Consider the following 72,089-nt stretch of genomic DNA (forward strand, 5'->3'; position numbering starts at 1 on the left):
CTGATATGGATTATTGAGGATCTTTTAAGGAATATAAAGAGGACTGTATTTTCTATAATCCCCTTTTTAGGTCTGTGTTATTTTGTCTTGCCTGTGCTCATTTTATTCTAAGTAGATTTATACAGATGTAAATTATAAATGAACTCAGGAATGAGGATTCAGTCCACAGATATAATTAGTAGACATGACTACTTTTTTCAGTATGTGCCTTGAAATGATAAGTTACCACACATGGTAACGGAAATTCCCCTTTGTGGGGTAGTTTCACTGAAACTACCATAAATTACTGTTTTTAAATATAATTGTCAACTGATAAAACCCACCTGCAGTTTTTGAGCTAAAAAATTAATTCAGATACATGACATGTCTGATGTTGGTTCCAGTTATTGTCAGAGATGAGATGTTCAAAATATCTACCAGCCAGCCTTGCAAGGCTTCACTAGACTGCTTACTTTCTGTTGAAGTGTGTCCTACGTGATTAGGTTATCACAGAAATGCAACTTTACAATTTAGATTCTAACACTCCAGTTGAGTATATTACATTACATCATGACTATTAACATAGCATTAAACATAGCCATGAACTATTAGACTAATATTATCACTAATACTATTAGAATAATATACTATTGGACAATGTGGCTACTTGCTAATTCATATTGACTAGTAGTGCATTTTTAGAGACCAATAGACATTTTGTAATGCTATATTTGTAGGCCATCTTTATGTACATTTAAAGCACAGAAATGTTGTCCATTAGATTTGTTTATTGCAGGAGAAAAAGCTGGTATGACTTGTATGGTACTATCTCTGTTGACAAATAATTAGAACTTGCTGGTTGAGAAGTGAGCTTCATTTTCACTTACAATCTGTTCAGCAGCTTTGCCCTGGAAAACGACAGCCTTTAGCTTTCACATCTGCACTGACCTAAATTAACTCACATGAGTATTTCATATAATCATATACTGGACTTTTACCACCCCAGCATATACCTTATGCAAATTTTAATTTAATTTAAATTTCACCGGTGGGATTACTATCTCACAATGTTTTCTTCCACATCAGGCTCTCTACCTGCCATTAAGTAGAGGATAAAATCCTAGAGGCACATTGAGTTTAAAATAGTTGTTATGACTGTTTATAATGCCCTGGATACAGAGCATTGCTTGGATGGGGTTCATTTACCCTAGGAGGAGAAGGATCCAGTGCAACTTAAAGGGCTCCCATTTACTATTTAATTTGTAACTCTGCAATGTCTAGTTTTTATGTCACCTTTACCATCTCTATCAACAAATGATTTTGTTTTCTTTGGTGCAGAAACACTGTGAGAAACGTGTTTTAGGGAATGGGTCTTGTTTTCTTTGAAAAGAATGTGAAGGAGTTTCTATTTAGGCTGTAACAACTGTAATGGAATTAGCCGTAGTGTTCAGCAAGATGAATTGATAGCACCAATGTATTTCACCACCAGTGGTACTGTAAACTAAATACTGAGAGAAGCTACAGAGCATAATATCACTTTGTGATGCTCTTTAGGAGTTTGTTCTCTGTTATTTATACAAAAAAGTTTAATCATTAACCTTTTCATCAAGTTATAATTTAATAAAAAAGGGTCTAAGTTTGTGAATTCTCATTGAAGGAAGGTTACTTAAAGGATTCTTGCAATTCAATCTCAGCCCTACTTTTAGTTATAAAAATTGACTGTATTGTGGGCTACCCTCAAAGCAGTGACTGCTGAGTACAGTGCTGACATGCGGTACTGCAACTTCCCTGCTAACAGGAGTTAAAAAAAATATCACGTTCTGACAGACACGTAGCAGTCATCAGTTTCAGTTGCCACTGAGTCCTGGAAACAGTGCTTCCCATTTGCCATGAGCCTGTGGTGCACGGTACAGCATGCTGCCCGTGGTGCACGGTACAGCATGCTGCCTAGAGGAACCTCTGGTGATTAATCATCTACACTTTAAAGACAGTTTCAGAAAATAGTCATTGCATTTGCCTTGATGAAAATGGAGGAAAGAGTGTCTGATCTGACTGCTGTGTAGGACTCAAAATGCAAACTATATGATTATTTCTGACATTTATTTAATTTGATTTCAACAGGCTTATCAGTATGGCTTCATTCTTCCAGTCACGTGCTTCAATGTACAAGCATTCAAGTTAGTATTCAGCCTAGGATGAGCACTTTAATTATCAAAACTGTGTACACATTCAAGATAGAAAATATAGGAATAGAAATAGATCTACTACTCAATTGGAGAAATGGTCATTTTCTCATGTATTCTAACATTTTATTTTGGACATTTTAAAATAACAGTAATTATTTCATGTATATGTAATTGCTATCCTACTTCTTGCCTGCATTAATTAAATATTATTCACAATGCTTATGAAAGACTGAGGTTTCTCTCATATCAAGGCCTGAATGTGAGGGAAATACTTGCTGTCATTCAAAAGGATAATTCAGTGAAGATAAAAAGATGAGAGAGAAAAAAAGAAAAACAAAGAATGCCTTTTCCTAAAGTTTCATGCAGCTAAAAAAAAATGCAGAAAACCTCTGACATCAAGTGTATCTTATCCAAAACAAAAGTAAGTGAAAAAAATGTTTAGTTCTTCATTACGTGAAATAAGTCACTTTTGGCCAATTTTAATACTACACTTTTCCTACTATGCTTTTTTTCTCCTTGTTTCTAGATGTCAGACTTTAAAATCTTTGACCCAAATTTGATTTTATGAGCAAATATATCTGTATTTTACTCATAAGTTCTTTATAGGAGAAGTAGCAGTTACATTGACAAGTTTATCTTGAGGGCAAGCAATCAGGTCTTCTGCTATCACCTTCTCTCTTGATATTTATTTTACATACAATTAAATCTGATTACAGAGAAAATATTGTATAAATGCCCACTAAAGAATATGAGTAAGATGTTTATTCCATTAGGATTACTTTGTTGGCTGGAGTCTCAATCTGTCATCAGTTCTCTGGACCTCAGTTATGCAGGGACAAATGTGGGGTTATATTCAGTCAAGTTAGTTCATTTTATGCCTCATCATACTTGCTTTATTTTGAGTGGTCTATGAAATTGTAAGTGGCTAGTACATGATCTGCTTAGAGTATTGCCTCTTAGATTGGCTAGATTTTTCTCTTCAATTTTGCTGTGCCTGTTCATCTTCCTTTGTCCATTGTCTCTCCTATGCGATAAGCACCATCTTTGCTGTTCTGCAGCATGTAATGCTGTGTGGTTCGAGTGATATTCATCATTTGAGTGATGCTGGATGCACTACTATAATATTTATTTAGCTATACTTAATTAGAATAAGCATAATTAAGCATTAATAGCTTAGGAATAGCTGTATATTTCCATATACAAAGTAGTAGAAAATTAATAGATTAATAGATTAATAGAATAACAACACTAGACACAAGTTACTGATCAAGTAACAACCAGCCTTTCTGGACTGTCCATATATTGCTGCTTTTTGCTTTGGTCAGGATGTATTCCTGGTTTCTGTGTGGTTATGAGCTTAACTCTGATAACCCAAAGTCTTTTTTGGATTTTTTTTTTGTCACTTAGCTTGAATACAATCCTGATGGACTTTATGTTAAGTAGGAAGAAATTAATGTATTTCATGGATAGTTTAATGTGTTCAAGTTGAACATTACATTACAGTTGATTATAACTCCCATTCCCCCCATCCAAATACAAATCCTTCTACAAGATGATATTCACATAAAGCTTCTGATTACTGCAGTTTCATTTTTGAGGGAGAAAGAACTGCTAGTTGGTACACTGAATATTCCCAAAGTCTTGTGCATCTAGTTTTTCTTGTGAGTAAATATTCCAAAACGGACCTCGGTACATTTGGATTTGCTGAGATTGAGCAAATTAGAGAGCACACAAAAAGAAAGAGTGTAAAAGTTAATTAATTTCCCCATAATTACCGCTCTATTTTATTATTTTTAGCCTAATCTGAGTTGTAGTCGTAGGTTGTAGTCACCTTAGCAAGAATGACTAATGAAAGTAGAAAATAATGAAGGTTCCTCAAAGAGAAGAGAAATCATGAAAATGAGAAAAGTGTGGGAGGAAAATAACATGAACAAGATGTAACTTCAAATTCCATCCACGTATAGAAACCTTTGTTTGTTCCAGAAATATTTGCTTCATTTCTACTTCACAGGATACTAGAATCAACTAGATAGGTGCCAGGTAAAGCACAAACGTTTTTTTTTATGTTGTAGCCTTTTCACTCAGCCATTTTTAGCTGGAGAGGTTTTCTGGGGGTAGGGAGAAGATTGTTTTGTTTTATCCTGGTGTATTTTTAGTCTCCTGCCTTGAAAGCATAACAGTGACTTAGAGGCACATCAAACAGAATTTAAGCAGCTCAGTGCCCTGAACCTGTATAGCTGTTCAAAGGCTTAGGCAAAGACACTGTAAATCGTTTGGTAGAGTGACCAGACTCTCTCATAATTTAAACTCTTAGAACTGTAAAGGTATTTACCTTAACATTTTATACAAGCAAGGGGTAATATTTGATGCTGTAACAGAAACTGCAGTTCTTGAGTATCAAAATGATCATCAAAAAGATTATCTCTTCTTATTTCATCTGCTTAAAAAAGAAAAAGAAACACAGCAGACAGGGTTAGGTTTTAATAGGATGTTTCTAACTCTTATTGCATACATAATTTCTTCATCTCTGTTTTTCTTTTAAGTAGATAGAACTGTGTGAGAGTAATCCGTTGGGTTTAGTTCACAGGATGATCTAGAAGCCACAAAGACAGGGGGAAGAACATACTGTAGCCCTATTTTATTTTAATTTTGGTGGTAGAGCAAATGGGACATAATCTCTCATTGTAAGATGGGTTTCCTATAAGCTAAAAATATTAATACTCCTTTAATTGTAAGCATTTCTGTTACAAAATACAATGAGAATCAGCTCTTTATAGCATCCTTTAACTTAAGCAAATATGAGCTAACTCAAGTTATATATCATTAAAGATTTTTTAGTGACCGTTGCTTCTCTCCTTCTAAAGATTCTGTACATACATGCATGGAAACTTAATACAGATTCACTATAATTTCCTGTATTTATTGATTTATTTATTTATTTTTGTTCCTGAGCTGAACCAAACCCATAGCAGCTTAACAACCTCTATTCCACATTTCTTCTGTCCTTTACCTACTGGTATTTTCAGTCCTTCAGTGAGTAGTGGAGCTCTGTTGCCTGGAGTGCTGAGGGTTGCTGTTTTAAAGGTTGTTGTTCAGGACACCGTGGAGTCTATTCGTTCTTAAGCAGCCACAAGTAGCTAGGACTGAGTCAGATTTGAATGCTGCCACCCAAAGGCATTGATGAAACTGAAAATTAAAAGCAATGAAGTAGATACTTCTCTTACGTCCTTCAACTTTCTGGTCAGGAATATTTTCTAACCTGTCATCTAACAATAGCACCTTAATAGCTCCCTTCTTGCAAGCAGGCCTGTTAGCTTCAGACTTAATGCAGAGAGAACTGTACTGAATGTCAAACACTGAAACAGGTAATTCCTTTGAGAACATCCATGCTAAAGTGATTCAGTTCAGCCCCACTTAACCATCCAGTGATGACTGTAGGCAGAAATCAAGTATGAGAACTAATGTCAGATTTTAAACTAGTTTAAAAAGTTACAAAGTTCCTATGTATTTTTTTTTTTTTATAAAATGGTGAGCAGAGAGATTGAATGCTTTGCTGTAGAAATTCTGTATCAGAAGTAGAGACTGAAGTGCATCATTGTCAAGTATAGGCCACTTCCGTAATTGTAAAAGCATTTTTTTCTACTCATATCCAGAGTAGAAACAATCATCACCACAAGGACATTAGCCCCAAGAGGTTTTCCCCAGAGTGAGGCTTCTGTACATCATAATTTTAAGCTAACATACCACTGTGCACAGGTTAAGAAAGAAGATGTCTCTGTACAGAGGAATGCCCTGAAATTCAGATGGATATGATATTTTTTATTCAACATGGAAAGTGTCTATGTTAATAGAGGTCAAGAAACAACTTTTTTATTGCTAACAGTTTAGCTACAAGAAGTCTGCCTAATTTGTGAATTTGTGAATTCAACTTTTAGTGTGAAGTGATTTCTCTTTTCCTTTAAAAAATGCTCCTTAATTTGGCAAAGTGTTTATGTGTTTTCCTGTTATGCTTATTCTTTCTTCTCTCAGTTAGCCACTTGGTCATATTGCAAAATTTCCTTTCAAGGCTGAAATTCATATTGCAAATACAGTTCTGAGTGTAAAGAAAGTTCTCTACAACCTATTGTTTATTCACAGCCTGCTTTGAGTGGTGGTAGATGTTTTTACTATAGTTTCTTGGAGAAAACATGTTCAACTTCTGCCTTCCTCTGGTAGTGTTAGGCATAACAGTGAAAAAAAGAAAGAGCCGGAACTGAAACTGCAGTATAATGGTACTGCAGTTATCTGCAGGTATCTGAAGAACTATCTCCAAGCCCTAGAGCACAAGTTTAGCATTGGCAGACCTGCCTGGTCTGAAGAGGGTAGCCATGGTCAGAGCTAGGGGGCATGAAAGGCTCTGATAATTTTCATATAAAGTAATAGCCACTCTGTTGAACTCTGCTGCAAAATGTTATTAGGTTGGCAGGCATGGCTGAGATAGTTCAGCTTATGAACTCAAAAATACCTTTCTGTACATGAAAGAAGGTCCAAGCGACTGGGCAGCCAATGCAATCAGGAGGTAAAATTTTTATTCCTTCCCTTCCCTACTCCAGTTATTAGCTCAAGTAGAGCATGAGTTAAGGAGCAGGCACAAAAATAAGGCTTCCAAAGATGAGGCCTCAGATGGACTGAGGTAGCGAGGTCACTGACGTTATGCTGTCGTCTCCAAGATGCAGAGGAAACAAGAGCCTGGCACTTCCTGGAAAGCAAAATTTGAACCTATATGGTTATGGCTATATGGTTAGCCAGAAGTTCAGGATACCTGATTAAGTCTAGTCTGACAGTGTCCATTGCATCTGTCCACTTTATCACCTTATGCTGTTCAAGAGGGTAGTCAGAGTTGAACAATCCCAGTTTCACTTTGATGCACAGGCAGTAGGTGTCTGTCAGAGGATCACATTGCTTTCACAGACTTCATTTCACTACAAAACAGTAAGCAAATTCTAATGCTCTAATAATTCTTCTTTTTGCAGAATATATTTATAGCTTTGTTCTTTTTACCTCTATTTCCATCTACAGTGCTGAACACAGAAAGAGAATCTGTGGTTACTGCCGCATCAGTGCTGAGGTGCTTTGAGTGGCACTTAAAACTGAAAAGAATTTTTAACTAGTAAAGTGTAAGTGAAGTGAAATCAGCAGTAGTTCTCTGTGAGCCCAAGTGCCCAAAATAGGTCAATAGCCTCACCAAGAAAGAAGTGCAAAACATTTTGCATCCCCTCAGTGCCCACTAAAGAATACGTGACTGCTAGAAGTTTATAACTTTGTCAAATGACTTTGTCAAATGTCAGAAATGGAAAGTGATGAGCAAAATGAAGCATTTTTTATTCATTCACACGAGATCAGTCAGTGTTGATACACAACTATTGCACTGCTTACTGTAATGCATATTAACATCAGGAAAAGCTAACCAGGCTCAGTATATCAGATAAACAGAACTAAATCCATCATTTTTATAGATTTCTCTTGTATTTTCATATTCTTTCTCTCTCTTTCTCTCCTTCCCTGAGGCTGCCCATTTAACCTTTTTATTAGAAACAGTAACTCTTCCAGTGCCTGCCTTATAGCCAGAATATTTATTTCTGCAGATGACTCTTTTTCTACAACTATTATTTTCTGATCTATACAAGTTTTTTGGAGGCTTTGAAATTCTGTTCCTTCTCTGATGGTGTTTCCTTTGATTTCAGCTCAAAAATGAAATACAAATACTCAAAAGTGGAACTGTGAATAAAAATTATGATATAATGTTATCATACAGATATGATATAATCAAATATAATTATGATAATCATTTGATGTAGTGGATGTAAAAAAAGGCCATGAAGTTATTCCGAAGATACTGGGTGTATGGGGGAAGACATTGTGGTATCAAACTAAGTTTCTAAGTATTTTCACTTTTTCACTTTACTAAACTCTAACCTGCTTGCTGTTCTTTTCTATGACTTTTTGAAGATTTTTTTTATTTCAAGATCATTTATACATATGTATGACAAAACTCAATTTTCTTCCATGAAGAAACATTTGATTCAAACCATATCACAGCTCAATTAAGCTCATACAGCTCTGAAGCTCTTATCTTGATCCCTACAATGATAGAACAGTAATTGTTATGAGAGGCTACAAGGGAAAGTGTGACTCAAGCAAGGACACAGTGTTGCAATTGATCTCAATTACTGTCATGTAACTAATTCTTCAGTCCACTATTTAGATTTTAGTGTTTGTGTTTCACCGAGGAGTTGTCACAGCTCTTTAATATTACTGTTCTCATGCTGACCTCTCAGTATCTAGACCGCATTCTCCACCAGCCTGAAATGACTTCATTGTTACCTGCTATAACAATTATTTTGAGATATAAATGTATCAGGAAACTTAAAATGTTTAAATTCAAGTCACTAGTTCTTTGAATCTTTGAGATCAGATTTGAATCTTAGAGGGTTTTTTTTCTAAATGCAGACTTGAAGGTCCATACTTTTGCTGCAAGACTTCATTTTAGCAGGAGTTTACTGGGCTTACAGCCTTCAGAGAATTTACTCCAGACATACATATACCCGCAAGTGCATACGATCCTTGATTTTACATAGTCCTAGGAGCTTAAAATTACAGTTTGTTCCTTTCCCTATGCAATATAGGAAGCAGTAACCTTCAAAATTCAAATGTTAAGTACTTATCTCTTTCTTTTTGCTTAAGGTACAACTATATCTAGTTTTAAGGTGAAGAATCAGGATGGGATAAGTTCCTTTTCAAAACCTGGAAGTATATCATATTTTACTTTGAGAATCTAATAATTCATTAGTTGATGGTTTATACTGGTAGGATTTGTACTGAGCCTCTCATCCTTCTCAGGCTATATTTAAGAGTGGCAGTGAGAATTACAACACAAATCACTGAATTAAGAGGATAGGTGTACTTCTACCAGTTTGTATTGCAAGAGAAATCCTAAAAAAAACAAGCTTTCCTTTATATGAGGTATAGTATCTCAAAAAGGGATTGCAAATAAAGTAGGTGAGTTAATAATTTTTGTCTCTGAACTTATTTCCAGGATAAATAAAATCTGCGGGCAGTATGGATGAGAAAAGGTCACTTGAAATAGAAATGCCCAAATGCAAGTCGCTTCAGGGTCTAGGATGCCATCAGTAGTTATTTATATGTTCTGGGATCCTAATTAATAGCAACCATTACTGGGTTTCTAGAGATAACAACAGCTGGGATGTCATAAGATATTGATTTAAGTATTTGGAAAAGATCCAAGTGGTCCTTGGTTGAGGGCAAGAAAACAAAGGGATGGAAAACAAATTTATATTTTTTACTTCTGTAAGCCATGACTGTTAATTTTATTTCCTTCTCATAACCGAATAGGAGAAATCCAGATCCTATTGAACTTGGGATCTCCTTTATCTGTAAGCAAAGATTTTTTGCTCAGTGTTTCTGGTACTATTGTTGGGTAAATTGTTATCAACGACTGAGGCTATTACAAGGACTCATGAGGATACAGCTACAGGATATACCTTACCACTGTGGTGAGAAGGGAAGCCTATGTTGACAGACTGTATGAGGTTAAAGTCATAGCGGCTGGAAGTTTAGGGGCCTGTTATTTTAAGTATCTCATAATGAACTTTTTCCTTTTTCGTGGGTGTGATATATAATGATATCTCATGAACGAAGGAGAGTAAGAGTAATGTTTTACTTTACAAACACTAAATAAACATTATAATTGAGCAGAGCTGTACATACAGCTGGATCAAGGCGGGAGTTTGATTAGAGAAATTAATTACCCATGAGATAGAGCTATTTAAAAAAAAAAAAACACTAAAGCACCTGGCAGCTAACTTAAAAGCATCTGTAAGAGGCTGTGAAAGGAAATGTTAGAACATCTGCTTGTGTGGCCGGCTGTTTTCTTTCCCGTTGAAGAATAACAAACAGAATGGTGATGTAATAGGGTTATGCAATGTCAGCCAGAAAAAAGAAAAATCTTGGTGGTTTTTGAATGAGCCTGATCTCAAACTCCTTGAAATTCCTACAAATTGTAGATTTGACTACAGCAAATCATTTAATACATTCTTAAATCTGCTTCTGTCTGAATCTGAGGGCACAAACCCAATTGCATTTAGTGAGGATGAGTTGCTTTACTGTAAAGGATGAATAAAAGGAGGAGTCCAAATAACTCTCTTGCAAATAACTAATGCAGCTTCTCTGCATAACTGCTCAGCTATAAGCAGTTACAAGAATATTTTGCTAATTAGAACCATCCTTTACAGGTATGAGTTTCATGAACTGCCTTAAGTTGAAGAATCAGCTTGAGGTGTCTCAGGACAAATTGATATGGACACAAACAGATTAGCGGGACCAAGAGATATTTGTCCAGGAATGGGTAAGTAAAACTACTACTGCCGCTTCTCTTCAAGACTGCTAAAAGGAATAGGTATTAATACATTAGTAGAATGATTGTGCTAACTTCTAACAGTGATTTGAACTGGAGGAAGAAGGAAAAGCTACATATCTATATAGTATGAAAGGACAGAAAACTGTAATAAAAATGAAATAATTATGGATACTTAGATAACAATGATTCAACAGGGAAAAAAAACCCCAATTTCTGTAGTGAAAAATCCTACCTTAAAAATCTGTTAGAATTCCTTGAAGAAAAAGTTGAACATGGGACTATAGATAAATGGTTAATAGTAACTTCTCAGATACCTGATAGATTTGGTAATTTGATTGATAAAATAGCTTACCATGTAAGAGAGATTGTCACCTTGCTAAGGATTGATGTAGATTAGGCTTAAACACTAGCGTATGAAGTAGTAATAAGTAGTTTCTGCCATAGAGACTCTTGAAAAAAAATGCTTCTGTTAATATATAAATAAACTATAAAATAACATGCATGATAAGATGTGAGAGAGTTCTGTTGATTCAAACCTTAACAAAATTTTGGCCTGACTTTTACCATAAGAAGGAAATATTAAAGTAGTTATAAAGAGATGTTAAAGTAATTTTAAAGAGTTCCCAGAAATCGTCAGTTCAATAATTAATGGCAATTAAAGTATGTAAGGAAAAAGTTGTGCAACATAAATTCCTGAGTCACTAATCACTCCCACTCTCTTAGTGCAAATAAAAATAACAGAGGAGAGGTTAAGTAAGATTTGTCTTTCCAACCTTGCAAAGCAGAAGTACATAGGGAAATAGATCAAAAGTCTAGAGGATGGAAAACGGGCAGAAGAGAGCTCTGTCAAAGGACTAATAATGTGATGGTTGATATTAAAATTTCACTTGGAAATTTCCATAGCCACAATTTGCCCTCCAGTCTTTTGGAACAGATGGGTTAGGTTTTTTTTTTTTTTTCTGGATTGTCCCTTTTCTGTCTTCTAAGCAAATGTTGTTGGCTGCTGTCAGACAATTTGATGGACTGGACTCAGTTGTAGGTAATAATTCTGTCTTTTATGTACAACTAATAGTGAAATAAAATGGCAAATAGAAGCTGTTATTTGTTTATAGGACCACCTGCTGATAGTTATTTCTGGGGCCTTGGTGTGGCTCTTTCCACAATAATCTAAAAATAAAGAATGTAGTATCTGTCAAAACTTAACCCAAGTTGGCAGCTTGTGTGAGCTCCCTCATGTACTCCCGTCAAATGTGTAACTGTATTGCCCAGCATGTGGATCTCAGCAGAAACCATGACCTAACTATCCTTGGAAGTTCAAACACTTTAATGCTTTGAGGTTTTTTGTTGTTATTGTTTTGAATTTTATTTTTTGTTATTTTTTCCCCTCCATTTTTTCCTGACTTCCTGGTTGGAGGACTGAATTATCTTGGCTAGGTTAGGGCAGAAGAAGTAGAAGGGACTGCTCTGGAAAATAAGCTTTTTTCCAGATAAGGAAAAAAAATCATATAGCCACAGTTTTATCCCCATACCTTCACTACAGTAGAGTAGAGTAGAGTAGAGTACTTGTTTCATTATAAATTGTGCAGGAAAGCAGGCAAAAAACAGTCCCACGTGAAGCAATACACTGCAGGGAAAGGGCAGGGAAGGGAAGTTGCATATTAAAATGTCCTCATGCACCTGGAGCTCCCTCATCCAGCTTCTATGATTTCTACGTGTTTCAGTCCAGTCACACTAAAGATAATACAGAAACCCGACCTAGTCACTCATCCCTTGTAAAGTCTTCCATTCTGCTAAATCTCTGGAGTCTAGAAGGCGACTAAGGACCACAGAGAGAGTGTTGCTGACAAATGCAGCTTAAATTTAGTCCCAAGGATTCCAATGGAACAAGTAGGTGAGTGAATACTGACTTGTTTTTAAAAGATTTTTTAGTAATTTGATCATGGCTGTATCATCAGCAGGAACAGAATAGAACTTAACTTATCCTTCAAATTAAAAAGGTGTGTGAAGAGTTGTACTTATTAAAAGCTACACCTGTAAAACTCCTGGAATGTTCCCTGGAAAGCCTGGGAACAGTTTAAAGACAGAACTTCGACAAAATAACAGCTGCATCCATCACTGGACACTTACCTCATAGTGCATAGCAGGAGTTAGATGTTCTGCTCAGAAAGGCAATTTGGGCTCTGTGCTTAAGCAGATGATTCTGAACTAGCACTATTCTTGCTCATATTAGCAGTGTAATTCTTTTGGAGCCAAGGCTTTCATACCTACAAGGAGCCTTTTGAGAACATTTATTGAGACAGAGAGCAACTACAATAGAGTAGCCTTCTGCACCCTCTAGTGGTATCTCTCAAGTTTTTAAGATTTTCTCAAATCTCAAACTTTATAGCCATTCTCTGTGTTCACCCTATATGTTCAATGTATTTAAGTGTACACCATGGATTTTGGATCATGTTTTCTCTAGTAACTCTCCTTAGATTTTGATTTTAGGAGAATAGTAATAAGGAAAGCAGTGACGAGCAAAACACATCTACTGATGGTATTTATTGACTACATTTGGATTGAGATTGTATAAACAATAAAGACATGGTGTGGCACATCCTCTTAGAATTAACGTTATCCTCCAGGTATGGATTTCTTGAAAGTTTGAAAAAATTGTTTCTTTATCACTCTTTGGAATTGTTAATATAGCTCAATATATTCTTAATGAGCTTTCCCATTTTTGTCTAAGCATGTGTGACTTTTCCATCATCTTATGATGAAACATAATCTTACGAAACAGATTAATCAATCAGACCTAAGTTGATTAGGAGTGAAAGGAAGCTGGCTATAGAATTATGGAGAGTGAAGCACTCTTTTTACTAATAGCCATGTTTTCCTTTACCTTTGCAACTCTTCGTTTACCTGCCAGAATGTAGCACTACACTATGATTCCTTCCCCTAGGGTTTCAGAGAATTAATTTTACCATGGGAAGTTTCAGGCCAGGGTACAGTCTTCATTCCTTGAAATACGTGATATAAGCAGGAATATCTAACTTGTGTTTGTTGAATGACTGGTCTGTCAGATCTATCTGTCTTTATCATAATGCTATTCTCAGTCTGAGTTTGGCAAACTTTTTTATCTGAACTTTTGATCTAAATTCTATTCTAGTCTCCTTCATTTCAAACTCCACATGAACAGCTTGAGTGGGAACAAAACATGTTGCCTGGAACTCACTTAATTTTGTATATGCAGTCTGCTGGCAAACAGCCACACTCTGTGGGTCAGAGTGAATGTATGGAAAAGTTATAAAATATTAACTCATTGCCGTGTTTGTATGTGTGGATACATTTTCTATTTAGTGATTCAACTTTAGGCCACAAAGCAGGTGCAGCCTCAGTCCAATCTGGATAGCAGTTACAGCTGTGCAGACATTGTAGAGATCCCCGGACTGCAATGAATCCACTTGTTTTTCAGCAAGCTCTGTTCTTGGACTGACCGTGCAGCCCTGAACAAAATTGTATGAAGTGTAGACCCACATGTAGAAGGGTCAAGAGAGAGAAAGGGAGACTTGTAAATTTTCTTACAGAAAGGGGGTGGAAGTATTTTGTTGGATTTCGTTACCCAATCTGCATGGATACAGCCCTGTGCCACGAGCTCTAGGTGACCCTGAATGAGCAGGGGGGTTGGACTAGATGACCTCCGAGGTCCCTTCCAACCTTAAGCATCCCATGCTTCTAGGATTAGTCTAAATCATAATTTTACCCTTTCATCATTTTGTGTTGTGGTCTGACTGTGGGGAAAATAAAGCTTGTAAAAGCCAGTTTAGGCAAGACCTGAGACAAATGCTTTAGGACTCTTCATTTAACTGGCTGTGTGGTGTCTAAGATAAAGATGTTGATGGCATGCAGGAGAAGGTCTGGAAGGTTATATTTCTTCTGTGCATGCTGACAAGATGTGTTTTGTTTTGAGGTTTTAGCAAGTCCGTAACTTTTTGTGTTTCATAGCCTGAAACAAATGAGTGTCACTGAAATCACAAAATAATTTCTGTACTCTCTCAAATGTAAACCTTGAACTCTAGTTAGAGTCTCTGTCTCAATGTGAGAGAAGTAAACTCATTGTCATCTAAATAAATGCTATTTCATGGTAAAATTGTTACCTTAATAATTTTACTTAGTATGAGTTAAATTACCTATTGCTTCTAGCTGTAACTGGTAAAATAGGAAGGTATGATATGACTAAATTCTGAGGTAGCTAAGTAACTCCTAAAATAGGAACAGTTCTCACTTGAACACAAGAGGAAAATGGTGCAGAGAAAATTAAGGGAAAATGTACATATATGAAAATAATTAAAAATCTTAATATGGAAATTAATTGGTATAATGAGCATGACTTTAGAACTCATATTTGCTGACTATGTAACTAGCTACATAGTAGTTATTAGAAAATAACTCTAGTTAGGTTAGGACCATTGTACCTAAATATGGGAAGAAATACTCTTTCCATTATGTTGGTGAATGCTGATTACTCACATGACATCTATATGACAGTATATATACTATATATAATACACACACACACATATATATATATATGAGATTGGCATTTTTGTGTAGGTGAGTTGATTACATTAGCAATATAATTTGTTTATAAACTGATTACAGTGTACAGGCTGAGACTCTGCAGTTCAGATGTACTTTTCTCAAGTTACAAAGTTGTTTTCTAAAATACCTAGGACTCATGAACAAGGATCATACTTCATGGATTCTGAGATTCCTTTTGATAAAAATCTGTATCAGGAAGATAAATGCCTATTTATGTTTTACTATCTAATTTTTAGATCTTGATGTACTCAGCTCAAGAAGAGCAGCAAATTACTCAGTGGGACCTGCTCTAGGATATGGGGCTGTTGATTATGAAGGCAGATGCCACTAATTGTTTCCATGTGATGGAGCTTAAAAAGGCAGCCCATAAGGGCTGAGCTTAACAAGACTGTAAAGCTGGCAAGTTCAGCTTTAACTTTGATATTTTAGTACTTAAGTGCTCTTTTTAATAAGCATATTTTACATATAGATTGTAATATCTTCCCATTTTTATATGGTATAGTTAAACTTGAAAACTGCAACTATTTCAAGAATAATTTATATTATTTAGACATATTTTTATTTCAGTGTTGGGTTTGGGGTTCTTGGCAATATCTGGAGGATATGTTATTTTAAAATATTGTACATAATTTAAAATAAGTAGTTTATTCAAATCCACTGATAGTTATTTTCTTTCCCAATTATATGGCTCCTCTGTAAGAAATTTTTGATATATTTTCTTTTGAAATCTATTTGAAAGAACTAGAACAGTTGGGCTTGTTACTCGTTCTTTTTTTGTTGTTGTTATTGCTATTTTTTCTTTTCTTGCCACAGCACTGCAGTTTGTGATGCTACAAGAGGTAAAAAATCATAAATTAAAAAAAAATTACATTTTTTAATCCTATTTTAAACATTGGAGTTAGCGTTTGTGCTAGTAGCAAATAGACTGTTTTAAAATAAAGGTGAATTTATCAAGTTGGGAGTTTATCACTGAACAATTATTTTTTCCTATTATTTCTTCCCACATGATGGCAGTATATGTTAATCCAACACAAAATTTTAAAAATTAGATGCTTTTCAACAACAGAGTTCTGTTAAGTTTTTGTAACTCCTCCTCACTGTAAAAGCCCCCACAGTTTAAGAGGCAGTAAAGCACTGTATCATGCAAGAACCACACGTAAGCAACTCTGAAGGGATATGGAATGGTACAGTGTTATAAATAGAAGTGGTCAGTAAAGCTTTGTCAGTCGTGCTTGGCTTAATCATTTGGAGTCAATAAAGTCATTGAAGTAGAATTACCACTCCTTGGCATCAGTTTTGCAAGTGCAGAACTGGGCTTGCTGCAGTTCTTGCTGCACAAGTAGCTAGATGTTTATTGTTTCATCTGTGGCAAGACCATGGAAAGTCTGAACAGACTCGCTATTGAGGTACCAGCTACAAAAAAAGCTTAGACATTGCTTCAGAAGGATTATGATCAGGATCAAAATCTGTTGAATGGGTCAAGCTGCTCGTGTATTAATAAGTTAAATCAAGGGAGATAGACTGTGGAATCTGATGTATTTACTGGATGGAATCAAAACATTGAACTGGTCATAGAGGTTATAATGTTTAAAAAAAAAATAAAAAAGAACCCCAAAACAAAAATAACCAAGATGCTTTTTTTCCCCTACGCTTTGACATATTTATAAGTCGGTATTATTGTTTTAATTTTCTGTGGCCTTTTACTTAAAAGTATATCAAAGACTTAATTTTCAACTTGATTTATACTTGTAAGCTCAAAAATAGATAGGAAAACAGCAGCACTTTATGTTTTCAACCACAGAAAAAAAAGGAAACTAGGAACCAATACTTAGTTCAGTCCTGAAGGCATAAAATAGAGGCATCTGTAAAGGTGATCAGGTTCCTTTGATTAAGGTCTCAGATGAGCCTCACCTGTGGCCAGTTTGCCTTCTGGATCCAATTACAGAACATGTGAGCACAGGCACTATGTATTTATTTTAACCCCTGTGTTCAGCCTCACTCCTCACTCATTTTTTTTTTTTCTGTTCTTTTCCTTGATGTTGTATAAATGAGAAGTTGGGGCAGTGCTATTTTATTTGCATGGCTTTGTTTCCTGAAAAATGTGGACTTGATAGGACTAGAGAGCTGCTTTGTGACGTGTCTGTGGCTTCGAAGCTAAATAATGGCAACTGAAATGGATAAAAAGCCAGAGTGAGTAATCTGTTACTACCTCTTCTTTCTCTAGCTGAAGGTTGTGTTTCTCAGACTGTAAAGATTAGTATGTTAGTTCCTATGATTCATTGTGAGAAACATTCTTACAATGCATCTCTTCTACATGCTACTTTGTGTTACACCCTATACAAGAACATATTGTAGGATGCTATGTTTCTGTATGTTTGGAATTACCATTCAAATTACACCTAGAAATAACCATGTAAAGAGTATTTTTGGCAGCTTATTTGTTCTTGTGTCCATGTAGGATTGGTATTACTAGTGGCAGTAGTGTGGAAATCTTTAGTAAATAAGGAGTTTCTGACTCTAATTGCTGTAGATGTAGACATCATTCAGTTTATCTGACCCTTCCTTTGGTTTACATCTAGAGAAGGAGTAGAGAGATCTGAGTTGCATGGCTGAATAGATTTAGAGACTAGGGTGACAAGAGCCGTAACATTGGTACCTCTTCATCTCTGATTTGCCATTTTATCTTTTCTGAGAAGATATTTGTTTTCTGAAAGACATATTTTTATGGTAGTATCCTGCCCTGGAATATGAGAAAATGTCTCTAATTGATGTCTTAATTTATGTCTTTAATTCATGTCTTTATGTGATTAGCACAATTATTTGATTATTAATATTAATTTAATTATTAAATTGTGGAATTATTAAATTGAATATACATGCATGTATATTCAACAGTGTATATTAAAAAATGTTGCTTACTTGCATAAAGAAGAACCACTGCTTTCTAGAGAACTGTCATTGTTTTGAGAGCTGTTACGCTTAGCACTCTTATGTTATCTTGGACATAAAATTATTTGCAAGAAGTCTTTTAAAGATAGCCTGTTAAATCCCCTCTAAAATTGGGGAAGCTGGGAAAAGCTGAAAAAACTTGTTAGGTGAAAAGCTAATCTTTTGAAAGTAATTAAGAAGGGAGGTTTAACCTTGGGTATTGCTGTGCTTATGTATTTCAGTGGTGATTGAAAAAGATTTGTTTATTGATACATCTCTGTAGCATGTAGGAGGCAGTACTGCTAGAGATAATATGGAAGTATTTGCCCATCTATGCATCATTTTCTTTATGCGTAGTTTGACACTGAAGTTCACTTGTGTCTTCCTTAAAATATTCTTTCAAGCTATAGCGCTGCTGAATTCTAAGACCTGATACATGTCTTTTCCTCATTATAACCTCCCAAGTTCTTTCTCTTTTGTTTTCCTATATATATATGCACTCCTACCACTAACAGTGTTTAAGTGAATTCAAAATTGCATTCAAAATAAATTTCATCCTTTACCTCATGGAACAAGTTTCTGATAAAGCTCCTGATCCATTGTGACCTGCTGTAAGAAAATGGGAGTTGGGGGGTTACTGGCTGACCTGCCTCGCTGATGGGGGCTATGGAACCTTGTAACTGCAAGCCACTGTTCATCATTAAATGAAGTGAACTGCAACCAAACAGTAGTTGGACTGTAACAATTCTGAGATTAATTTGGTCTCCTTCCAGGCCCCGGTGGGTAAAATGCTTGGCTAGCACTACAGCTAGCTGACAGTGGAGGGTAGCCCGGGGCTCTTTTCCTGCATCCTTTGGGTTTTCTTTTGTGTAGATCTCTTCCTCTCCCTACACGGACATAACAAGCCAACAGGATGTTTCTTGAGCTGAGGAGCAACTTGGACATTGTCCTTTTTTCTGTCCTCCTGTGGATGGAAGTATCTTGAAAAATGACTCTGAATTGGCTGTTATTTTGCATAAGGGATTCTCAGCTTCCCTTCCTGGGCCTCTGCTTGCTTACGTAGCTCAGAGAAGCCGTAGGGCTTCTTTGACCTAGTTCCCTATACAGATTAATGGGAATACAGCTCTTGGGCTCAAAGAGTGCCTTTGTTTATAGTTTTTCATTGCATAGCAGAAAGAACTGACTTTGGTGATCAGGGTATGGAGGAGATAACTGATCTGACCATCCTCTTGCTCTCAGTGGTCTGACCTTTAGGACAGAAGTGCTCCATGCTGGAAGCGATTGCTCAAGTTCAATATGGCATCAACTAATCTGGTTAATATGGTATGGTGCAGCATGATCTCTACAGCACTAGAGTCTGAATTTTTCTGTTCAATGAACCTGACTAGAAATACTTGTTCTACTATGCAGAGTAGTCTTTTTACTTTTAATAGGATAACTGATCACGCATGAATTTGTTCTGCTTCAGTGTGTTCTATATATTGAATTTGATGTGGATCACAGAAAGCAGATATGGCTACATCTTATAATTTCATGATTAAAACCTCTAATGCACATCTAGTGCAAAAAGTTAATTAACTCCTGAGTAAGTAGCAGTGTAAAAGCATTAAAAAATGATGTCTTCACTGTTCTAGCTGAGAATTACTTTTTGGATGTTTGGCTCATCTTCACCTCAACACCAAAACATAGATAAAAGTTTTGACATGAAGCCAGTTTTCAGTTCCAGTGATCATGCTTAAGGCAGAGACTCCTTAAGGCCTACTGATCACCTGGAGGAGGCTCTGTGAAGTAAAGCTCCTTACTAGTTTAACATGAACACTTAAACTCAGTTTTCAGTCCATCTGCAATTGCACAGAGAAAAACATAGATGAGATTTTCAGACTGTGACAAACTAGTTTGCTTGTAGTATCCTTGTAGAATTAAAAAGTGACTGTGCACCTACACTAGTGATTACTCTGTATCTGCCACAGTGCAATGTGAAAAAAATGATGACATGATAAAATTCTGTGGAATTGATCTTACCTACAACTGTAGAGTGGAAAACTTGTGCTGTGCAGGCCATCAGCAACTTCTTTCAGCTTGGGGGATAATGTTTTTCTCATAGGAACACAAAGCGGAATTTTGCCTTGAAAATACCTTTTCCAGAGATTGAATGTGTGTGGTTTATTTTATCTGCAATGTCTATTGCTGTGAGAAATCTGAATATGATGAACTTCTAATGGGGAAAATTTAGTAGTGGTATATATAAACATATATACATTCTATAACCTACAGTAATTTTCTAAGGATTATTCTTTCTGTAAAACCTATGGAAATTAAAGATTTAGATACCATTAGTATCTCTGCTGTTTTGCTTTTGGCAGTGAGATTTTGCTATTGGAGATATTTTGTTTCTGACTTTTCAAGTAAATTAAATCATTAACTTTGAATAGAGGCAGAGGACTCGGTGAGCAGGTTAAATGATTCTGGTTTTATTTTGTATTGTTTCTCGTATTTTCTTATGACAGTATGACAGAATCCAGTGCAATATTGAGTAAAAATCTGAGTATCAGTGGTAGAGACATGGTTTATGTGCGCTGCGTAATAGGGGTGTGCGTGTGTACTGGAGTTTGCCATGTTCCGCTCAGCCTTGCTAGTCAACTAGAGAAGCAGTGATTCCAGTGCGTATGTTGCATGGGAAGCCGTGTGGCTTAATCTTGCTCCCAAGACAAGATGAGCTACCTTGGGCAGTGTTAACTACGCAAGCCATAGATAACATGGCAATTACCTTAGCCTTAGAACAATGAAAAATGTCAAGAGTTTTAACCAAAACATCACTGGATTTGAATGCATGTAGCCGTGAGAACTCATGTATTCCTCCCTATTCTAACACTTGCTTTCATAGTTGTCTGTACTGCATTTAGGTTGTTTTTAATCAATGATAAATTTAATACAAATATTTATATATCAACTTGCTTTTAAAATTTACTGGTGAGAATGTTTTTAGTAAGATTTGAGGTGACTTTTTGCAAGATGTTGGGGTTTGCTCTGCATAGACCCATTTGAGTAATGCAGTGATTTCTATCCTAATGTTTCTCTGTTTCTTTTATTTAAAACTGAAAAACAAAAACCCAGTAGTAGTTCTGGTTAAGGGGTGGGGGGGTGGGAAGGATTGTTCCTGCAAATCAGGACTAATTTTAGCAAGGCACTGCTGAGTAAAATTCATCTACATATATTTTAGCTAGCTGGTTTCCAATTCCTGATCAAAGAGAGGTGGCTAAATGTGGACTTATTGGAGCTGCACTTTCTGCATTCCATGTTCTTCCTAAGGGCTGAGTGTGTTGTGTTACCAATGATTAAAGATGAATAATTTGGTTTGTTTTCTACACCTTTTTAAGGCTGCAATACAGGTCACAAAAGACTGATTGCTAAGGTGAATTTTGTCCTTTTAAAGTTTTCTTTTTTCCCTTTGCAATAACAAATGTAGTTTGCAAAACAAGCTTCTAACGTGTGAGCATCCCTTATAAACAATAGCTAGCTAAATAGAGACAATGCACATAGCTGTCTTTCTCTTAGAATGCCTAAAGAATATGGTGTGGTAACAATACCACAATTTAAAATCAACATTTCCTTAAATATTTTCTTTATTTATCTATACCTTTTCAAGGACGTAGAGAAAATCTGTGTGTGTGGAGCTGCAAATGTTTGAGATGTGAAGTCACACTGAGTACTCTTAATGGAAGAGTCCCTCTTCAAGGGCAGCACTTCCCAGGCATTGCAGATAAGCAGTAGCTGGGCTCATTTAGGCTAAGCTTAAATTCTTCTCAGAACACTTTCACAGAATTGCCCTGATTGTATGCTTTATAGTTCAGCTCCACAGCACTGTTGTCCTAAACAGCCCGTAGCACTATTTTGTGTTATTAATATTCGGTCATTTGTTTAACTTGTGAGGGTGGTAATGGTCTTGACCATCTTACGGCCTTGGCTGTCCTTTTCTCTTCGCTTTGCCAGTTTTCCATGTGTCCTGTTACACAATAGTCAAATATGATCAAAAAACAAGGTAGGAGTTTAGAGATCACATTGATTTTAGTGTTTAACTATTGCTCCTGGTGGGAGGAAAATCAATTGTATTAAATATGAAGTATTTCAATCTTACAAATTGGACAGGAGAGAATAAACCTTTGTTATTTTATCATATTGAGGATAAAACTTGGAGAACAAGATATTATCATGTTGCTCTTGGTGTCTTTCAGTTACCTAACCATCATAACAGTATGAGTCTATTAATAATGCAATGTGTCATACTTCTAATAAGACTTCTTTTTACTTCTGTGTGTCCTTGAATGGATGCAACTTGAAGGAATTAAATGCAGGGAATATCTATCACAAAATGGTTTTGACACAAAGTTGCAGCAGTTGCATTGCAACCTTGTCAAGTAAGACCCATGTTAACAACAAAAAATCTATTCATTTATGCCATTTTTTTTTTTTTTTTTCAATTTGTGTATAAGGAAACTGAAGCAACAAGCTGAAGTGTGCCTTGACTCTTCTTGTTTGTAAGGAGTCATTGGGAACTGGTATGTGGCAATGTGCCTTGGTCCCCAGCCTGAATAACAGGATCTTGTGGACAAAGAAAATGCCAGCTCTCTGGTGGCAACCTGGCACTGCAGTAGCTGTTGGTGTCTGGCACTTTATGTATATATCATACAGTATCTTTGTCATTTCATATAGCAGCACTGCATGAGAAGTAGTTAACTGAATTTACTTTTAACAGTGTTTTGCTTTCACTGTGAAATGCTCCCACACACTGTTTTACAGGCATGTCTGTCTTCCAGTTAGGCAGAGTAGTAACTAAAGAATTTCCCTCTCCCATTACTCCTGCCCAGTGGGGGAGGACAGCATATATACAGCAGGATCTTTTTTATGTTGGTCTGTAGGTGGAAGTGCCCTGCAGCCAGATACTAGTTGTGAGGAGTTTTGAGCAGTAAAAATATTTTATGTTTTTACCCACCCCATTATTCAACAAAGATATTTTTGCAGGTGTGAAGTGGCTTTTCTAGCAATGCTTCCTTCAGAAACATAGTAATAAGATTTTGCTCTTAAGGAGTCAGGTATCTTATGCTGATGTATTTTCTGTACTGCTTTTTGCTTGTGTTGGCATGGAGAGTATATACAGATTATAAATACCAGAATTTTAGCTGGGAGCATTCACTTCAGTGTGGTAACACCTTCAAATTTGGAACTTCCAGGTTGAAAATAGAGACAAAGGCATAGAATATGAACATCCAAAGAGCTTAATACTTCATAGAATGCTCTGAGCCGTTCAAGATTGTGTAATGGATTATCAAGGTGTTACATCAGTAAGTGGCTATTTCTTACAGTCTGCTAGAGTACAGTTCAGTCATACATAGAAACTGCTTAAGTGTAGAGTTAAACAGTGATAGTTTAAATGGCTTCTGAAGTTGCTAGTACGCCAGTATTTAGGAGTAGATCATGTTAGCTGTATCTGTTTTGGTCAAAAGAGGAAAAACTACAAAGAATAAACCATCAGTTTTACCATAGGTCTGTATTAATACATGCAAAAATCTCACTCTAAAGAGAAGGAGGTGTCAAACTGGCTTAAATCTGATCCTGAAAAACATGTTACCCGTAGTATCCAAATTCTCCTGTTAATCTCCCTATTGGGGAAAAAAAAAACAAAACCAAAACCTTTCCAGGCAGCTACAAGGATAGTATATGGTCCTAACTACTGTTTTCTCTACTGGATTGCAGGGTAGTATAAAAGCTCTCCATGTAAATGAGTCAGACTTGAAGAATTTGCTTAGTTATTGACCCTCTTATGCCCATTTTCTTCCATTTTAATCCCTTCTATCAGTAACATTATAGAGTTTCATCAGAGATGTATGTAGGCACTTGAGTATAGCCATACTGTAGGCACTTGAGCTAGCACACAAAGAATTATTTTTAGTTACTCTTAAAAGCAAATGTTTTTCAGAAGTTCTTGGATGTCTATTGTTTGCTGAGGAGCCACAGACTAGAAAGTCCATTTTCCTCAAACAACAGAACACTCCTCTGAATTGCTGCTTGTAGAAAACTATGGCTCTTTGGGGAGAGGGAGAAAGGGAGAAATCGGCTTTCTTCCCTGCCTTAACTTTCCTTTGACTAAGCAAGGGTGGCCTGTACCCACTGCAGATGAGAAAAATCATTGAGGGCTGTCAGTTGGGCTGTAACCATTGTACAAACTGTCTAGCTGCTCACAGAGCACTGCCATGAACATAACCCCCAGGCTCGAATCCTGGGCACTGGAGAGAAAGGCAATATTGCCAGCCTTCCCAGGTAACCTGCTGAAGGTGGTAGCACAGGATCTCTGCAACTTCACAGGTTTACTTACAGAAAGGCAGGAAAAGCTGTGGGGTATGTGTATGTTTTTCTTGTATTTTCTTTCTCCTTCCCTTTCCTCTGTTTCCCAAGATACCTGTTTCACGATAGGAGTATAAAAGGGGAAATAGGGTCTGCAAAACTGTTAATTTTTCTACCTGCCTCCTGAATAGGTAGTTAAAGAAAGTGACTTCACTTTACTGTTTCCCCTTAAAAGCGTTGTCTGGTATATCCGATGTGTAGTGCTAGAGTGGTTATAGATTGCTACTCGCTTGAAGGATTTATTTCTGAATGAATTCTGTGCTGATCCTGGTGGCATGTAACCTAGCCCAAAGGCATTAAGGATATAAAATCTGAACTCTTCTATTACCGGCTCCTCACAAGGCCTGAGTAGCCATGTACAGCTGTGTGGTGTGCCCGAAAGATGCTGCCAACCTCAGGGTGACTAAAGCTATTGAATCATCTCTTGTCTAAATGTTATGTAGGTGGAGTAATAGTGATGTGGGGGACAAAGCTCTATGAAGATGGCAGGTTTCTGGGACAAAAACATTTCATACGGAATCTAGTCTGCTTTTGTGCTGAAATTTGTGATGACTGTTTTAAGCAGCCTGTGTAATTGAAAGTCTTCGGCCATCTGCACTGAGCAGGTAAACAAAATTAATTGTTTTACCTTACCCTGTGCATAAAAGAAAAGCTACCTGAGCAGAGAGAGAAAAAGGAAGGGGGGGGGAACACACACAGAAAATGCTGTTGTTTATAGTATAAAGATGAAGTACTTTAGTATCTGACTGTGGATACAGAATAGTTCCAAATGCTGGATTTTTGGACTGAATTTTTGATTAAAAAAAGACATAGTGGGTAACTTCGTATTTTCATTTCTCCCTTCTTAAAAAGAATTAATGTCTCAATTATATAGTCTTAATTAAGATGATTATATTTTTAATTAGGATTAATATTTTAAATATCTAGTTTTATAGTTTTATTGGACTTTGGATGGTACAAAGCGTTATTTGGATGCTTGCTCTAGATTTAGTCAAATTAAGAACTATGCCTTTAAAAGTTCTTCCCAGTAACATTCCCTAGAGAAACAGATATCTGTCTAGTCACAGAAAAGTCCCAAACCTTAAAATCAACAGGTAATTTTGTCTATAGTGTTTCTTCCTACTGTCATTTACTTTAATGTAACCTCATCAAGAAGGTGTAGAGGGAGCCCTGTTAAAAGGAATGCTAAGATGGCTTTACTCCCCTTCTTTGAGATGCTCACATATTTCAGTCTGTCTTGAACTTTGACTAACTTTTCTGCCCTGGTTAGTGAGGTATACCTCACTGTTGTAAATCTTGCACAAAACCATTTGATCCTGGTGACTCTCGTATCCCTGCTACACTATACTTTCAACTTTGTATGTACATTAAATCTCTTGTCAGTTCCAACTTCTAACTCAAGCTCAGGGATTTCTGCTCATCTCAAATTTAATCCTAGCCTCTGCCAGCATAAATTCTAGTTCTAGGCTTGTGTCATTTTCCACCCTACAATATAAACCCAGCTCTTAAACACTTTATTTCACAGCCTTAACTCCATTCCCATCCTGAGTTGTGCAACTAACCTAGTTGCTCAAATTACCTGTGCTTACCTAGTAGGGTTAAGTGGCAAGCGCAGCTGTTGTTCTCTGTTTGCATTTTGTTAATTGTAAGCTTCTAGACCTAACCATAAAGGCCTGCCCCAGCTTTAGTCTTCAGTCTTGTTTAAGATTCCTCTAGGATGTGGTAATTAATTTAACTTGAGCATTTTGACTCTAAACCTGCCTGAAGTCTGGTGTCAGATCTTAAAAATGCCAGCTGACTCTCCCATGCTCTGCTTTTAGTACCCACCTAAGCTATATAAGGTCTCCAAGCAGTTAGTCTGTTCCCTCAGCCTCTGTTCTCTTAAGTAGCAGATCTGAGCTGTGCTTCTTCCTTAAAACTATATTGTATCTCAACCCACTTGTTTGCCATGTAAGGCCTTTGCAATGATTCAAAGAACTTTGCAATAAACATGATCTTGCAGCTGGTTCCCACCCTTATCTTTAGCTCTAACTCCTAATGTCACCAGCTCTTACTCTTTGGGATCTCTAAACTTGAAGTGAGGATGACAGGAGAAATCTCCCTCGAATTTACCCAGTTTTACTCTGCTTCACCTATCTCATTAAAACCTGATTTTCTAGGCCTTGGTACATCATGTTGTCAATCTCTGATGCACTGAACCCAAACAGTGCTCTAACTGTAGCAATAGTGCTAATTATGCTTTTATCAGGCCTAATTGCAAATAATTCATTTTCATCTGTACCACCAAGGCTTGCTTGCTGTAAGCAAGCTCACAAGCATTCAGCTGTATATAAGCCATGATGTTAAAACTCAGGTCTTTTACCCAAATTGTGTTTAGAATCTGGACTTTTAAAGAAGAAATGATATCTTGCTGGAAGAGGGTAGAAAAAGAGAATTGCAGACCCACAGCAGGATGTATGAAAATGCCTTATACATTTCCTAGTTACTTTGGTGTCTTAAATCACGTGGATTGTCCTGAACTTTAAATGCATTTGAACTATTGAATCTATGCTCTAGGAACTGAACGGGCATTTTTGGCGAGCTTTTTTGATAAACTTTCTTAACTTGTCTGATGTTTTTGTGTTATTTTGTTCATCTTTGTTACTTTTGATGTGTGGAAGGAGGCAAATTGTCATAAATATTTGTTAAGATCTTAAACATGGATTTAAAGAACTTTGTATCCTTTGAATAGACTGTGTTTGAATTACTGTTTCTCTTTGTATAGAAAGCTGCCAATAATTTGGGACCATTTGAAGCTATAAAGTACAACTTTGGTGGCATGAGAGTCTTATGCAAAGCTTTGACACAGAATGAGATTAATTCATAAAGATACCTAGAGTAACCAAATCTTCTTCTCATGGCTTTATGAGCTCTGTTGGTCTTCCACTTCAGAACACTATCGCTACCCCTGTCTTTATTGCTGAAGCCCTAAACTAATTTTACCTTATTTTCTGATTAATATTTGTTTTGGGAGGAGGGAAGTCTTCTGGGGCTGGGCTGTGTGAGGATGCCCAGTGAAAGACAGTTCACCACTTAAGTTTATGTGGTTTCTTCATGGGCAGGACTGCATCAATCCCTTCCTTTGACAAAAGAATTTAGCTTCTTTACTGCATAACAGATAGTGCCTCATCCTAAACGTAGTCTGTGATTAAAGATAGATTTAATAGCAAGTCCTTGGATAATTCATTTTGAATTAATTTTAATTGAATGTAGATCCTTTAAGCATCCTAGTGAGTCACCTCTTGCATACTTGAGAGACTTATTTTTTTCTTCCCTTTTGAAACTGGAGTTTCCATAGTCTGAGAGCCTTTGGTTCCTGAGGGCAAAGCTGTTACCACATTCTTGTGCAGTGCTGGCCAGACACACTGTGGTCTCTGGTGTTCACAGCACAATCCTCCAACTATGGTTTTATTTGACACACTGATATATTTGGGAATATTTGAGATTAGCTTCTTGCATTAGGCATAAAGAAACTATTTTGGATCCAGCCATTAGCATTTACCAAAGTGATGAGGATTTCTGCACAGAACACTATATTTAAGGGTGACTTGTTTAAAAGTAAAATATATTGTTATTTAAGCATGTAGATTAATTGGTAATTAAAGCATTTAGTTATTCTTGATTCAGAATGCACCAGCTGTGGTTTGCCCAAAAGAAGTGTTATTTCAGTACCAAACTTGGAGCCTACTGCTGTCTTGAAAAAGCAGTTAGGGTGGTTACTATGGCCTTTCAGCCTGTGAGAAGAGGCCTGAGTTTTCCTAAGCCCAGATGGTTGCTTGCTTGCATTGCTCCTTGGAGGAACAAAGAGAAGCTGCTTCTACGAAAGCTGGTAGCAATTTATAAGAGCAGGAGGAAACAGGGAAGAGGAGGAGAACACCCAGGAGGTGTGGGAAGGAGCACAAATTGAGAGCAAAAGGCATTAATTGAGAGCAAAAGGCTGTGAGGAAGCAAGAGGTGTTGGAATGGCAGAAACTTAGAAGCAGAGATGTTGTTTGAAGTTGTCTCCAAGGGACAGGGGAGGTAGGAAGGAGCTGATAATGCAAAATAATAAAAAATGGAAAAACTTTTTTTAAAGAGAAAATACTATAACAGAAGAGTGGTGCACTGGAAAATGTCAGTTTATAAAATGTATCTATTATAGTTGAACTTTTTTTTAATCTATATATACAATTTGGAAATCCAAATGGGGAGAGATGTTTGATTTTGAGACAGAGGGGGAAAAAGAAGGAGGAAAAATTTCACTGGTATTGTCCTATAAATAAGCCTTGCTTCAGAAAAAAAGAAAAAAGTTGGATTTCTGTGGGCTGCAAGATATTGAGACTTGTTGGCAATGAGTATCGTTGGCAAACAAAGAGATTGCTTTTCATCTGCAGTGTAAGAAAATGTTATTCAAGCAAAAAGGTGGCCCAAAAGCATGAATCTCTATATATTTGCCTCTCTCCTGCCTGCCCTCAGATGATTCATCACAGTTCTCTTTCTCTGCTCTTATGCTGAACAAGTCCATAACAGAGTCAGTTGTGTTTATATCTCAATCCTTTGCTCTGCTTCTCTCTCAGCTTTTGATCAGGTAGCTGATCTTCAAGGCATCTCTTCCCTCTCCAAGCCAGGTTAGCCAAGATGCATTTAGTTCTTGTCCCCTCTCACTTAAGCCCTTTGTGTTTCTGCGCTGCCTGACTTCATGCTCTCTGGAGGGAACTGTGGCCAGTTTTGCCTTGGTCCCTAGAGAGCCTCCCAGCTTGCCACTTTCTTTGAGTAAAGAAATAAGCTGTTGCCTTTATCTTGCCTCCTTTTATCTGTTCCCAGTTCTTTAAGTTATGACTTAGAAGAAGAAATGGGTATCGCCTAAATTCGCATTTAGGTGAAAGATCAGGCATTCTGTGTGTTAGTAGTCCATCTCCGAGACACTCGCATGAACGTATGAAGGCGCTGCTTTCAGCGCTGTTATAGAGAGGGCTGTCACTGATGAAACAAAATAGTCATACAGTAACTTATTTGGTGGAGAAAGCTTGATTCTTTCATTTTTTGAAAGGTATTTTAAGAAAGAAGAGAGACATGTATAGTGATGAGGGAAAAACTACTTGGTATAATTTGCAACATATACACTAATAAACTCCTGAATGTGATCCTAATAGACAGAAGAGGATTCTGTGATACTCCGATGAAGCAATGCAGTTGATTTAAATTATTTTAATGCAGCAATGGACCTGCATTAAAACTATGTTGGTCCTGCAAGGTAATGTGAATGCCTGTAACCTTCAGTGAAGAGCTGGGCATTCTTGGATTTTGTAATTGTTCAGCTCCTACACTGGAATTGCTGAATTTTGGAATCTCTATGCTCCTGTTTGGAATTGAAACATTAAAATTCCTCTTTTTGCTCTCATCCAGATTTTGTCCAAATACCTCAGCAAATTGTTCCCTGAGGCTTAATTAGCACCAAAGATCAACTGTCTTTCCTGTGCAATGAAGCCATCCAGAAAAACTACAACCACCCAAACCCACAACACAACCTTTCTACATCCCACACAATCATGCATATGACCCTCCCACTCCACACTGCACCTATACACATATATCAAGCACAAAGTCCAACACTGTCTGGTGTCTATAGTAATTGAGCAGGAAAGTAACTGCTTTTAGGTAATATGTAGCTTTTTTGAAATCCTCTCTGATTTTTGGGACTTATCCTAAAACCATCTGGCTTGAAACATTTTAAAGGTGGCCTGCTTTTTAAAGGTGCCCTTTTATTTTAGCAATTAACAATGACTAACCTGTGATTAATAGTAGCTTAAGGGCTAGGAGTGTTTGCAGTGTGCAAAGAGCTAAGAGAAATAGTGAAGCTACATCGAAACAGGAAATCAGGTTACTTAGAGCAATGGCATCTCATTAAATAAAACAAGGAAGACGGGAAACTTTCATGTGAATAAAAATTAGGAATGCTGCGTTGTTTTGTCAACTCAAAGATGCATAGAATCATCCAACAGAAGTTACATTGTCTTTCATCAATTTTAATGCAGCTTCTGGCTGTAAAATACTGACAAGCATACAGATGAAGATATCTAGGCATATTGGTATGCTAAATCATAGACTCTCTATTCCCATTCTGCATTACTTGGTTAAAGTTAAGATTCCAGAACAACCTGCAGAAAGTGGAAAACTGAAATTTCTTGCTGTCTGAATACTTTGATCAAAATCTTCCTTGTCGTTTTCAATCAAAAAAACCCCAGATACCTGCAGTTAGAACTCGTCCAGAAACAGCAGTATATTCTAACCATTAAGGAGTAGTCAGGAAAGAACGAATACACAATCCTGTTTGTTTTCTTTTGGCCCTTTTGTAGAAATGAATGCAAATAGAGAGCACTGTAGGATGATATACCTTTGAATGGGAAAATAATCTTCTAGCTCCAGTTACGGAGTTAAAGGCATATGTTAATATCGTTGCATCTGATGAGAATTTCAAGCCAAGAGACCACTGACATATTTTGTGTTCTCTGATTAGAATTTATCAGATCATAATAAAAGATCATTTCTTTTGACCTCTACATATTTGCTGCAATATTTCTATCTAGTATGAGTAGTCATCTGGATCAACTATATATGTGGTAAAGAACCTGAAGTAAAAAATTCATATTCTTAATGGCACTGTAGAAAGTACACTTGCATTTTCATGAAGAAACCTCTGAAAGAACTTTTATTCAGAACAGCCTTTGATTCTCTGATTTGTTCTACTTGAGGTGTTCTTTTTGGGTTTTACTAATAGCTAAAGGAACTGATTAAGTCAAATCCTTACAACATATATTTACTCTTAACTGGTTTAAATTTAAAGACTACTGACTAAAACTGATTTTTGGATTAAATTAAAACATATAAAGTACTTTCTGATTGTATTTGAAATTAGTCCTAAGCCAGGGTCAAGGTATCTTAAGTCAATTTCAATATTAACACGTGAAATTTGAAAAATGGAAAAAAGTCTGTGAAGCACTTATTTGAAAATCTTCATCTTGACTTTTATGCTTTAATCTATACTATGAAAGTGTTTGGGTTCTTCCATTCTTCTTTTCTCTGCCTGATATATAAAATAAAAATCTAGTCATGCAAATAAATAACATGAATATTTGCTCTTATACCAAATAGTAAAGTATGACTTCAGAAATGCTGTCTGGCTAGGTTGCTGTGTCGTCATGCACATTTTCTGACAGCCATATTCTAAATACAGTCAACGTTAGTGATGGAGGGCTTGAGCAGTAATGCCCATTTAAAGTTTTGGAAACTGAGGAAGACATTTCAAGAGATTTGAAGACTGAAAAAGCACTCGTAGTTTTATAGATCTGTAAATGGACCACGTATCAAAATGTTTTCCAAAGACTAGATGTGACATGGAAAAGCTGCCTGGTAAATCAGAGCCGTAATTCAACAGATTTATTTTTCCTTTGCTGCTGCTCTTTTTTTGATTTTTTTTTTTTAATATTTTCACAGTAGGTGTTACTATCAGCTAACTGTGTGCCAATGGGAAGTGTTTATCTGAACTAATGAATGTGAAGAACCTGAAGAACTGAAATCTTCATTTATCCTATAGATAGATAATGATGAAAATATTAGCATACAAATGCAGCTTTTATGCTTTTGGCACTTAAAAACAAACAAACAAAACCCTCCATGGGCAAATATTGCTAATTTTAGGCTTTATTTCTGGTAGTGTCCATCTATGGTCTTTTTTTATTTCTTCTCTTTAGGTACCCATGTGCAAGATTGCTGTTTTGCCAGTAATCTTAGTCCTACTTGAAAGTTCTGCTTTCTTTAGTTGACTTTCTTATGTTGACAGGGATATATCATGAAAGTAAAATTGATCCTTTGAGTGTGTGTTCTTTATAAGAAAGAAGAAAAATTTTAACAAAAAGGCCACCTACATGCAACTACCATGCCATCTTGGATTCATTTATTGAATTATTATCAAAAAAGTGATGCAGAGCATATATTGGTAAGATGTAAGAGTTGGGATTTCATTCTTAGTAGGAGAAGCAGAACTCAAAAAGACTATAAAAATGAGGATGATGCTCAACCTTCTTATTTAACTTCAGTTTCAGGTGCTCTTGAGCTCATAAACTTTTAAAACTCCAGAAAAAAAAAAAATTAAATGCCTGAAAACTATGCCTGGGTGTTGGTCTTCTATGAAAATGTACATTACAGGCTATACCCTAATATTTACGTTTCACTTGCCCACTTTTTGGGGGAAAAGCTCTGTTATTAGCAGCCAAGGGACATAGCTTAGATAGTTCCAGTAGTTTTGCTGGGACAAACTTGGCTTGAGCCTGGAACAGTGTGCGAGGGAACCACAAGGCCAAACTGGAGCCCCTCCGTTGCTGTTTTATTGCTTAACTGAGGCAGGCTGCGAGGCTCCTGCCCTGTCAAAGCATCTTGCTCCTAGGCTGCTCTTTGAGGCATGAAGCGAGCCCTGTCTGCCAACAAGCCGGGCATGTTGAGCCTTCATCTCTTTAGTTCTGAGTATCCTTTGTCTAGAAAGTTCCCTGAAAGATTAAATTCAGTTGGGTACTATGACCTAAAGAAAGAGGAAGACAGTATACTCTCAAAGCCCAGAATAGCAGTTTAGCTTTCAGATCTCACTGTGTTCTGTGTTATGGTTGTTTTCCTGCTTTGTGCAGAAACTTGTTTGTGGTGTTTGGGGAGGGGAAAAAAAAAGGATCTGCTGACGAAGATATCATGATTTATGTCAGTGGGTAGCAGTTGGAAACGCAAGACTTTATATTTTTAAGTTATCTCTGAACCAAATGTTGCCTACTTCAGATGTAAAAATGGTAAAATGATAGCATTCCTTCATGAATCTCCTGATCATGCTTGGTAATGTCAGGAGTGGCTTGTGTCTGTTTCTGTGCCATTTAGCTTTCTTTGAAAATATAGTTAGACTGTGCTTTTATTTTATTTTTTTAACTGGAGTTTTATGTATTTTATTAGTTTTTCAGTGGGAGGGGCGGAGCAAAGGAGTGATCAGCAACACGAAGAGACCCTTGTTTTGGTGAGGTAAAGTGGGCTGGACTGCTAATGTAGCTTGCTTCTAGTCTTACCACTCTAGCATGCCCTCTGTGCAAAGCATAAGCCTCCAAAGAGTTAAAAGTGTTTGTTTCACAGGAAATTGGAAGAAATTTATGTGCGCAAGTGAAACTGAAAGGTCGAATGTGTGACTCATATCTATTGACAGATGGAATGAGCATAACATAAGAAGACAGTGACTAGAAAACAAGCAGGTTGTGTGAAAGTATTTTTAGAGACTAATTTCTACCCAGCTGTGTCTTCTATGAATGGAAGAAGTTTGTCAAAGTTACCTAGAAGTTGCCTAATATCTACCTAGTGAAAATTGATTATGCCAATATGGTTCAAATAGATACCTCATCCCTTGGGATGAAAACAGAATTAACATTTTTTAAGAGACTCTACCTGAGATGAAAGAAAACATGACTTAAGACAACATATAAGTTCCTATTACTTCTCCTTAACTTTTACATACCCGCTTAGTCTACCTTGGTTCCTCTATTGACTCCCACTTTTGTGCTCTCTTCCCCCCTCAACCTATCTCTTTTACAGCTTAAAATATCAGAACGTACCCAACTTGCTCGTTATATAATAGTGAGTCACACTTTCATTGACTTCAACTTTTCCTGGTATTTCTTTCTTCATCTCTTTTTATGTTGGGTAGGTTGAGATTTAACTGTGTGGAGTTAACCTACTATGTTGTAGGTTTTTAAGTAGGTTTCATCAATGAAAATGATGTTGACACTGCCTCTATATAATTTATTTTGGAATATGAGCATGAAGAACTGGCAATGTTTCATGAGATCCATGCAAAATGATGGTAATCTCTAAAGATCTGTAATCCTATATGATATTTGGTAAAATTTTTTTGCAAAAGTTATGCAAAATAAATGGAGGCAGGAGCCAGCTAGCAAGCTACGTGCAAGGAGCTGTGTGCCTATTAAGAAGAAGGGCTTGAACATCCTTGCAGCAAAACACATATATTACTTGTCTTATGTGTTTTGTAGACTATGGGGTTTATTTCCAAGGCAACAAACTCGCAATAGAATTTAACAATTGCAGTCTATTCTGTTGTTGCCTGATACACTTTTGCAGCAGAATATGATATAAATATCCGAAATCAAAATACTATACCAAATGTATTGATGAGTGACAATCTTGTGGTAAAAGTTAATTTGTTTCCTTCTTTTGGGGCCTCTGTTCTAATTCAGATGAAAGGGTGCTTAGTATTTTACTGTGAACTGCAGATGAAGCTGTGGCATGTGGTAGTGGGTCTTCGCCCAGCCTGTGGAGCTCTTTTCTCTCACTCCAAGATGTTGGGTTGTTTTAATGGTCCAAGAAGCAGAGGTACTTCAAAATATTTTCCCTTGCATCCTGAATAAGAGTAAGGTTCCAATTCCCAGATGTCCTGCTCTGTAGCCATTGGAGCAATGCAAATGCCATGCACTGCCAGCTGGTTAACAGTGTGGAAGAGGAGGGATGAGAACTATTTCTTTGCCTCAAATGGGAGTATCTCGGCAGTGTCAAAATCTGTTTTTTTTTTTTTTAAATTATCATTTATTTTAGAATCTCTATAGGTGTAAGCAGCTGCTAAAGCATCATTTTGCATTTGTATACTGCTTTTCATTGGAATTAGCATGACATAATACGTAATACAAAGAGAAAAAAGTGATATTCTCCTTTACAAAACATGAAATATGTGTTAAATTGATGTACAGATTCACTGATGTACAGAATCACTGAGTAACAATGTAAGTGGGGATAGATAAAAATCCTTGTGTTAATATGGCACATTGCTGTAATTAATATATTCTCAGCACTATTCTCCTGGCATGAAGCAGGATCTATAAAGGTGAAGAGAGTAAGTAACTTACTCATTAGAGTGGGTAGTAGGGAGCAGCAGTAAAAGGGCATGTGCTGTAGGAGCCAGATATCCTTCTGAAGTCAGCCTATGGGCATAGTGTACCCTGTTGTCTGTAATCCTTCCTCATCCTGCATCTCAGCTCTGTATTAAGGCACCCCTCTTCCTGGAACTCCTCCAAATAGTTGCAGTATCATGTCCTGCTTAGAAGGAAAAGTGCAGAGAGAAAGGAGGAAAAAAGCATCTCTTGCAAATAGTCCGAGAGTATCAGCTAAAGGTAGTGGGTACCTAAGGTTTTGACTTGTTTTGTGTGTATTTCTTTTTTCAGTTGATTCAAGAGGAATGATGCTGCTAGTACATAGTAGAATACTCAGCCTAGCTTCATAGCTCTTGATCAAAGAGTGGTCCAGTACTTGACATAAATCAGTGCTATTTCTGTGCTGTGGGGAAATTCTTCCTGATTGAAGCTGTTGATGAGATATAGATTATTAGGGCTTACATACTTATTTTCCTCCATGTTTGTGTGATCATTAAGGACACATGCAGAAAAGAGTAGCTGTCTGTAGTATTATTTTCTGTTCTTTGCCAAGGCTTTCAAAGTTTTGTATGTCTTGAAATCATGTGTATGTAAAGTTTTATCAAATTTAAAATATTTCATTTGCTTTAATTTCAGTGATTCTACAAAACAGTTGAGAAGTAGATTCTAATATTATTGCAAAATTCAGTGTGGAGAAGTTTATTAGTAAGTTGTTTTTTATATCTAAGACAGTAAAAAGGTAGTTCCTAGATGCGCAAGAGGAAAATATGATTCTGACTTGATCTCTCTGTTTAAGAGACCTCGTGGCTGGCAGAAATGCTTGACTGTTCATTGCCACTAAGTTTACTTCAAACTAATTTGCTTTTGATTCTTAATCTCTTCACTTTTGCAAAATTTGATAGATTGTTCCTGATACTAATATCTGCGATACTTATGTCGTTAAAGTATGCATTCAGAGGACATCCTGCCTCTAAATTAAAAGCACATCTCAGAAGATGATTACATCTCAGCTAGTTTTGAAAACCAATTCTTTCTTTCTCCTTTTAGTTGAAAGGCAAATAAGTATTTTGTTGGGGGAGGAATGAAGTCTTACATAGCTGCTGAAGCAGTGGGCCTTCCAAATTTGAGCTATGCCTCTTGCATTATTTGTGAAATGGACAAGGAAAAGATTGAGATGAACCAAATGAGTGTACATTCATCTCTACATTCCTGTGAAAGGAATGAAGTCTGATAACCAGAAATAAGTGGACTCAAACTGTGCATGCAGTTGCTGATGAGCTTGGCTGTCTTGTGAACAGGCATCTTCCAGGTGCTGTGGGGCGCTTCTTTCCCCTTTTCTCCCCAGCACAATGAATTAAATAGTTATGTGCGAATTTTTGCTCTTCTAGCTGGAAGTCTGGTAGCAGACTTGCATACATGCCAGGGAGTACACACAGCACTGCGAGTTTTGTGAAAACAGCAGTAGAAATACTGAAATTAAAATTTAATAAGTCCTCTCACTTTGTACAATGACTTGTCTTCAAGATTCCATTACAGCTACTGAAAACTTCACAATCAGAGTATTATTATAGAGGTAACACAAGCTCCTACACACTCCTTGGAGAATTTTTAGTCTGCTGCAGCTCTTACAAATGGTTGTGGGGCGGGAGGGGAAGACTTGCTTTGGAAGGCTGCCCAGTTAATGGGGTAGCCAGGATATGCTTGTGTTAACCAGGCCTAGGTAGACGTACAAGTAGCCTGCTACATAGGTGAAGGTCATGGGTGCAGAGGTTGTATGCATGTTAGAGAAATTATGTGGATTCCCATTTGCCTTGCTCATCAAAGAGGATGGTGCAATGCATGGATGAGCATCATTAAACTGAAGATTTTTCTGTGTCTAATTAGTTTGTTTATGCTTTTCTCAGGCCTTACCAGCTGCTGGTGTGGGAGTAGCACTGCATGCTAATAGTAATTCTCTTAAACTGTGATATTGCCTTCAGTGAGTTTTATATGATCGTTTGCTTAGCTGTACATAAAGTATTATTTGGGGTATTAGAGTGAGTTTGGGGTGAGGGTGGAAGAGAAGCCTTCAATTTTCTGTAAACCCACCACTAAACCCTAATTACTATGAATTATGGCATTGAAGGAGACTCTAGTCCTACCACAAGCTGCTTGTCTGGGTACTCTCTTTACTCTGTGTGTTAAAATAGGAGTTGCTAGCCCACCCCGTTTTGTAGTTCACCTGCATTTATTAAAAAAAAAAAAAAAAAAAAAAAAAAACTGGGGAGGGAGACAGAGGTCAAAAGACCTCTCCACATGTGTTGGTTTAATAAGTAATTTGATCCTGTTTTTATTTGGTAGGCTGGAATTAGCGCCCTGCTTATCAATGGGCAGAGCTCAGCACTTTGAGAGAAAAGTGTCTTGGAGCAGCCGAAGGAGGTGAGGAGCATGGAAGAGGGAGGTGCTCCGTGCAGAGAAACCTCCTGCTGTGCTGCTGGGACTCCCAGCCATTTCAAAGACTATCCAGTTGCACACCTTGATCTTTTATCTTATAATTTTGCTTTTCTTCCTGAAGCAGGAATGGTGATTTAAATAGGCAGAGCAGAAGAACCATAAGGACCTTATTTAGGAGTAGTAGAATAAGAGTAGGGAAAAGCTGGCTTTCTTAAAGGAGAATTTCAAACTGCTAGCTCTTCTGCTGGAAATGCTCTAATGTCTTTGTAATTGTGTTCCAATTCTTTGAGTTCTCCCAGAGCTTTTTGGTTTGGTTTTCTATGAAGTTCATTTGACACTTACAGGGGGCTGGAAGGGAGATGGCATACCAGTATTTGCAAAAGAGAATGTCAGCTCTTATAGGGTCATTAAACAGCACTCTGAATATGTTGATCTCTTCAGTTTGTTCATCTCTACAGCAGCTGGCTAGTATGCACTTTGCCTCTTAGGAAGAAACAGCAAAACTGTTATTGGGATTGAGGGGAACTGGTGCTGCCCAAATGGGTAAATGATAGTTCTTATTACCCAAATTGCCCCAGATATCTGAGAGAAAGGGGAAAAATAATAGGCTGTAATATTGTGAATCCAAGATTCAGAACCAGTAATAATTGCTCTCACGATGCACACCCTGACCAGTCTTTTAACTACTACATAATGCTTCTACTAGTGCTAGAAAAGATGTATGAAGAAGCTTAAAGGTAGCTGCTTCTTATTCCAACTTAAAACAAAGCTGAGAGAAGCAGGAAACACTAGCGAAAAATGAAAATGAGTGAATGTAACCACTGCTGTGCTCAGGACTGGTCCTCCTGCTGAAAGGCTCAGTCCAGCTGGTAGCAGTCTGACTGTTGTGTTGTGTGACCTGGCTATTGAAAGATGTAACTGCTGCTGTGCTATCACGGAGTAGTGTGGGCTGCTGCACTGTACTGCCCTCAACTTCTGCTTCGAATAGTTCCTGAGGTGGTCGGATTAAAAAAGGTGAATTATTTCACATGCTCAATAAAGAGAGCGGACAGTTTCAAGTGTTTTTTCCTGAGGACGGAGGAAATAGACCTGGGAATGAGCTGTCTGTCTTCTGCCTCCTTCCACCTCACACTTGGAGACTTCCCCAAGGCCTGTCCTTCCTCAGAGGCCGAGCGTCTGCTCCCAGCCATGCAAAGCAGTCCTAACCTGCAAGATGAACTGTTTCTGACTGTACTTAGGGAAAGGATCAACATTCCTCCTAGCTGTGTCTCTTGGTATGTTTTTCCTTCACATCATATGGTGCATCATTTTACTATCTTCTCACTTGCCAAGTTAGCTTCAATGGAGTATAAGGCATCTTGAGTACAGTGCATGTTCAGTAGTTGCAGTCTCCTCAGATGTTTGCAAAAAACTTTTCACAATGCTTTCAATGAGCTGCATCATGGATTTCCATGGCCCTATCCTGGAAAATTCTGAGCCTTGGCCAGCTTAGGGATGTTAGTAGTTGGTAGTGAGAAACACCAATGGCTTTTCAGAACGGTGCAGAAAGACTGATAAGAAAATATGAATCCATATTACTGGGTTTTATATTATGAACAAACGTAAAATCCAGGTACATGCATGCAGTATTCACTGAACAAGGCTGTAATAATAACCTGCAAGTTATTAATCTGTGAAATGGAGCCTCCCTTTGCTTTTAATGAAAGACACTGAAAGAAATTAATTCAATCTAAAATCACCATGCATGTTATGAGAATGAAAGCAGACATCAGTGGTTTCTTATAACATCTTCTATAACAGAAGACCCTTAGTTACAGCAGTAAATATGCTGCTTGCCTGATAGGTCTGTATGTCTGCTATTTTTTCCTTAATATTTATTTTAAGTGAACATATTCATTTAATTGGAAATGCCAAGTGAGTAATGTATACCTACATGGAGAATACACAACTTGATCATTCTGTTATATGTTATATTCTGATTTATGATCTGTGCACAGATTCTAATGTTCAAATAAGACTAAGAAATATATAATTTATTGACAATAATTGTGAGTGTTTTGGAGATCTAGAGCTTGTCAGAAAATAGCTGTCTTCCAGGTATTAATGAAAACAAAGAATATAATGGTGCATTTGTTAGTAAGCCATACACAGAGTCTGAAACTAACTGGTTTGGAAAAGTACCATACTGTTTATAGTAATAAGGGCAAGGAAGTGCCAGAGGAAACACTCCTGTGGCTTAATCAATGATCAGCACATGAACATAAGTCAAAAATTGTCTAAAATTGCTCCAAATGAGGAATAACTGACGTCAAGAGCTTGCTTGACTTCTTACCAGCTTCACACTCTGGTTGCCTGGAGTGTCAGAAGTAATAACAGAGCATTTGTTAGCAGTCTTTGACAAACAATTTTTTTTTTTTGTATTTGCATTTCATTTAATTTATTTACAGCACAGTTACGGATGCTCTCAGAGGGCAGAACTGTGATATGCCAGTCAATACATATATTGTTAGTATCAACAGCTAATAAAGCAAGGAGCAAGTAATCATGTGGTGTTAACATGGAACTGCAGTTCCCTACTGGAAGCCACAAATAACTTTTGGTCAGTAACCAGTTTCCTTATGTGAACAGAATGGCACAGGTACAGGCCACATTCCCTGCGTTCAGCCCTGTTTGTGCCTTCAGGCAAAGAATGTTCAGCAAAGTCTTCTGTGTGTCAGGCGAGTGGATGGTGTCAGGGTAGCGCCCGTGGGGTCTGTGACAGGAATGGAGATGCTGAAGTAGGGGGCAAGTGGGTTGTCACAGCAAAGATGCTTCGGTTTTGCACGCATGCGAGTGCTGTATTGATACTTCAGGGTGCCCCAGAACTTTATGTGCCTGCTCTAAAGCATACTGGGAAAGGATATTCCTGAGAATAACAGAGGAAAAATTCAATTCTCTGTGTTTTTAGACTCTTACCTTCCATGGAAACATAAATTTGAGCTCCGAGTCAGGAAACAGATGATTCCATGAAACTTTCCTGGCTACTACTCCTTCATGTGGCTACATCCCTGATGTTTAAGACTGTCATTTTATTTTTCTCTTCAAAGTTTTTAAAAGCAAGTCTGAAGTCCATCTTCTAGAAACATTATGCACAATAGGGAAAAAATTTGTCTTAAAGGAAAAATAAATGCGATTGTCTTTGTTTAAAAGTATTGTTTATGCAAGAGTGAGGAAGTTTTCCATTGAATCTGTTAAATGGAATTGGAATGCATTTAGAGGAACTAATCCGAATAAAGGAAGAGTGGATTGTATCACCCAGGGGTGAAAGTGCAATTGGTTTTGTTCCAACATCTCATCTATTTTCATGACTGATTTTCCTCATTAGCAGTGTATGGAAGCACGGGTCAAAGAGTGAGTGCTCAAGACTACATAGACCGAAAAAAAAAAAAAAAAAAAAAAAAAAAAAAGCTGACCTGCAAGGACCAAAAAAATACATCCTCCCATTGCATGAATAGATCCTGACATACTGTCTGTTGACTGAAAGAGAAGACCAAAAAGGAGGAGAGTATATGTGCTCCACTTGTTTTGTAAACTTCTCATACGAGACCTGGGAAGTTACCTGATCCTGCTGTGCTTCAGTTTTCCACTCCTTAGCAGTTTCTTCTGTTTTCAGCCTGCATATTTCAGTTTTGCTTCAAATATATCAAGTTTCCAAAGGGCAACAGGATCTTTAACTGTACAGATACAACACATACTTTGAAAGCTGCCTATTCTTTGTCAGGAATATAAAAGTCATCTGAAAAAACAGAGTATGCTCACACTTAACATGTTTTTTTCCCCTTAGCATATCACCTGTTACTTGAAATAGACTCAAACTGCTTAAAAAATACTGAGCATAAATGGATAATGCTTGGACTATTTTATTCATAAAACATTGAAAATGTGGAATAATTTATTCCAAATTCAAACGCTGTATAGTTGGAGTTTCTCTGCATCACTGATTTGGAGTGGAGTGTTACTGGAAATAATCAGCTAGCCTTTGGGGGTTTCAAGGCCAGTAAATGAGTAAACACCTGAAAAAAAAATTGCACGCAAGATTTATAGTTTACTTAATTTTGCTTTCTTTATTTCAGTTGTTATCATTGCCTAAGGCAAGAACCATAGATGAGAAGAGACCAACTACAGCTACAAATTCTTCAGCCAATTATCTGAATGAACGTGCTGCTTGCAGTCTTTCAACTGTACAGGTCCTGGTAGGTCTGCTACAGGCCTTTGTCTTGTTTTGTTTGAATACAGCTGAATCTGTTAGTTCATTTCTTGAGCAGTTGAGGATCTCCCAAACTAAAGTTCCATCCCTTTCCTCTGTCATGCTAACTCTTAGTCTCCAACTTTCCTGTTTTGGGAACAACTGTAAAGGGCCACGTAAGGGTCTTAAGTATATTTTTAAAGGGAGTGAGGGAGTTGCTTTTGAATAGAACATTGCTGGGATGCATCTGTTCAGCAGATAATTTTGCAGTGACTGACAGTCTCAATTAGAAATGTCTGGGCATGACTTAAAATTCAACCATATCCCATTCTATGTATAGGTGATTTATAGGATTTTAACACATGAAACCACTATACATACCCAAGCAAAATAAAAGATCCCTTTACTACATGATAATCAACAGTTTACAGTAATCTATAACTCCTTGGAGGTAGTGTCATTCACAGGTATTATTTACCCTCCCCTAGGAATAGAGGTTTTCCTGCCTTCCAGTCACTAGAGTTTGTTTTAATATTTAATGGAAGGAAAAAAAAAATACTGTAGAAGAGATGACTGCACATATTCTTGCTCCATGCAATAAGTCAGAACTCTTTTTATCTGTTTGTATGAGGGGAAAAATGGTGAATTGCTCTATTTTTCCACTAGAAGACCATATGGTTATACAATGGCCCCAAAACCTTTGTTTCTAGAAAAATGATGGCATCTGGAGTCTGTCTTTCTGTGAAAGCAGCCCATGGAGAAGTTAGTGAAAACTGAGTCCTCGCTTTTCAGCAGAGATTAGACAGGATTGTTCATTGTGACAGCTTTGTCTTTTGCCTTCTTTGGGCAAGGCTGAGGTTAACGGTCTATAAAGAGATTTGATTTCTTTGTTTATTTGCCTGTCTCAAAGGGAAAAAATGATGCCATTATTCTTTTTCGGCGCTTTTCTGCTTTATGCTTACTTGATGAGATTGAGATCTATATTTTTGTGCCAGTATAAATATTTACTAAGACTCTGCATATCTAATATGAAATACAGTAAAGGAGTATATATTATAGCTGGAGGTGTGTGCATCTCTTATGATGCAGGATGATGGTATCAGGCCCTGGTCCATAACAGTGGACCAGGCATGGTAAATTACTGGGTGTATGCCATTACATGGAGTACAGGCTGCTGTACTGACTGCTCAATATCTTACCTTTATTTAGAACAACTGGTTTATGGTCTGACTTATAGCTGAGTTCTCCACATGGTGCTAACTTGTGAATGTTTCTGCTGACCAATCTACTTTGCCACTTGGTTTAATGATTATGCTGGGTGACTTCTCAGTCTTGGGAGGTAACAGCTGCCTGACTGACAAGGGTGTCCTGACACCATCCAGGTGGAACTTCTGTGAAAGGGTTGTTTAGACAAGTGTCATTTTTCCTATGTACAAGTTCATTGTTTTTCAAGAATGTGTTTTATCTTCTTATGTAGGCTTCTCCCTACCTAAATAGGGAAGCGCACTTGAGCGCACTTGAATATAAGTTTAATCTTATTTCAAAGTAAGTGCCTACATCATCTAAAGCTTGCGTGCTATGAACTTCAGCTTGATAATGTAAATTCTAGATAAATAGATTAAATAGTCATACTGCTGGGAACCATACACAATCATAGAATCATAGAATGATTAAGGTTGGAAGGGACCTCAGAGGTCATCGAGTCCAACCCCCCTGCTCACACAGGATCACCTAGAGCACGTGGCACAGGGCTGCGTCCAAGCGGGTTTTAAAGATCTCCAAAGAAGGAGACTCCACAACCTCTCTGGGCAGCCTGTTCCAGGGCTCTGTCACCCTCACTGTCAAGAAATGTTTCCTTAAGTTCCTGTGGAACTTTTGGTGCCTTAGCTTGTGGCCGTTTCCTCTAGTCCTGTCGCTGGCCACCACTGAAAAGAGGCCACCCCCTCCTCCTCACTGCCTCCCTTGAGGTATTTATACACGCTGATCAGGTCCCCCCTCAGCCTCCTCTTCCCCAGGCTGAACAGGCCCAGCTCCCTCAGCCTTTGCTCATAGGGCAGATGTTCCAGGCCCCTGATCATCCTGGTAGCCCTGCGCTGGACTCTCTCCAGCAGCTCCACATCCCTCTGGTACTGGAGAGCCCAGAACTGGACACAGTCTCCAGATGTGGCCTCACCAGGGCTGAGTAGAGGGGGATGATCACTTCCCTCGACCTGCTGGAGACGCTCTTCTTAATGCACCCCAGGATCCCGTTGGCCTTCTTGGCCACCAGGGCACACTGCTGCCTCATGGTCAACTTATCGTCCCCCATGACACCCAGGTCCATCTCTACAGAGCTGCTCTCCACAATGTCAGTCCCCAGCCTGTCCTGGTGCCTGGGTTTATTCCTGCACAAGTGCAGGACCCTGCACTTGCCCCTGTTGAACTTCATGAGGTTTCTTACCGCCCAGTCGTCCAGTCTGTCCAGGTCCCTCTGGATGGCAGCACAGCCCTCAGGGCTATCAGCTACTCCTCCCAGTTTGCTATCATTGGCAGACTTGCTGAGGGAGCACTCCAGCCCTTCATCCAGGTCGTTAATGAATAAGTTGAACAGGACAAATATTGAAGAATTTGTTTCATAGTGCACCATTTTCCTTTTGACAGATGGGGGAATGAGGCGAAAGGGAAAAAAAAATAGCAAACTATATTTTAAAAAGCATCACTTCCCAGGGTTGTTTCTGCCATGTAACAAAGTGCAAGACTCTCAAAAATCTCTTTATGTGCTTATTTTTCTTAGTAATGTTTTTAAATTGAGCCATAAGGGGTTTGTTTCTGGTGGTTTTGGAGCAACCTGATGTCAGAACTGGGAACTCCTTGTTCCAGGTCTATTTTTTTCCTTTAAATCTTCACTTATTTCTATATTGCTCATTTAGGCAGAGTAATGACATATGTGTATGAATCTAGAAAGAATGCTTGGAGAAACTGGGGCTTACAGTGATGTTCAGCTCCTGGGGAAAGTTCTTGTGGAAAGTGTCTGTTTCCCATTGCATCCTTTGCTTTGTACCCAACCATCGTGTCCTTGCAAATACTGCAGCCTGTGTGCTGAATGAATTATTAAAAGCAAAATCTGGCCACGCTAATATCAGGCAAAAATCCCTCGAACTTCGGTGGAACCAGGGAGTATCACCCTGGGACTGGTAACCATGCAGATAGAGTGCCGGTAGGTAAGAGGGAGCGCACCTGTGGGGTAAAGATTTGTTTGGTTTATAAAATATGCCTGAAATAGGTTTTCTCACTGTGGCTAAAGAGAGCTGCCTTTAACTTTCCAGCTTGCTTGTACCACTTCATAATGAAATATGGAATCTTAAGCTCGCTACATGTTACTGAAATGTCTGTAATATTCCAAAGTGAAAAACGGAGAAGTTATGTAGGCATAGTTTCTGATGTAGCCAAAAAGCACACAGTCACAGAAAAGCAGGTTTATTAGCAGTCTGTCTCACACTGCATGTTGCTTGGGTGAGGGGAGCTAACAGCAAAGATGGTGTAATCTTACAAGCTGACTAGGGAAAATTACAGAATCCCTTCTGAATAAACAACCCTAGAAATGCGTTTTATATACTTTTTTTGTCTTTACTAAAAAGATTAAAGTTAATCAAAACCTTGGAGATTAAATAATTAAACCTGTAGATAACCACAGTTCTTTATTGCTAATTAGTCATAGTGAGGTGCCATTTTCATAGGATGCAGAGTCCCTAAATTTAGCTGTGGAATATTACATTGATCACACACAAAAAAACATCATTGATTCTCTGGGGAAAGGTTGGACGTCAGTATGTGCGTTTTGGCTCAGACCACCTTTCACCTCTTAAGGGGGGGAGGTTCAGGAGATTTTTATCCTTGCTGCACATAGCAACAAATTGTGAATTGCCATCCTTAACCCTTTGAACATTTGCAGCATCTTAGCAGGATGATTCATACATACTCAGTTACCTTGCATTCATGTCCTGTATTGGATCTGAAATCCTTACACCAAAAGTGCTGCATTTCTGTGCTCTGCTGCTCTGTCAATCTTTTAATATATGTATACAAGTTTAAATATTTAATAGGTACTGAAGCCAGTACGGCATAGCTGAGGAAAGCCATAATGCTGTACCCTCATACCATGACACTTCTTTTCCTTAAATGACTTGTAACCTTTGTAGATAAAACTCTAAAATTAACCCTGATAAAATGGATAATGCTGTATTTCACTTTTCCTGTTTGCATTTACCAAGACAGTGAGTTGAATTAAAACACAGTGCAGAATATTTTTATTGCTGTGTAGGTCTTTGCGGTTTTTCAATGCTGCTCAGATTTTTGTCAGCAGTAACTAGTTAAAGGTAACAGGCATGCATCCAGAAATTCCTGAATTTTAATGTTCATCTATCCTAATCAACTGATGAAATATTACCCATGATCTAGGAAAAAAAAAAAGACTAATTTAAAATACAAATAGATAATTTGTGCAACTGTTCAACTAATAAATTAGGCCTAAATACTATGATTGTTTTTGTACTTAGGGATGGTATACATCCGAACGGTGAAAATTATCGGTGTACACACATGCAATTAAATGACTTTTTAGAAGGGACATCTGCGTGCTTAAAATTGCACTTCTAAAGTACTTCTAGGATTATATGTAAACAAAACTACAAATTATGTTTTGAAAGAAAAACAGAACAAAATATATTTATAATCAAAAGTATTATTATTTAGAGTTGATAGATGAAGAATGTAGGGAAAAAACATGTAATTTTTGCCTGTCTGTAGTGTGAAATTTCAAGTTGGCCTGTCCTGGGTTCAGAAGAAACTTCTTTCCTTCCCATTCTATTTTGCTCATGGGAAATTCCTGGCAGCTTAAGTGCCTAATATTTTACCTGCTTAAAAATGCTTCTGCAAACTCAAGGAGCTTCCAGTAGTTCAGATGAGCTTTCAACAAGGATCTAAACAGGCTGCTGTTTAACAAAAGTAATGTTTTGATGTTCAATACCACTTAATTTTGCTTTGTTCTTCTCAATGTGAAAAAGCATCTACACTAACTCATTATTTGTTGGAAGAAGAACAAAAGTAAAAAACCTGTCAGTTCAAACATCTGTTTTTCCACATATCAGTGACGTAAGCAGAGTATTTTGTTTCTGAATTGAGGGCCGGCCAGAGTTCTGTGCAATGTGATTTAGTTGGGCTTAGTTTTATTTTGCAGCAACTCGGGCTCCTAAAGGCTGTGAGGACTGCAGAGACAGGCTGTGCAGTGCTGAAAGGAGAGAATGCCTTGGGCTGGCTTGAGCAGCCTCCGCTGCTCTTGGGGAGAGCGTGACAGCAAGAGAGATCGCAGGGCATGCTCACATAAAGCTCTCGCGTACAGGCAGGTAGGCAACCTCTGTACTGGCAAGTATACGGTAAGGGACAGCTCTACAGAGTGAAACTGCTGCTGCTGAGGGCCTGCTGCCGCCACTCAGCAGGTCCAGACTTCAGACCAGCTCTGGAAGTGCAACTTCTAGTTGAGATTCATCTGAAAAGATCTGCGAGACCACTCCGCTGCCTGAACCGCAGCACGCTCGGGGAGAACGATCAGTCACCTGAGAACAAGCGTGTGCTAAACCAACGACAGACCTTCGCTTTCGGGGGGTCGGACCCAGGATGTGAATCGGGGTTGCTCTTTTGCCTGTTTGAAATACCCACAGCACTGAATGAATACAGGGAATGTCCATACTGAGGGATTCCCCTTTCATTTTTACAATTTCCCTGTTATACAGGAGTCAAGAGAGCTACTTATTGTACTACAGTAGCTATGTGCAATTTTGTTCAATTTATAGACAGGACAAAATTGGTGAAGCAATTGAGCAGAATAAGAGGAAAAAATGGAAAACTTAAGATCTTAAGGTTTTTTTTGTTTGGTTCTTCCATGATATTGTGGACTGTTTCTTCCAACAATTCAGCTGATATTCAGTTGATGTGATACAATACAGACAGGTTCTTTTGAGTGACAGTTTTAACAAGTGAGTAAAAGTAAAAATGTGAAGTCTGACTTTTGCAGTTTGAGCACTCCAAGAACAAAAATGTCCAATGAAAGACTGTTCAGTTGAAAGCGGGAGAGTCTGAGGAATTAGAAGAGGGAACAGGCAAGAATAAAAATAACGTTTTCACTGCTGCCTTATCTTTAACAGTGACACGAGTAGCTGGAGAGACAGTCAAATGTTCCCCTCCCCCTGCTCTCCCAAAGTCTCCAAATGTGCCAATGCCGGAGCGCTTTCCTGAGCTCTTCCAGTTTGCTTGGGTGTTCTTTTATACTTTGTGAGATACTAGAGGATGTAAGAGATTTTGAAATGACAAATGCTGTAGCTAAAAGTTGTAACCGCTACAAGGGTTTTCATGCTCCTGCTTTCTTTTTTGCCCCGTTTTTGCACAATGGCACAACTTCTCTGTGCGAGGTGTAAAAGGTGCCCCTTATCCAGCCTATCACTCTCCCATTGGAATATGTCCCTGAGAGTTCAGACGTGGGAATTTGAACTCTCTTAATGTAAAGAAAGGTCCGAGTTCATCAGCAGTGGAAAAAAGAGTCAAGTTTAGGGCACTGCTGGCGAAACTCATAGCTCAATTATCAGTAGTAGTTTTATGTGAACTAGAAACCAGCTGCTTTAAGAAAGATTCAGTGAAATGCAGAAAGGCAGACTAAACATTTATTTGATAGAGTTGTTTTTATCTAGAGGATGTATATGCATCCATTACACATGACTGCAAAGGCTGAACTGTCCCTTTTAAAACACTCCATCTGCAGTACGTCAAAAATAGTAATGTCCTGTACGCGCTTACATTCTTGGCAAGAAAGTAACACCTTAATTTCTTTTACAGTAAATATATAGCTATATTGCACAGTGACATGTAGAACAGATGTTTCTAAAAATGCAAAGAAATTCCAGTCTGTTCATGTTGATGTGAAAGTCTTTGAAAACAAAATTAGTTAGCCAATGCAGCCATGGAAGCAGTATGAATATTAAAGAGTCAACCAATTCAACACCTTTTATTAATGGGGATGGCCATGACATCTTCAAATAAAAAGAGTGTATTTCAGATTCCCTATAGAAACAAAAAAGCGTTCCTTTACAAAGTTTTCAAAGTGCCGGACCATTCTTATATTCAGTGTTCCAGCATAACAAGCTTGACTCATCGCCAGATGACACATCAAGCGCAGAGAATTTGAAAAAGTGCTGCTTAACCTCACTAAAAAAATTATAGTTTTGAGAACAGGAAAGAAGGAAAATTGCTTTCTGATCCTTGACTCCACAATGCTCAAAAAGGGTAATGAATGTTCTGATAAGACATACTTCATTGGACAAATAAATCTGGTTTGAACTGACAATGTTATGTAAAGGGATGTCCAAGACTGTTTAGAAATCATTTTGAAGCATAAGAATAGCATACAAACTGAAGTCTATCGGGAAACTAGAAATTCAATTTGTCTGTGCAATAATTTTTTGCTTTTTTATCTTGGAAAACTTTTAGTCTTTAGTTTAACAAATATTTTACCTAACTGGTCAACTCCTATTGTAACAATTTATTATGAATGTGAAAGGGCATGTTTTAATGACAAAAATGGTGATTAATTGCATCTAAATTTTACTTAACCTGTAAATCAGATTAGATAGAGATTTGAGAACTTTGAATTTTCAACTTAAACCTTTCAGAGGCTGCCAAATGGACTCTCCCTATTAATTGTAGGGAGTTACTCCCTACAATTGTAGGAGTTACTAGTCTGCTTCCATCTTAAATTAATTAGCACCTAGTTGCCATCAAGTCATATGATGTAAGTATCCATAAGCCATACGCTTGTATGTATCCATAAGTACCTTGCAGAACGTACTTATTTTTCCCCTTCACCAAGTCAAGGTGTTTCAAGGGATGCAGAGGAGTTGTAAGTGGTGCAGAGGTTATTGGTTTGGGAATCGGCACGTTCACGAAATAAATTTTTCACTTAGTTGCAATACTGTTCTGAAACTTCAGCCATGACAGAGAACTTGACGCGAGTCTCCTGTTTATCCATACTGGTCTAGTGCAGATACTTTGCAATTTGAAGGCTTCATTTTGTTTCTCTTCCTCATATTCTGTATTTTTGTATGCCTGAGACAGACTTGACTAACACAAGGAGGTTACTGGGGAAAGGTTATTTCATATCGTAATTCAAATAATAAAAATCTGTTTGAACCTAAATAACTGGGATATGAGAGAAAAAGATTAATCTGTTAATCTGAGTTAGCAACAATTATTTTCAGAACTCATTGCACTTGCCTGTTCTGCCTCTGTGTGCTTGTTTCAGTTAAATGTTTCAGCTAAAATACCTTTTTTTCCCCACCTTTTCATATTTTCCCCCCTGTCCTGCAGAGAACAAGTTTGTTGCCTTTACTCTGATGAAATTAATTTCTTATAATACAAAACATAGAAAACATTAACCAAAATTAAACTGATGTATAATACATAGTGACGTGTAAAGTAGAGCTGAATGGTGGTGGAAAATTTTTAAAAGTGCAGCTTCTCAGAAGAGAGATTTTTTTTTTTTTTTTTTTTTTTTTAAATCCTCCCAGGTCAGCCTTTCTCTTGTTTTACTGCATTTGAAAAGCATCAAATATGAGCTATACAGAGTGTGGCTGCTAGAGCTGTTGCTGGTGAGAAATAGTTTTGTGGGTGATAAGCTCAAGTACTGGCTGAATTTCATGCCTGTTTTTTAGATTAATGGGCACAAAATGTCACTTTTGCAGGATTCAAAAGAACAAAGGAGGCATTGCAATTTTTTGGCTAGGCAATCTATGCTGTAAGTATACAAATGAAGGTGCTAACTCCTGCATCTGGGGTCGACAGAGATGGCTGTTGCATGGAGCTTGTTGCATGCTTGCCAGTAAGGATAGGTAGCTCACGAGGGCATATTTTACAGCACATCATTTTTTTTCCCATATTTTTTGGCTTGTTCTGCATGGGGAGAATAATTCTTTGTTGCTAACTAATAGCAACAAAAGCCTATTTATAACTCCCCACCCTTTCTTCCCACTGCCAGCTCAGTAATAGCTAGAATGGAGGACAGATGGCTTAAATATTTTAATTTGAGGTATTTGTAAGAAAATCAATAGTGAGTGAAAAAAGAATGGCATATAGGATGAAGCATTTTAGCCCCATCTTCCTCCTTGATATAACCATGTTAGATCAGTTGGTGCATTGTCCTGATTAGGTAGTTGTGAACATTATCATAGTGTTATTAAAGATACCATTGATTTTTTGGTAAAAAATTTCAGATTTTTTAGCTGTAGCTTGGGGAAAGGAAAAAAAAGTGAAAGATGATGCTGTATGTGTTTATTTATTTATTTTCATGGGCTACACTTACAGCTAGACTATTGCAGTGCAATCTGTGGCAAATTGTTCCAAAAATAGCCAATCGAACTTAAAAATAAATAAAATAAACACAACCCCAAACGATATTTTGCACACTCTATCATCCTCAGATCTATGATGTCAAGAATGAGAATTCCTTCTGTCCAGCAATCTGCTGTCTTACATATCATGTATGGGTCTGGGTTAGTTAGAAAATGAGAGATGCAGCAGGTTATGATCTCTGGCTTGATTCAGTTGCTTAAAAATAGTTTTCTGCCATTTGCAAATGCAGCGTGGGGTCTGAGCCAGCTGCATGGGAGCCAGCACATGGGATCTATGGGAACCTGCGACCTTCTGGGCGAAGAGCTCGAGGACACTGGGAATATCATAGGCCATGTCCAGAGGCATTAGGTACCTGTGAAATACATTGAACCTGATGTTCTCAAGGTTTGAATGATTTCATGGTTTGAATCTCAAACACCTTTCAGAATTGAAGAGACAGCTTCAGGCTTACTTCTCCAAGGACCTTGGGTAAAGCTCCTTGTGTCGGTCTGCAGAGTGGAAATGCTGCATCAACTTCATATCGTTTTTTCCTAAGATGACAGATGTGTATTAAAGTAAATATAAGCTATTGCAATTAGATGATCTACTAGGGATTAGTAATTTTTCTGACAAAGCTAAATCTTTATTGTGAATAGACAGGTCTCAGGAAAAGAAAAAGGAGTCTGTATTTTGCAAAATATTTCATTTTTAGCATAATTTCTTGTTCAGCCCTCTTATTCCCTTCCCCCAGGCCCCCCCCAAATGTGTGTAAGATGTTCAAAGATATAAATATGGGTGACATATTTAGGTTTTAAGAAGCTTTTCTACTTGGTTAGATAGTGAATGGATTGGTATATGAAAACATAAAGCAGATATGCAGGGGTTGGGGAGCGATTATGCACAGGAATACTGAGGAAACCATTCTAAGAAATAGAATAGTAGCTAAGAAATCTGTGTGTTGCTTATGAGCTTCTTGGGAAGAAAAAGGTTCCCTTGTTCCGGGTGGGGGGAAAAAAAGGGTTTTACCAGCGAGGTGCTGCCTGTTTTAAGAGACACAAGAGTTTCTACTCTTAATTTTTCAGCAGATGATGTAAGCACAGCACACACAATCATCCGTTCGGGAGGTCTCCTCCACTTAGCGCAGTCTGACAGCATTAAACAAGGCCTGGAAGTGTTTGAATTTTCTTCACACTAGCTGAGCAAACTGACAAAACATTAAGCATCACAAGTGTTAACACTATTTGTTTACGATGAAATACTAGGTTTTGCTGCAGGGGTAGAAAATAGCAGTAGTGATCTATCACATGGTACAGCTAAAGAAACTCTTGGGAGATGTACAGAAACACTAGCATGACAATGCTCGGCAAAGAAAGATTTTTCAGCCAGCTGCTTGCTTCTACATTTGTCATGTACGTGTAGTAGCTTTCTGCGTCTTCATAAAAGCAGGCGCTTGCAGAGGCCTGCTGGCTGTAGTATGGCTGGTTGGAATACCACTGTAGATAAATAAAATGGATTATTATTAAAAATGAAGGCGGTTGCTGTAGGTGTCTGGGTGATGTTTCTAGCACTGCATGGATCTGCATGGGTGGTAACAGTGGCAAAAATCTATATTTGACAGAGGAGAAAGAAGGACGAAAACCTTTGTTATTTCCTTAGCACTTTGTGTAAGACAGATGGCTTCAAACAAATGAGTATTTACTTGCACATGCCAAGCATACTTTAATATGTTAGCCACAACCCAAAAGAAAAAAAAACTGCCTTGACTCCTTAAAATACTGGCTTTCACAACAATTCTCAATGTTTATTTTCTTCTCCTTTCTACTTTGTGAAGTTAAAAAAAAAAAAGAAAAAAAAAAAAGGGGGGGGTGTAGAGGGGGGCGAGGCCGGTGCGGGGGCGGCGGCGCTGGGGCGGCCCCGCGCACATGCGCGGCGGCGGCGGCAGCGGCGGCGGCAGCGGCAGCGGCGGCAGCCGAGCTGCCTGGGCGCCGCGGCGGCCGGGGGCTCCAGCGGCCCGAGCGAGTGGCGCAGATGCGCGGGTGGGAATTGCGCCCTGGTTAATTGTGTGTCTGGAGATGGAGCTTGATGCCTGGTTTTGGGTACTGACATTTTCAAATGTTAACCTTTGCCTGGAAATTATTCCATGCTAAATCTGTTCAATTAAGAAAATATTCTCTCCAAATATCTGTCACATTCAACAGAACCAACATTGATGCAGTGCCCTATATTCCAATTATTTCTCATATTTTTGAATTTCTCTAAGCTGCAAGAACAACTTTGTAACTGTCTTAGAAATTGATATTTATCTTTTTTTTTTTTTTTTTTTTTTTTTTTTTTTTTTTTTTTTGTCTGTCTGTTAAACGTCTGATAAAATGCAGGGGAGATCTTCACAACCGGCTTGGACGCAGCCCTGTGCCACGGGCTCTAGGTGACCCTGCGTGTGCAGGTGATCTCTAAAGCGCCTCTCCAACCTTAAGGATCCTGTAATTCCATTTTTTCAGGAAATCCTGAATAAGAAAACTTGAAAAGCAGAATATATTAAGATGATATGTCATTAAGGAAGGCGTATAAGAACAATCCTGTTTTTAAAGATGAAATAGTAAATTAAGCTGTCACAGCTACGAAACATATCCATGTAGGCACAAGAGATAAGGTCAGCAAAGAAAGTTGTGTGATAGATATATGTATTTGTCATGTTAAGAAGATACATTCAAAACAGTAGTTGATTTTATGCCTGTGCTTTTAATCTGTTTCTTTTATACAATTGTTGCAAAGTTATGTCCTTTTAAGGAGAAGGGAATTCCATATTTAACTTTCTGCTGTCTACAGGTTAATAATTTGACATTCTCTTGGACACTGGGTAGGTTAAGACTTCGTACCTCCCACACTCTCCTTTAAATCACTTTCATTGTAAGAAAACAGAATATTCTAAAACATTGAAATTTCAAACAAAAATATATGCCAAATAATAAATGGTTTACCATCTTTTCTGGCAATACATTAATATGCTAGGTAAATAAGGTTAAATTGCACTTTTTTATTTTTATATTACAGTAGTCAGTTTTCTTTCCCAAAGGCAGTCATCTATCCACACTCATACATACTTCTATTGCACAATACAAATTTAAGAATACAGAAAAAATAATTATATAATTATATATATTTATATATATATTTTTATTATATAATATACATATATATAATTATATATATATATATTTTCCTGTTATGGAAATGTAGGTTTGATTCCTTTCTTTTGGGGCGCCACATCTTCTGGGAAACAACCCTTTACAGATGGGAGACAATTTTCTCCTGTGCAGTATCACAGACAGACACACACACACACACCCCCCACTCGAGGAATGGAGTTCGCCCCTTCAGAGCTGGAGAACAGCACACATCTTATTTTTGCTCCTGTGCTGTCCGTACCTCCCAGTAGTGATTGTTCTTTGCATGCAGAAGGTACCTCTCATCTGGCCGTGTGTAGAAGGCAGCTGTGCTTTTCACAGTGTGGATCACGAGGCTGTGTAAGCAGAGGCTCGCCCGTGGTGGGTGAGCAGGCCTGTATTCGCCGTCACGGGAAGGATGAACAATTCTGCTGAACTGCTAACCTGAAATAATTCTTCCCCAAGTGCAGCTCTGATCCAGTGCTGCTGGTCTTCTGCCCAGGGCGGTGTCAGTATGGCCAGGAAACTGGACAGAAGTGTTGGGAAAGAAGCAGATCACTAGTTTATGTTTACAGCATTGCAAACCTTCCTTTTGGACTTGCTTATGCTTATATTCTTTTCTTACATAAAAAGATTGGGCTGGGAGGGGAGCTGGAAACACATTGCATTTTGGTAGGTTTACAAGAAAAACATGTGCTTGATAGGATTTACCTGCTTCCCTGTCATGTTAATGTTTTCAGAGTAAACGTAGATAAAATTGCATGGAATACACTGCTTGAAATCATTCTTATGGCTATGGTCTTCCTCAGGCAAAATAGGTCTTTGGCACTGTGAGCTCACAGCAGGCTGGAACTGGAGACGGGATTTCTTTTCGGAATCACCTTAGTCACGCCTTGACTTCCACAAGAAATTGTGGGAGCAAAGCCATAATTGAAACATAGTGTGATGAAACATCTCCTGGGTTATCAGATCTAAAACCTGCTGTTGCAGATGCTTACAACATCTGGATCAATTTAATCAATGCAACCCCCATCTTTAAATATGTTTGCTCCCACTAGGAATCATTTCCAGACTGTCATGCCTTTGATGCAAAGCAAGCTTCTTTTTAAACTAATTTATAGACAACTTGTTTCTGTTGAAGCACTGATTTTTTACATAGCTTGGCTAATTCTGGCTCATTTCTTTTCTCTGATGTGTTTCTAGGGAACAGGATTCTTTACCTTACTTGCACCCCTTCATTCTGTTGAGCAAAGATTAATCTTTTTTATATTATTATTCTATGAAGTCTTTTCTGTCTATGCTTCGGTAAAGGTAATGCTAAAGGTAAAAGGTATGCTTCTACCTTTTATTAGCGGTAGATAAATCCATGGCTCATTTCAGGTGAGATTTTGTTTTGAAACTCTCATGTTCAATATATCTGGGCAGTGCTGATAAAGCATGGAATTGCATTCCTTCCCCTTTTCAGTAAACACTCAGCAAGTGATTGGTCTGTTCTTGCAAATGCTGATGCTGGCATAAAGGATGATACTTACTGCTATCAGTTAAAATTATTTCCACTCCCTGATACAAAGCATATACTTAAGTGCATAAGCTGAATACTGTGTAACCTGTAATTTGAATCATAAGCCTTTTCAAAAAAAACCTTATGGACATAAAGCTGTAGCTTCAAGATGCCATTATAGGTCATGTCCCTCTGTATTATTTGCACTGAGGAATAATTTGCTTGCCCCACAGATAATGTTGATTGGTCTCAAGAGGAATTTTATAAGAGAAAAGAGAATCTTCTACTGGTAGCATGATGGGGATTCTCATTATAGTATCTAGGTATAAATAAATCTTTTTATAATCACTACAACAGAATGGCCTGAAGAGAGAGAATGGGTTTGAACTACAAAATGTTTATAAGGAGTTAACTCATGACACGAAAAAGGGCAAAATTTGATGGTTTGACTATGGGTAATTCTGCCTGTTTAAAAGGGTTTTGGCAGCTGGATGGAATTACTATTTTTGGTCCTTTATAAATGCCAACACAATGAGAACTGCTTAAGTTGACTGTGTAGTAAAAAGGAGACGTTGTTTTGAACATGTAACTATATCAAATGTAGATTTAAAAAATAATAATCTGTGGGGGAAATGTGCAGGGCCAGTCTTATATCAGGATTTAGGCCTTTTATCCTTTCTGAGGCAAATCTAATGCAAAACAGTTTGGAAACGAGCCTTGCTGTTGAGGCTGCTGAAAATGATTCAATAGCAAATAATTCATGTTCTTTTGAAACTCAAATGCTGTCTCTGCCTAATATGCCATTTGGACATGGCAATGCACCATATCTCACACAAGACTTAATTAGAAAATGGCATTTTACTTTGAATTTTACCTGCTCTGTCTAGACATACCGATTAGATTTCCCATCCTCTGAGGTATTTTTGACTGCTAGTGATCTAATGTAAACAACGAGAAATACTTACTTACCTCTGTGAACCCGTGGGCACTAGCTGCATTATAGCTGATACTCATCAGAAATGCTAAAAAGCCTGACAGGAGTTCACCTGCTGCGAGTCACCAGCTAAGGAATGACAATAGTGTGTGTGTTTTCTCTTAGGAGAAAACTTAAGGCCTTCTAATGCTGTATTATCATCTACTTATTGCTCACTTTGAGTCCTTTGTTAGGCTATTGACTTTTTTTTAGGATCAAATGCGCCTTTCAACAGCTTCCTTAAAAGCTAGTCAAACACAGCTTTGTTTAGGAGTTTCCACAAATAAAGGTTAAATCAACTGGCGAAGCAGCAAGATTTTCATATCTATCGAGTTATATTCTAGTAAAGAGAGGGACTAGCCCCTCAGCTTGTATAGGTAGGAAACCTTTCAAGATGCAGCAGTGGGTCTGAGCTGTCAAATGCGGAAAATGATGAAGAACAGACGTGTGCAGGCACATGTGGAATGCAGCTTCTCAGAGGAACATAAGGACAGCAGTCTCACTCTGGTGCAAGCGGTAAGGGTCTGGTTTATTTTTGTAAGTAAATTTTGAAGGATCAGGCAGAAAATCAATTGCTGGCGTAAGAACATAACAGTTGCTCACGTGATACATTTTCTTCAGAAAATGTGGAAACCTGTGTGCAGTCTGTACTATTCACTTGCAAACTAGTCTCTCTCCCAGTTACATTTAACATTAATTGATTTGCAATATCCATTTGGTTTTAGAAAATGATGTCGTCAATACTTGAAATAGTGACCGTGGTGCTAACTTTGTCCTCTTTGACCAATAAAGCTCAGTTTCCTCCCTCTAATTCTAGTGTTGTGTTTGGCTGCTCTTTAGAACACATTCATACATCAATGAAACCGTCCTGCATTCTGGTATGAAGACTACCAGGAGCTGTATGTGCTATGAAGAGAGTTTGGTCTCTTCTGCAGCCTGAACCATGGTTAATTCTGGCCTATGGTCCCACCTCCCCGAAATCTGCATCCTGGGGAAGTCTTATGTTTCAATTGCTATTTGGATCTTTGTAGAGGATTGTCAGCAAATTAGAAGATTAAATTTCACGTCTGGAATTTGTTACCCTTGGTCACTGCACTCGCTCCGCCTGCTCCTCAGTCAGGAAGGGCGGCTGGCTCTGTGCACAGCTCTGTAGGATACAGCTTTGCTGTAACTTGTTTGTTCTTCGTGTGCAGACTGTTCTGCTGAGCTCCTCTCCCACCACTGTCAATATGGAAATAGTGTGTCTAGTCTCCTTTTGGCTTCCCTGGAAGCCGCCTTTTTGAGTTTTAGGAAGAACAGAACACTGCCAGAGGGAGCAATTTTATGGAGCTTTACAGAACATATTAATTTATATGATTGATTATTTTGGTCACAGAAAATAAAGATTTAGATTGAATCAGTCTTTAGAGACAATTTATTTAATGTAATTCAATTATTCTGACTGCTATGAACAATTAACAGGGTTTTAACTTCAGTTTAACCTCTGCTCAGCATTGAATTAATTCTAATATTTCCTAGTAGAGTATTTAGAAGTCTACAATATTGGTGATATGTGGCTTTCCTTTCTTCCCTTTTCTTGTTTCCAACATGTCAAATCTGTGCTTCCTACTGTCCCTTTGTGGGAACTCGGCTTTGCTGTTACAGCATAACACGCAGGGGGCTGTGTGCAGGTCAGTCTGCCCTCGAGTCAAGTATGGGACCTGTTACCTTTATGACCCCTGTGGAGTCATGGATTAACTCTTGCTCATTCTTTAGTGGCAGAAGCCGTTTTGCCATCTGTAAAAATTGTGCTGATGTTTAGGGAAGAAATGTGAGCAATACCTCTGAAAGAAACAAAATGCGTTTCTCCAAAAACATATACTGATAGACATTATAAATGTAACTAGATATACTGCAAAAAAGCCTAATTTTCCATTAAGTGGGCATTTTGAGATCTAAATGGGTTTCAAATGTTAGAAACTTTAGAATATTTAATGTTATTCACATCATTTGGCTAAATTTAATTTTTGTATTTTACTCCAGGTATTTTGTATTTTGTATTTGTATTTTACTCCAGGTAAGTCAAAGAGCAGTCCGTCACGTTCAGCAGCATTCTAATATGTCTATAATGTGTTATTGCCGCGAGACAGTACCTTAGTCCTCCAAAACGGTCACGTAGTCAGGCAGCGTTAGCTCTTTCAGTGGATCTATTCAAGTTATTATTTATGCATATGTTTAAAGGCTTTGTAGAATAGGGCACAAATCATAGTGGAATTTCAGAATCTTGAACAAAAATTTTCTTTTGTATTGTTTTCTTGTGGAGTTTACTGTGAGAACTGGCAATAATTTCTGGTGAGAAAGTTGGAAGGGAGGGAGTGCACATCCTTATCTCGACCATAGCTACTAAAAACAGATTACAGCGATTGTTCAGACTTACACACCGAAGTGGAATGTGAATGGAGGTGCCCGTCACATCATTTATGAAGTGATAGAAATCATTAAGTACACCCAGATGACCAAAAAAAAAAAAAAAAAAAAAAAAAAGAGGGTAACTTGCCATGCGTACATTACACCCTTGTGCTGCACAAAGAACTGGCAGCATCCCCTACAGTTAAATGTTACTGGCACGTGCAGTTGCCAGACCCTTTTCATTTGCCTTAGAATAGTTCAGTCTTAAAGCTGTTTCCTACTACTACTTTTAGGTAGTTTAAGATGAAACATTGCAGCTGTACCTGAGCACAATACTGGAAGAAAGTTGCCTGATTTTGTTTTTCTTCAAAGAAGAATTTTTTTCTTCTGCCACTTACTGGCAGCAGTTGCATATTGAGGAATGAAGAATAAAAGCAAGTTAAAAGCCACAGAGAACTCTGTTCAACATTCCTTGACATGAGTTTTTGAGAGCTATCAGCACCGCACTGAAGTGGTAGAACAACAAGCTCCAGAAACTGAGGAAAACTTTTTTTTTCCTGCAACTTAAAAAGCGGATCCTTACTTCACTCAGACATAGTAGTTCATTTATGCTATGTGGGATAAGAAATAGATTCATTTTAATGCTGCTGCCACTGATGCACTAGCAAGCTGTGAGTAAGTGCCTTTAATTCCACTGCAATGCTCAAATTTGTAAATCAGGCAATAATAATGTTTACTTGCAGAATTTCATAGATAAATTGTTGTAGTAAACGTGAATTAACATTTTCTGCCTTTATATCATGTTAAATTGCTGAATATGACTGTCACAGTATACTTATTTTTCTATGTTTAATGATTTTTTGCACCATTCTGTTCCATAAATTTCACTATGTTCTACGAGTGGATGCCCACATTTCAATGAGACCTGTATTATAGACCCATAGAGAGACCGCTTTGCTTGTTTTTTGGTAGATGACGTGTGTGATTGGGGTACAAGAGGAAAAAGTGCAACTCCTGTCTTGTCCTGTCAATTGGAAGCGCCGCTGAGCTGTTATTCTGTTGTCTAAAGAAACCACAGTGGGACCTAGACAACTTAATAGGTGGTAAGCTAAAGGAAGAAGATCAACAGTGTAGGACCGCAATGTGGATTTCAAATAGCTGTAGAAGCAGCAAATCATGATACAGCTTTTAGCTAAATAATGTACAGTCAGGTTTATACTTGGAAGACTATATTTCATTATAACATTTTTTTCAGAGTTCATTTTTATTACAATGTGTCCTTATTTTTGCAATGGAAAGTAGTGCGAGCTATTTGATATTTGTCATTATGTTACTGTCTAATCTTGTTATCCCAGGGAGAAAGAAGCTGCAAGAGTTGCAAAGTTCCAGTGGGAAATAAAGCACGCGCTATGAAAAAGGACAGAACAGGAGGGCAAGGTCTTTTTCTTGGTCTTGATCAGTCTTTTGCACAGGAACGTGGGTGTATAGCATCCTCCCCGCCTTTTCTTTCTTTCCTAAGACTGGAAAGTGAGAACATTTGCCTGCTGACCTGAACAAATGTGTAGAAAATGCCTTGCACTGAGAGGTATTCTGGATAAGTTTGGTTTGTGAAATGTCAGTGTGGGTGGAAGTGAGATGATTGAAAGGAGGTATGTCAAGAATTCTTTATAAAGATAAACTTGCCCCAAACTCTTTAGCATTTGTGAGAATTGTTCATACATGGCATGAATAATTATCTTTGGAATTAGGCTATGTGATACATCTCAGTATTGTAGCTCTCCAAACTAAGAACTAAATGCTCCATTTTTCATGGGGGCATTTATTTGTTAATAGTTGGCATGCTGTTGAGTTATCTTTCTTGTTGATGTAGAAGAAAGAAAATGCTACCGTCCACCACCTTTGATGGAACTTGCTGAGGGAAGTTTTCCCCCTTTATATCTGAATTTAACTGGGAGGTAAATGTGGAAGGAGAAAATCATTCGGAATGGTTTTTTTTTTTTTTTTTTTTTTTAGGCAGCTCTTCACGCTTTATGTCAGCATGGGATGATGTAGCCATTTCTATTTGTTCTCAAAAGCAATTTCCTGCAGCTAGGCTAATGAAGTAATATGGCCTAGATTATAGTGTTACACATTGTGTACATGGAGATTATTAGAAGCTAAATTTGAGGCGGGGGGATAAGATTTTAACCATCATGGCATGATTATCCCTATTTAGAATACATGAATTTAGACTCTTGTGCTAGTTTTGGTCTTGATAAAGTAGAGTATATTAAAGCTCTAACAATATTATGATTACCTGAGAGTGCATTAACTTCATATTTAATGAACACAGACTTATCCCCTGTTTTGATCCTGATCCTGGCCAGGCTCTACCAGCATTATTTAACGATAGACCCATGTGCTGCCTCGGCGGCCCTGAAACACATTGACTCTTGTAGTTCAAAGCCTCTGTGTTGCAGGCTACTAAAATAATGTTTTTTTTTTTTTTTTTTTTTTTTTTTTTTTTTTTTTAACAGTATGAAACTGATTGTGGTAGATAGACATGTTGCTGAGTTTGGGGATGGAAAAACCTTCTGGGACAAAGTACTTGAGACTTCTGTAAGGCTGTGGTCTTTTTCGACTATAGACAGGTCTTTTTTTTTTTTTTTTTTTGGTTCTGTCCTAAAATAACCTGAGAAGTCTTGCTTTACAGCTCTGCAAATTGAAGTATTATGTAAGGTTCAGGAAAACCAGTGAGTTTTGTACCAGTATAATGGCCTAGGGTGAGTTTAAAATGGAAGAATCACTAAGGCATCTAGGAGTGTTATCTGTGATAGTGAGTTACTCTTCAGTTACCATCATGTACTGAATATTTTTGTCAGCTCGGCATCACTATGGAAATATGACTTTCAGAAGACACCAAAAATACTTGCTCTTTTAGTGAGTAACAATTTGAAACATAACTATATATAGGATAAACAGCTCTTAAAAAAAGCATATACATCTCTTAGGCGATAATGTACACCAGAAATCATTGGAGAAGTTGCCAGAAAGGAGATCAGAGGTAACTTCCAATTTATTAGCTTCACGATCAGTAAAGGAGCTGCATTAAATCCATGTTTTAAACTCTTACCATAATGCTTCATTTTCAGAGACAAAATATGCTGATGTAACATATATCATCATATTGCTTGTAGCTGAAGTAGGGTGGCTAGAGATCCACATCATTGACAATCGGAGCCATTAGAACAGAAAATTTGGGAGGATTTACATAGGGCTCCAAGTTCAGCTTTCTGTCATTGGCTGGCTAAGCCCTTCAGGTTTCTATAGAAACCTTTTGTATGATGCTTTAAATAGAGGCTCGGCATGTACCCAGAAAGTAAGAGTTCTGTGTTTCTTTGATTACAGGATTATTCTTCTTTCACCTGAAAGTTGTCTGATAATACCAGGGGGGGAAAAGAAAAAAGAAAAAAAAAAAAAAAAAAAAACCCAGAGATATTCTAGGAGGTAAAATGCCATCCAGTTATCAAATATTTTTATTATTTATATTTTGTGCTTGCTATTTGTTTTTGTGCTTTTTATAAAAGGTGTATATACTGTGATCCCAGAAATTTATATGCCCCCTAGCTAGCTATTGATCAATACATGCAAGTAACTACATTGTCATTTATTTTTTATATATATATATATATTTATATATATATTTTTTTTTCCATGCAGCCCTAAATGATTGCTAGTAAATGTTTTCTATAGTAAATAGTCACTATTGGTACAGTTGGGATTGGAGGCTACTCGGCAAATTATACCCAGTGACTGAGGAAGATGAGATTCCCCATGAAAACTGACACTTGTGCTGCTTGAACCATTTTTGTCCAATAGTTTTTGAGTGTCTGTTCCAAAATGCATTTTCTATTGCAGCTTGCCCAGAAGGAAGTAACTATATTAAGCTATACTGAATAAACAATTCCTCCAAACAACCTGATTCTAAAAACCAATGACTTATGGTCCTTTGATCCTCGCCAGATACATCTTTCCACTCAAAGAGTAAGTTCAGTCAACTCCAGCTCTACAAAACACTCTCAAAACAAGTAAATGTCTTCTACATTTCTTTTTATTTGTGATTATTTCCTCCTGGGATCTCTTTTGCTTGGACAGCCTATTTTTCATGCAACAGTTGAGGATTTTTTTTTTCCTCTTCATTTGCTAACCTCAGTAAAAAGTAAGTTCTATTAGTGTTTTTGTTTGTTTTAACCTGAATAGACACTGTAAAGTTCTCAGTTAGAATTTAAAAGTTTTATATAAATTAAAGTTCTGATTGCCACTTTACATTTTTCACTTCTCTTTCCAAGAAAGAAAGAAAGAAAGCATCTAAACTTCTGCATCTATTGAGATGACAGCCATGACAGCCGTAGAGAGGGTGAAAAGTAATTACTTGCGGTGTTCTCATTCACGGTGCTAGATTTTGGCTACAGAATCACTGTATCTTTCAAAATTTGTTGAAAGATGTTTATATTTCTTATTGAAATAAAGAACTGGTTATTTATGAGTCAATAAACTATTTTCCTATCAGTTGTTAAAGGACTGGGAAATGTTATTTGATTTTTTTTTCTGTGGCAACTCCTTTGTGTATTTGAGTTGTGGGTAAATGGTACTTTTGTGTTAGCTGGACTGGAATTTTAAAAGAATGTTAGGCTATGTCTTTTAACATAATCTTTGACTCCCTCTTACCTTTGTTTTTGTTATTCCAGAAAATCTAGTTTTCCACATGATCCAGATCATTTCCAGATGATTCATATTTTTCTGCTTGGGAAGTCTTCAGTGACTATGATGAATGCAAGAAGTGAGTGTTGTTCTTGGAGCTGGAAGCCCTCACGTACTACTGAAAGGTAAGACTTTAAAACAGGGAAAAATTCTTTTTTAGTTCTGTAGATGTACTGTTAGTGAAACTACTCTGAAAAACCATTTTTTTTCTGGAGAGGGTTGCATGTCAGTTACTTCATACAATTCAGTAAGAGGTGATGAATGATGAAATTGCAGGTTAATTGCATGAATAAATGACTGTATCGTTCCCTCTGAGTGTAGTAACAGTGTGGGGGGAAATCACTGAAATCTGCCTAGTGGAAAGAGAGATTCAAAACGAGATCATTTGGTGTCAGACAAGTGAGCATGCGAGCTGGGCCCGCTGAGCAAATCTCAAGCTACCTGGAACCTGGCACAGTGTGTAGTGACCAGCAGGATTACAGCGTACAGTGCTTAAAGGTACATAAAACCACGTGGACCGCACAATTGTGGTCACCGCTACGGGAATCATTACATATTTCATGGAATTATAATTCCTGAGTCCACAGACTAGCTGCTTATTTTACCATGTGTGTGGCAGGGGGCAATGACATCTTTTTCTTTCTTTCTTGAATGGATTGTTGTGTTTTTCCCATGGTTTTCTTGTTTTGGAAAAATCCTGATAAAATCAAAAAATAGTCATAAGTCAAAACACCTAATAAAGCACTTTCAACCCCCCCCCCCAACATTTTCAAATATTAATTACTCGCTCAGTCTCGCACCTGACTCCACATGCTTCTCAGCTCAAAGATTCAGGAGTATGAATTTTTCGGACTTTGCATGTTAGAGCATCCTCATTAAACGACAAGAGTGTATCTTCCTAAAATACAGAGAAACTGCCTGTAGATGGAAGGACCGGGACAGTGTCAGAGAAAGGGACAAACTGCTTTGGTAAAGGTTCGGCAGTACATTTTGAGACAGGATAAAGGAGTATACGGCACTCCTATGTAATATATTAATTCATTTTATGTTGTCTGGCATTGAAAATAAATTTCAGCCCTCTTATTTGAGGGTTCTAGTGCCATCTGAATGTACGTTCTTCATTTTAGAGCCTTTTAGGTAAGATTTTTACCTAAAATGGATTAACTCTTCTTACATGTGGTGTTTTCTTGGAACCCGCATAGGGGAAGTATGGCCTGGCTTGTTTGTTTGTTTAAGAAAACAAGCAAACAAAAAGGTTTGCTTTAAAAGAAAGCTAAATAGTCCTGGTTACGGTTCTGATGGCTTCTCAGCTAGCACACTTCCCTTAAAACTAAGTTTCCTTTGGTTAAGTCCCGTTTGGCATGTTTTCTGTTTAAGTAAGCTTGGTAATTTACTGGCTAATATTATTCTCTTTTTAAGCCAGATACTTACGTTCTTCAGCTTTATATGCTGTTCTTATTCAACCCGAGGAGAAGTTTTGCCTTAGTAGATTCTATAAATTGGGTTGAAATTTACATATAAAAAGTTCAAAATCACAATAAAACTTTTTGGTGTGTGTTTTGTTTTCCCCTTTTTGACCTTCAGGATGCAGTTTGCACTACCTGGAAAAGGTGACACACTTTGAAAACAGCATTTGCCATCTTTAAAAAGGTAAGTGAGCTATAATTGAGTTCTGAGCAGTTCTTTGCAGGGTTGGAGTACTTTATATTACAGTCAGACAGTTACGATCTTTCCAGCCATGTCATGTCAAACGTAAGCCTGTGAGCAAGAGCTTTGCAAACAATAAACCTTAGCTCTTGAAGAAAATTTTTCGCTACTGCTATCTCCACACAGAGTGAGATTTCAGGATGTTTCTGTCATCTTTTATGACACAGATCAATGTTCTGCATTCATTAGAGACAGGGCATGACTTGACTATGATTCTACTAAAAATGGCATAGATTGTTAATCTAAGAAAAATATGAACCAAAGCTTTCAATTGAGTTCATTTTGTATGTTCATACTTCTCTTTCTGCTGGAGAGCTTCTATCAGCATCAAGATTTTTCCAAAGTCATAATTTATTTTTCCCTGTTACTGCCTATACAACTGACTAACAATATCTAGTGAGATGATTCATAATATTTTGTTGTTGTTGTTATTGATTGCCTCTTAGAATGGGATAGTGAGCAATTCATAGAAAGAACAATTTTGCCAATGTGACCTTAATAGAACTGTCCACTGGGGTAAGTACTTGCATGAAAGGAGTTACAGAACAAATTCTTTTAGAAAATGATAGCTTCTATTAGAAGAAGAAATGAGGATATTTTCAAAGCATGTTTAAAAACATATTTAAACATCTTTATCAGCACCATCTTTAGGTTATATCATTTTTCAAAAAGGATATCAATAGAAATGAAGCACTGTAGCTATGCAATACATTAATCTTTCATGTACTTTATAATTCTAAACCATTCTGGAAAGCTGAAAATTCAACTTGATTTATGGTGAGCATTAGGAGGAGTCTTCTGCAAATCTCTAAGTGTTGCACTTGAATAGCTAGTGGCAAATTTGATGATGTAAATACTACAGTAAGTTTAAAAGAAGAATGTCATAAAATAAGTATAACTAAAAATTCTCAATAACTTCACTTATACACAATTTGTAGATAGTATTTATTTGAAAATTGTATAAACCCATGTGCCATAATGATCCATACTTTTACATTCACATTAATAAGTCTACAATTCAGCACTGGTCACAACTCAGAGTGAAGTCTTTTCCTACAGCGCAGCTTCATAACAGCCCTCACGTATCATTCACTAAACATCAACCAGTGAAACTATGTAAGACACAAGGACATACAGGACAGGTGCTTTTGGAAACTTCAGTTACAGACACTCTCAGAAAGCCAGTTAGAACATTCATTATAATAAATGAGTGACCTGTTCTGTGAAAGTTGCCAATGTTTTCAAGAATTATATAGGTAAGTATTAAACATTAATCTTCTTATAGAGTGATGTACACTTTCGAAACCTGACAAATACTTTTGAAAAGACTATTGCACACCTGTTTTTTAAATAAATGTAATATTACCAAAAATAAGCAGAACTATCAGAAATCTGAGATAGGATCTACCTCAAGAAGACACATCCATATGAAACCTGAACTGAGGCAAACATTAATAGCTTAATCAATCAATAAGAAAATGTCTCCTGGGAAAGTAATTATATTTCCAGGTAGCAGATGATTTGTGCTGAATTTTATATATATTTATGTATACATATTTTCTTTTCTAAAAAGTTTTATTTGACAAGATTCCTTTTTGTTGTAAACAGACACAATGATAGGAGGGCATGCTCCTAGAGGAAAGTGGAGGAGCTGAGTACCTGTCTTTAAGTCGAGGTGAGCTCTGCCACCAGAGCTCCCAAAAATCAAACTCTCTCGTGTTAGCTCTGCTCTGATAGAGATGGGCCTACGATGCAATTTAAATACCAAATATTTCATATAAAAGTCTTCTGGATCAAAAGTGCCAATGAGTTTTCAACCTGAGTCCACATTTAAATCATTCTGTATAAAATAATTTCATAAGCATCAATTTCATGTACATGCTTTAGGCAACCCTCATTACTTCATTGTCAACCTAAATATTTCTCATCAAAGTTAGCAAGCCAACATGCAGCAGTTTCTCTGAAAACATCGCTGTGATTACAAGTACTCCAACAAACCAGATTTGTCATCATTTCTGACACTTGTATCCATCTCCTGCAAAAGGCAGTATACATGGGAATGGTAAGCATGTTTATAGCTCTGCAACATTATTCCCCAGCGTACCTCCTGACTCATGTTTGTTTGAAAGAGATTTCGGTGCTCAGGAAAATTACAGGGTATTGTTGTAAGGGACTCTGCTCGCAACCTCCATGCACATCCAAAACGCATTCTGTTTCCAGAGAATATTACAGAAATGAAAGGTGTTTTCTATACAGAAAGATTAAACAGCATTATGTAGGTGAAATTTCTGTGGATTTGCAACATGCCATGGTCATGAAAAACATCCCATATGAAAAATTATTTACATTATAAACATTATTGTTCAAAGATAGATTGTGGCACAATTTTGAGAGAGAAAGAAGAGTAAATATTTAGGCTTTTAAAAAAGCATATATTTTAAATACCTGTTCCTCTTCATCTTTTGCCAGCATGAACAATTATGCTATATTTTTTAGTATCACTTTAATAGTATTAAAGTGGTTTTTTTATTGATTTTTACCTTGTGAAAGCTTTTAATATCTGAATGTGTCAACTTGCTGATTCTGAAAAAATATTCCTGAAGTGGGAATGCAATCGTCTTCACAGTGACATAAACTCCAGCCTGTGGTTTGCATCATGTTGGCTAGTCACCTTTGTGCTCAGGCAAAATGCTTCAACTTACATGGACTCCAAGTCTCAGCTAGGAATTGTGGACTCTAAATCTCTTGATTTCATTTCCAGCTCCTTCACCACATAAAGGTGCATCTACTATGTAAGTATATCTAATCAAGATTGCATTTGTCATCTTAAACCTACTAAGTTAACCCTTTGTAAAAAGCAGCGATGCATTAAGATGATGCATATACTATTAACTATGTTTTGTTCTCCTAAGAACACAGTGTAGGAATGCTGTAGCCAGGACAACTTGTCTTATGCTTTAGACCTAGCAGAACGGATACGGCAGGTGTGATGCTCAGCCTGGCCGAGGCGGGCTTGTCGCGGCGAAACGAGCAGTGCCCTACCTGGCTTGTCCTTACCCGCCGCTTAGGCCAAACATCTTCTGCACGTTGAGCCTTATGTTCTGTTGCAGGAGGCCAACACAGCTTGAAGCTGCTTGAGTCGCACAAAACCCAGTGGAGCAAGTACAGCTGAGTAATATCTACATCTGTATGTGCCTACCCGCATTAAGGAAAAGAGAAATGATAACTTTTCTTATATCCTCTTTATCCTAATCATTGTTAAAGTAATCAATAAACTGAAACTTGAAGGGAGAAGGGACAGTACTATATTTTCACAATATAGTTTCATTCATTGACGGAATATAGGTAGTCGTCATGTTATAAATAGATTCCTCTATATTAGTACTTGGAATATTCTACTGTGGATTAGTGTGTTTTCTACTTTATATTGATTACCTGTCTTCTATCGCATAGGCATTATTTAGTCCATCAATATCACCTTCAGGAAGGTAAGCATTAACTTTCTTATCCCACATTTTAATTACAAATGCTTATAGGTAACGATTATAGGTAAAAAATGGTGGCTGGACATAGAATTGTAAACAGTTCCGAGGAAAACACATTTTGAAATGGGAGATTACTTTTCTTATGTGAGGAAAATAAAATAAGTCATTCTGTATTTAATGTAGCTATTTTTGAGAACTTATTTCCCTTTTCTGTGACAAAGAACAGTACTCTGAAACTTCGGTCAGTTTTTATTTTTTACATTCCTGTATATATAAAAAAGAAAGTCTTACATATAGTCTGTGTCTTACATATAGTCTTGGTATGTTGTGGTTGTGGTGTTGTGGGTTCTTTTTTTTTCTAAAAATAATATAAAATACATGATGTTCTTTTTTATTTTATTATTCATAATCTTCTCTGAATGGAACTTTGTCCTAATTCAAGTGCCACTAAAATAAAGGTTAGCTTCTCTGACTGTATATAATTTCACTGGAAAAAAAGGCTTTTATAAATTACCTTATTGTTTCACAGGCCTTGGAGAGAGCTTTTGTGGATGGCAATGAGTGTGACTCATCTGGCTCTAGAGCTGGAAATGTAATATTAAAGAAAATAAATAACAAGACTGAAAAGAGCATTAAATGAGGAAATGAGGCATGAATGCGTGAGACGGAGGTTAGTCTCCTGCATGTAAGTAGATACCACCTAATTACTGGGGAAGCAGAACTTACTGAAAACTGCAACATGAATGAGCTAGAACACCAGGATATGGGTGACTTCTCAAATCTAGCAATTTCACTTGGATTTAATTTCCTCCAGCAGGTTGCTACCTTATTGCTATTCTGCAGAATATAGAATGATAGTTAAAAGTCTGATTCTTTGAAGGAAATTCATTATCATTGTTAATGTCTGTACTTGTATTGCTTACATATTTGTTACTGTGATTTTGTGTGTGTGTATATAAGTAAGTAGCTCATAACAAACAGATTTCCAAATTTTTTTTTGTTTTAAATTTAATAGGATTTTGTAATGCAAACTTTTACAAATTATAACTTTAAAGTCAGTTGCAAGAAGACTGAAAGTGAGAGCTAATTATGCAAACAAGGCAGTACCCGCTGGACTTTGCCTAGCAGAACCTGGCGAGCCTTCCTTACACGGCAGGAACGTCATTGTCATATTTCCTTGCTCACCATTTACTACATATAATTTCTGTAGAACTTTTATTTGGTTATAGAAGGCAAAAATAGCCTCTTCCTGATCTGTAGAGGCAGCTGAGTGAATCCAGTGTACAAATTTGTTTTTCTACATCACTTGAAAATGACTGTACTTAAGACTGGTGCAGGAATACTTGGATTTTACTATATCAGTCACTCAAGTGTAATTATTTTGTTAGATCAAAACAAAACAAAAACCCCACAATCTTCCATAGATTGTATGTGAAAAATGTTTAGACAAGCTGAGTGTATTAAACTATACTTGCTGGAATGTATTCTGCTTATATCTGTAATAAATGAGTAATTAGTAAACTGGCATGCTCTTGATACATAAAGGTGTGATTATATTCACGAAAGCTTTGGCAACTCCAAATCTCTAAGAGAGGTAAAATAAACAACACTTAAATAATGACAACTGTCTTTCAAAATCCAAGGCTTAACCAGCCAAGAAATCAAAAGATGCAGAATGAAATTGTTCAATTATTTCCATGTGGAACCTTGTTAACAGGTTATGTCAACAAAACACACAAAGATTAATAGGGGAGCACTTATTAGCATTTTGCTCTTTGCCCTTTGTGCAAATTGCTTTTACTTGTAGAGCCAAACAGTATTTTGCAATTCATTTTATGGCACTATGACCAGGATGCTACCATCTGCACTGGTAAGGAAAACTTAAGTTTAAGAACTGCATGATAAGTTCATTGATGATGCATATCAGTATATTAATTATAATTTAATATGTTTAGATTCTGTTTATCAGAATAAATATGCAAAGCTTTTTTCCCCACAAGTTCCATTTCGAAGGAAGGGCGAATGATAAAATGCTATGAGTTATGACTCTAAATATTTTGTGTCACATTTTCAGACACTTCCCGGCAAGGCAGAGGGGCCATTCCATAGAAGGAGAACACCTGGCAGCTGTAGGTGTCTAGCCCTGCCCTCTTTTTTTCTGAAGCTGATGGCCACACTAGTCATTTACCAAATATCCAAACATACTGATATTTTCATTATACTTTTTACATTTCTTATATATACACCAAATAAAAATAAAATAAGCTAATGTCTTGATTAAGACTCTTTTAAATGAAATGTACCATTCAAAAATTAAAGAACTGAATAAATCAGATTCCTTAACGTCGGGTCTACAGCCTGTAACTTGAAAACTAAATTTAGAGAAGCCAAAGGAAAAGTCTTACTCGAGTCTTTATAATATTTTAGAAAACAATATTGGTGGTAGAGGTGACATATTAATAGTTTAGAGTTTTCTTGGATAAAGGTTAGATAGGCTGGAGGTTGGACAGAATAAGAATGGAGAAACTCTTTATATCACAATTCTGGAAAAGAATTTACATTTCACACTCCCTACTGTGTGCTCCTGATTTTTT

General features: G+C 37.4%; 1 long non-coding RNA gene across 1 annotated transcript; it reads left to right on the forward strand.

Annotated features, from left to right (window-relative positions):
- The first annotated feature begins 17,184 nt into the window (after positions 1–17,184).
- LOC112948892 lies at positions 17,185–53,950 on the forward strand. Its single transcript, XR_003249721.1, has 3 exons — positions 17,185–17,352; positions 42,014–42,133; positions 53,913–53,950. It is a non-coding gene; the product is annotated as an uncharacterized LOC112948892 (long non-coding RNA).
- Positions 53,951–72,089: the final 18,139 nt, after the last annotated feature.

Source organism: Nothoprocta perdicaria, unplaced genomic scaffold (assembly GCF_003342845.1).
Source record: "Nothoprocta perdicaria isolate Ctin4 unplaced genomic scaffold, notPer1 scaffold_28, whole genome shotgun sequence".
Classification (NCBI taxonomy): domain Eukaryota; kingdom Metazoa; phylum Chordata; class Aves; order Tinamiformes; family Tinamidae; genus Nothoprocta; species Nothoprocta perdicaria.